General features: G+C 42.1%; 1 protein-coding gene and 1 pseudogene across 1 annotated transcript; both read left to right on the top strand.

The window, feature by feature from the left end:
* The first annotated feature begins 17,743 nt into the window (after nucleotides 1-17,743).
* On the top strand, nucleotides 17,744-18,766 carry LOC147897514 (4-coumarate--CoA ligase-like 7 pseudogene; annotated as a pseudogene).
* A 22,121-nt stretch (nucleotides 18,767-40,887) lies between these two features.
* On the top strand, nucleotides 40,888-59,502 carry LOC147897513 (4-coumarate--CoA ligase-like 7). Its single transcript, XM_087380683.1, has 7 exons — nucleotides 40,888-40,908; nucleotides 41,780-42,832; nucleotides 57,000-57,189; nucleotides 57,286-57,431; nucleotides 58,575-58,642; nucleotides 58,854-58,956; nucleotides 59,218-59,502. The coding sequence occupies exons 2-7, from the start codon at nucleotides 41,813-41,815 to the stop codon at nucleotides 59,332-59,334; spliced, it is 1,644 nt and encodes a 547-aa protein (XP_087236809.1). The 5' UTR covers nucleotides 40,888-40,908; nucleotides 41,780-41,812; the 3' UTR covers nucleotides 59,335-59,502.
* The last annotated feature ends 12,587 nt before the right edge of the window (nucleotides 59,503-72,089 follow it).

The raw sequence follows: 72,089 nt of genomic DNA, 5'->3' as shown, positions 1-72,089 counted from the left end.
ATCCACGTAAGAGTGACCTGCATTCACATCAAACATGGGCTGATCTACCTTCTCTTTTCCTTTTTGTGATACCTGCATACCACTATCTGCATTGCTTTGAGGAGATTCTCCTAATCTCAATCTACTTGTCCATGGCAAAGTATGTGAACCACTGCTAGAGAACACTGGAGGTCCACTAATATTTTGTGATTACTGCTGTGAATTCTGTGCAACATTACCATTTTGTGCATCTACATCATCAATCACATTTAGTGGTTTATACCAGCTACTCATCTCATCAAAAACAACATCTCTGCTCATTGTAAGCTTATGAGTAGAAGGGCTATAGCATCTATACCCTTTCTGCTACAGAGAATAACCAATAAAGATGCACTTCTCAGCTTTTGGATCCAACTTGGACCTCAACTCATCTCGCACATGCACATAGGCAATGCAACCAAAAATTTTCAAATGAGAAATATCTGGTTTCCTACCAGTATACATCTCCTGTGGCATCATGCCATGTATTGCTGTAGTGGGAGTCCTATTCATTATGTAAACTATTGTAGCAATAGCTTCAGCCCAATAATAATCTGGTAGGCCTTTTTCATTTAGCATGGCCCGAGATACCTCTCCAATGTGCCTATTTTTCCTTTTTGCAAGTCCATTTTGCTGTGGGGTATGACTGCATGAATATTGCTCCTTTATGCCATGCTCCTGCAGGAACCTTGCAAACTCATTTGAGAGGTACTCTCTCCCTCCATCTAACCTTAGGCATTTTATTTGCAGGCCTGTTTCTTTTTCAACCATAGCTTTAAAAGCTTTGAAATGCCCAAACACTTCACTTTTCTTTTTCATAACATACACCCAAACTTTTCTGCTGTAGTCATCAATAAAAGTGACAAAGTAATGACAGCCTCCAATAGATGCAACTTTATTAGTCCACACATCAGAGTGGATTAATTCCAATGGCTTCTTACTCTCTTGAACATGTCTAGGAAATGGTTTCCTAGCCTATTTTCCAAATTGACAGGCTTCACATACCTTATGCATTTTTACAACCTTGAATTTAGGCAATCCTGCAATAATATTTTGGGCCTACATTGATTTAAGTCACTATACATTAACATGACCAATGTGTTTATGCCAGATATCAATATCTGCAACTACACCTGTCCCATGTGCAAACATTGCTGCACTCAATTCAGGCATCTCCGCATCCAACGTAAACATCCTGTTCTTCTTCTTTCCTTTTGCTATCAAGCCATTATTTTTCATATCCTCAACAAAGCATCCATGAGGATTAAATGTGACCTACAAGCCCTGCTCAACCATTTGACCAACAAAAACTAGGTTCTTGGTGATATTCGGGACATGAAATACATCAGACAGGTATTTCTTTTTCCCATCCCGCATAGACAAAAGAATTTTACCAATCTGCACAATAGGATGTGCAGTATCATCACCAGTCTCCACAAATCCTGGTCTTTCCATTTTCCTTGCATCCTACATCCATTCTGCATTACCTGTCATGTGGTTTGACGCACCTGAGTCCACATATCACACATCATTACTTTCTTTTGTATTTGTCACAGAATTGGTCATGTGCTGCACCATAAACAAATGCTCATTTTTGTCATCACCCTGTCTACTAGAGGATGCATAATTGCCTTGCTGCAATTTTCCATTCATAATGTCATTCTGCTTTTTGTAACAGTCTTTAGCCATATGACCCATTTTACCACAATAGTAGCATTCAACATTGCTGTTTGCATTTTGGCCTCTCTGCCATCCACCATGACCTCTTTGGCTCCTCCTGCCTCTAGAGTTACCATGTCCTCCTCCCAAGGACTAGTTTTCTTGAGTTTGCTGCATATTCTGATTTCTACCATGGCCTCTAGATTGGCCTCCTCTATCTCTACCTCTACCACTTTCAGCATTTGAGTAGAAGATAGTTTCTTTTGAAGTTCCTCCTGAAGAAGATGCACCACCATTTCTCTGCTCTTCAGAAATTAGAAGAGCAAACAACTCCTCAAAATCAAGAAATTTTTCACAAACGGCAATAGCTGTCCGGAACTGTGCATAATCCTTTCCTAGACCATTCAAGGTCACAGAAACTAGATCATCATCTTCCACTGGCGACCCAATGGAAGCAAGTGCATCTGCAATTTTCTTCACCTTCATGTGGTAGTCATTGACGCTCATATTTTCTCTCTGCACATTGTGCAACTCCTCCTTGAGTTGCATTTTCTTGGCTTGCATATTTGTGCTGTACATTTTTGCCAAAGTATCCCATGCCTCCTTTGGCATACTTGCATCCTAAATATGCACAATCATAGAATCTGAAATACTGATAGACAGCCAGTACATAACTTTTTTGGCTCTCTCATGCCATCCTTTAAATGCCTGCATTTCCTGTTGATTGGGAACATTAGGAAGAACTGGTTCTTCTTCATTGTGGGGGTTAAAGGTCACTGTGCCTTAACCCCAGTTATGTACAATACTCAAACACTTATATAAATGAATGAAAAAGAAGATTAGGGTGGTTCTGCACCTACCAAAACTTGTGTGGCTCTCTTTCTCTCTCTCTCTCCTTCTTCCATTCTTGCTTCCGTTGAGAGCTGTCAGTAACTCTGCACCTGGTGGAGTACTGAAATTTGATGATGTTGTGGGTAGCTTGTTGGCCGAGGAGATTAGACGGAAGTCTATGGATGGCAACAAGCAGGATGCAGCCTTAAATGTGCAAAGGGGCAGATCACAGTTCAGGGGGAAGTCCCAAGAAAGAGGGAAGTCTCGTAGCAAATCCAGGGCACGGAACATTGAGTGTTACCACTGTGGCAAGAAGGGCCATATGAAAAAGGATTGCTACAAGCTGAAAAGAGAGCAAAAGGATAAGAAAAAGAATGCAAATTGGGGTGCAAATCAAAAGGAAGAGAGTCCAAGGGAGGACAAAGGAAAAGTGAAGATCGAGGAGATCAATGCAATCACACATGATAGTGACAATGATGTTCTCTTCATGTCTACTTTATCTGCAGAGTTGCTTACCACTTCAGATGATGCATATTCCCAGGATTGGATTTTGGATTCTGGTGCTTCATTCCATGTTACTCCTCATAGGGAATGGTTCTCCACTTATGATAGTGGAAAGACAGGTTGTGTGCATCTTGGAAATGACTATGCATGTGACATAGTGGGAGCAAGTGACATAAAGTTTTCTTTTGCAAATGGGTCTGCATTTGTTTTGAAACATGTGAGACATGTGCCTAAGCTGACCAAGAGTCTTATTTCAGTGGGTCAGCTAGATGATGCTGGTTTTCACACCACTTTTGGCTTTCAAAGTTGGAAAATTTAGAAGGGCTCTATGCTTTTGGCCAGGGGTGCCAAGTGTGGGACTTTGTATCCCTTACATGTATCAGGGGTATTTGATCATGTTGTTGTAATAACCAAGCAGCCAAGCACTTCTTTGTGGCATTGTAGGTTGGGGCACATGAGCTAGAATGGAATGAAACTCTTATGCCGTTTGGGTTATGTACCGCATTTGAGTTTCTCTGATTTTGAATTTTGTGAGCACTGTCTCTATGGGAAGCAGACTAAATCAGCACATAAAAGAAGGGGAAAGAAAGAGTTTGAAATGCTTGATTTGGTGCATTCAGACGTATGTGGTCCCATGCCTACACAGTCATTAGGCAGCGGGGCTGAATACTATGTGACATTCATTGATGATGCAACTAGGAAAGTGTGGGCTTATGCTATAGCTCGGAAGAGTGATGTGTTCCAGGTATTTCAGAAATGGCTGGCCTTGGTTGAGAATCAGTCAGGTAGAACGCTTAAATGCCTACAGACTGACAATGGTGGAGAGTATCTCTCTCATGACTTTTAACATTTCTGTGATACTCGTGGGATTAAGAGGGAGCTTACATCCCCTCGTACTCCAGAGCAAAATCCAGTTGCAGAAAAGATGAACCGTACCATTCAAGAAAGGTTGCAATGCATGCTTTCCAATGCAAGTCTTTCTGGTGGTTTTTGGGCTGAGGCAATGAAGATTGCAGTGCATGTGATCAATAGATCACCTAGTAAGAGTTTGGATGGTGGTATTCCTGAAGAGGCATGGAGTGGCAAGAAGCCCTCTTACTCTCATTTGCGTATATTTGGGTGTGAGGCATATGCACATGTGCCAAAAGAGCTTCGAAAGAAGCTAGATCCTAAGTCTAGGAAATGCATCTTTCTGGGTTATGGTGAAAGTGGAGAGATGGGCTATCGTCTTTGGGATCCAGAAGCAAAGAAGATCATACGCAGCCATGATGTGGTCTTCAATGAGAAGAAGATGCATAAGGCACCCATGAGGGATGTGGAAATGAGGAGAATCACTTTCCAGGATGTGAATCCACCTGCCTATGTTGATAGACAGCAAGCTGTCCATGCACCAAATGTGCAAGAAATGGTACCACCAAGTACTCCCACAGGTATACAATCAAGGGTAGATGATGGATCATCTATTGGTGGAAATGATGAGCCAAATGTGGCTGATATGCAAGTGGGACAGCAAGCTGAAATGCCCTTGAGAAGATCATCTAGAGTGTCTAGACCGCCTGATAGGTTTGTTCCAGGGGTAGACTATGTGATGCTTACTGATTGTGGGGAGCCTTCTTGCTATAGAGAGGCTATGATGCGTGAGGATCAACGCAAGTGGGAGTATGCTATGCAATCAGAGATGATTTCACTTATGAAGAATAAGACTTGGGACTTGGTTTCTTTGCCACATGGAAAGAAAGCATTGCCATGTAAATGGGTCTACAAAATGAAGGTCACAGGTGATGATGTGCCTAGGTACAAGGCCCGTTTGGTTGCTAAAGGGTTCAAGCAAGAGAAGGGTGCGGACTTTGATGAGATATTCTCTCCGGTTGTGAAGATGACCACACTTAGATGCATGCTTGGACTAGTGGTAGTAGAGGATATGGAGCTTATGCAAATGGATGTCAAGACAGCTTTCTTGCATGGGGATTTGCATGAGGAAATTTACATGGTGCAGCCGAAAGGCTTTGAAGAAAAGGGCAAAGAGCATTTAGTTTGCAAGCTAAAGAAGAGTCTCTATGGTCTTAAGCAAGCACCTAGAGAATGGTATCAGAAGTTTGATGCTTTCATTCGGTCCCAGGGTTTTAGAAGGAGTGAAATTGATCACTGCCTCTACACTAAAAGGGCTAAGGATAATAGCCTGATAATCTTGGCATTATATGTGGATCATATGCTATTGGCTAGCAAGAATACTTATGAGCTAGATGCATTAAAGGCCAAGTTGCATGAGGCCTTTGATATGAAGGATTTGGGACTTGCAGGTCATATTCTTGGTATGCGCATCACGCGTGATCAGAGTAGGAAACTCCTTTGGCTTTCACAAAAAGAGTATGTTACAAAAGTATTGCAGCATTTCAATATGGAGGGGGGGAAGGCAGTGAGTACTCCATTGCCTCCATATGTGAAACTGGGTCATACAGATAGTCCCAAATCAGATGAGGAGAGGGCCATGATGGCCAAGGTTCCTTATGCATCAGCGGTTGGGAGTCTTATGTATGCTATGATAGCTACTAGACCAGACATTGCATTTGCAGTGGGCGTTGTTAGCCGGTATATGGCTAATCCAGGAAAGAGGCATTGGGAGGCAATTAAGTGCATCATGAGGTACATGAAGGGTACCAAGGAGATGTGCATCTACCTTGGTAAAGGAGACATGCGTGTACTTGGGTACACAGATTCAGACTATGCAGGGCATGTGGAGGGCATGTGGATAGTAGGAGATCCACTTCTGGTTATGTGTTCACCTTTGCAGGTGGTGCAGTGTCATGGATGTCTCGTGCACAGAAGTGCATGGCTTTGTCTACCACAGAGGCTGAGTATGTTGCAGCCACAGAGGGTTGCAAGGAGGCTATATGGCTTGATCGGCTAGTGGGAGATTTGGGGATTCATACAGGTGTACCGACATTGCATAGTGATTCCATGAGTGCTATTCAGCTAGCACAGAATCCAGTCTTTCATGCAAAGACCAAACACATTGAGGTCAGATACCATTTCATCAGGGAGGTACTTGAGGACAAGCGCATAGAGCTTGTCAAGGTTCATACAGAAGATAACCCTGCAGATATGCTGACGAAGAGTCTACCTAGTCAGCGGTTTGAGTATTGTCGTGTATTGATGGGCATTGGATAGTATGCTCACTGGTTGTTCTCCCTTAAAGGCACATTGTCCTTTAAGTGGGAGGTTGTGGGGGTTAAAGGTCACTGTGCCTTAACCCCGGTTATGTACAATACTCAAACACATATATAAATGAATGAAAAAGAAGATTCGAGTGGTTCTGCACCTACCAAAACTTGTGTGGCTCTCTGTCTCTCTCTCTCCTTCTTCCATTCTTGCTTCCGTTGAGAGCACTCTCACTTCATTTCCTATAATGGACTCCCAATAGCCTTTTCCCATAAGGAAATTCGTCATTCTAAACTTCCATGCTTGGAAGTTGTTCTTGTCAAGCTTTTTAGTGATAATCTGTGAAAGAGAATCAGACGCCATTATAGAACACTGCAAAATATTCTGTCACTGCAAAAAACACAACTTCTGTCTCACACGGGCAAATCTACAAAACTGACGAAAGTGATATTTGAACACACAGTCACTTCCTAGTGACGATTTTGCATCAACAGGAAATAAGGATGATTCTGTAACTCCTAGTATCTCTGCGCACAAGCATACGATGCAAGTTCTGCGGTAAGTTTTCATGACCTGCAGAGCAGTGGTCGCACAGCAAAAATAGGGCCTTTTTCTCAATGCTTGCAGAGAACTTCCGCCTCCAAAATGGGCCCCGAAATGGCCTCGAATCAGAAAATGAGAACCAAAACAGGCCCCAAAATGGCCCTATAGCATATATTGCCCTCTTGCCACACCGCGAAGGGCATCTCAATCTGAGACAATGCACTCTTTCACTTTTCGACTGTGCTACCTGCAGAGATTTGCTCCCAAACTCGAAAAAGGAAAGCAACACTAGTCCTCTTACTAGGACATTGCGAACTTGGTTTGCTTTCTTGAGCTCCTTACCATGAACCAGGCTCTGATACATGTGAAGATAGGGGGAGAGAATGAAGGAGTCTCACTTGCAGCTTTGTCACATACACAATAGGGGAATACACACAAAGGTGGAGGCTGAAAATAGTTTTCCTCTTCTTAGTTGTGAAAGCCAAAAGAACTCTCGTACAAAGAAATAGAAGAATCCTATATGTGGGTCTCAAACCAAACTCAGCTAGCTAAGGTGGCATACTAACTGAGCCACGAACTAGAGTACATAAGGATAGCTATCATCCAGCTATTATTCATGGGTGGTGTACCAATCGCATCTGCAGTTAACAAGTCGGTGACATAAATGCACAACTATCACCCTAGCATATCACAAGTGGAGCTCGATATCTCAACAAGTACATGATGGAATAGAGATTTTGACTAGGTTTGATTTCATTTAGAGTAGCGTAGCATATTGGTTTACGATAGACAACCCTTCTTTTGCCACACCACGAGCTGAAACACTTTTGATAGTGTAAGCTCAAATCCTTTTCTCTATATCTCATAATGGACCGAGAATTGGTATGAATCTCAATAACATTTTACCCAAGCACCATAACAAATCTTGTCCCATAAATACGTCTATGCATGCCTTTTTATTTTACAAATCCCTATCGTGCACACTATAACACATGAGGGTCACCAACGTTGGTTTTTGATAACCATGTTCGGCATTGAGAAGACAAAAATTTATAGGAATCTATTAGATGATGGCATAAATGATAAATATTATGGCTAGGATCTATTGCATTTGGGGTACTGTGTTTTAGACTAGATAACCCTTTCTTTGCTGCACTATGATGAGAAATATTTTTGTTAGGGGAGTGCTAGGGTAAGGTCAAATCCATGGCTCTATATCTCTTAATGGACTCATACTTGGAATAATTCTCATTAATATTAGAGCAAAGAATTGTATCGAATCTATACATAGCTTTTTCTTTTAGAGAACCTCATCACCCTCTCGTCACACATAGTAGAACACGTGTGGGCCACCAATGTTGGTTTTCAATAACCATGTTGACATCAATGGTCAAAAGAAGATGAAACTTCATATGACTCTAATATATGATGGTAAAAATATTTTTGCTAGGTTTCTATTATGGCATAGCATACTGGATTATGGTAGAGAACTCTCTTTTTTCTAGACCGCAGACTAAAACATGTTTGATAGGGTAAGTTCAAATCCATTGCTCTATATCTCGTAATGGACTAAGAATTGGTATGACACTCAATAACATTTTAATCAAGCTCTACCAAATCTTTACCCATAAATATCTCTATACATGTCTTTTTATTTTACAAATCCCTATCATGCACACTACAACACGTAAGCATCACCAATGTTGGTTTTTCATAACCGTGTTCAGCATCAATGTTCAAAACAAGACAAAGCTTTTTAGGAATATAATACATGAAGGCTTAAAGATTATGGCTAGGCTTGATTGCATTTTGATTAGCATAGCATGTTGTTTTAGGGTAGAGAACCCTAACTTTCTCACACTCCGACAAGAAATATTTATGATAGGGTAAGGTTAAATCCATGTCTCTATATCTTGTAATTGATCAAGACTTGGAATGGTTCTCATTCATATTATACCACAGCATCATATCAAATCTTGTCCCATAAATAGGACTATACATGGCCTTTTGTTTTAAAGAACCTCATCGCACACATAGAACATGTGGGTCACCAACATTGGTTTCTCATAACCATGCTGGACACTGATAGTCGAAATAATATGCAACTTGGTAGGATTATAATACATGATGGATTCTCTCTAGGTTTATTTCATTTAGAGTAGCGTAGCATATTGGTTTACGATAGATAGCCCTTCTTTTGCCACACCATGAGCTGAAACATTTTTTAGAGGGTAAGTTCAAATACTTTTCTCTATATCTCATAATGGACCGAGAATTGGTATGACTCTCAATAACATTTTACCCAAGAACCATACCAAATCTTGTCCCATAAATAGGTCTACACATGCCTTTTTACTTTACAAGTCCTCGTTGCACATAGCACTACACCAACATTGGTTTTTGATAACCATGTTTGATATCGATGGTTAGAAGAAGACAAAAATTTATAGGAATCTATTAACAGATGGAATAAACATTATGGCTAGGCTCTATTGCATTTGGAGTAGCGTAGCATATTGTTTTATGGTCCTTTCTTTGCCGCACTATGACAAGAAATATCTTTGTTAGGGTAAGGTCAAATCCATGGCTTTATACCTCCTAATGGACTGAGACTTGGTATTCCTCTAAGTCACATCATTTCCAAGCACTGTATTGAATCTTGTCCCATAAGTAGGTCTATATACATGTCTTTGTTTTAAAAAGAACTATGTTGCACACACTGGAACACGTATGGGTCGTCAACATTAATTTTTCATAACCATGTTGGGCATCCATGGTCGAAACAAGATGAAACTTGGTAGGATTGTAATAAATAATGGCATAAAGGTTTTGGCTAGGAAGTATTGGGTTTGAAGTAGCATAGTGTGTTGTTTTAGGATGGATAACATTTCTTTTTCGTAGCTTGAGGTGAAACATTTTTGAGTTTGGTAAGGTCAAATCCATGGCTTTATATCTCGTAATGGACCGAGACTTGGTATGCCTCTAAGTCATATTGGACCCAAATTCCGTACCAAATCTTGTCCCATAAATAGGTATATACATGCTATTTTTATTAAGAAACTTTGTCACACATACTAGAACACGTGTGAGTCAGCAATGTTGACTTTTCATGGCCATGTAAGGCACTGATGGTCTAAACAAGATGAAACTTTCTAGGACTCTAATACATGCAAATGATATGTGATGGTTATAACAACTTGCGTATATCTTACACTAGATAAGATGAAGGCATGTCTAAAGTATTATAGGGATCTTATATTAGATAAGTTGAAGACGTGTCTAAAGTATCATAGGGATGGAAGATAAGCACATAGAAAGGAGAGTAGTAAAGAACTACTAGATATTCATTAGGGACCATTAAAATGATATTGGAGAGGTATGACACTTTTTACATATATTGAGTAAGATGAAAACTTTTACAAACTATCACAAGTACATAGGGTAGGAGCACACAAACATATACATGTTTTTATTTATTTATTTATTGTTTATATATACATATATACATATATACATATAGATATACATATACATATACATATACACATACATACACACATACGTACATACATACGTACACACACACACACACATACACACACACACACACACACACACACACACACACACACACGTGTTAGAAGAAGCTTATTTGAAAATGGAGAGATATTTGTGTAATATATACACACATAGATATATATGTGTGTATGTGTGCATGTATGTGAGAGAGAGAGAGAGAGGGAGAGATTTATTATATTATATATAATTTAATACATGAGAGAGGGAAGGGAAGAAGAACATGGGAGGGCATGGGATAGGAGAGGGAGGTATTAATGACATGGGAAGTGGGAGTGGGGAGGGAAGAGTGGGATGAGGACAAGAAGAGGGGAGAGGAGTGTGGAGGGAAAATGGGGATGTGGGAAAGGTGGGAGGGGAGGAGAGGAACATGGGAGGGAATGAGATATTAGGATAAGGGATTGGGGGCCAATGACAAAGAGAGAAAAATGGAGAGATCCAATGGGAGAAAACCATAGTTCTCCTCTATATTCTCTCTTTCTCATTCATTCTCGCATTTTCACAAGCAAAAGCAACAGGAGGAGCAAGAGGAAGAAAAGCTTTCTTCTCCAAACTCAAATCCTTTTTTGCTCAATTACTTTTTCATGTAATTCTTTTTTAAGTTCACTTTCAAATTTATGATCTTCTTGTAAAGAAATTAAGGGGGGGTGATGAGAGAGAGAGAGAGAGATTCATTTAGAGAGAGAAGAGAGAGGAGAGAAGTGGAGTGAGAGAGTAGCCACGGCCATTGCTATGGCTATTCAAGAGTCAGGAGTGAGGGAGTGGAGTGTGAGGGATTGGCCACGGCCATTACCACAGCAGCAAAAGAGAAGGGAGGGAGTGAAGTGAGAGAGACTGTGAGGGAGTAGCCATGGTAGCAAGAGTGAGGAGTGAGGGAGTGTGAGGCAGTGTGAGGGAGTGTCAAGGAGTGTAAAGGAGTGGCCGTAGTAGCGAGAATGAGGAGTGAGGGAGTGTGAGGCATTGTGAGGGAGTGTGAGGCAGTGGTCATGGTAGCTATCACAATAGCGAGAGTGAGGAGTGAGGGAGTGGCCACAATCTCTACTGCTACAATAGCAAGAGTGAGAAGTGAGAGAGTGGAGTGTGAGGGATTGGATGCGGCACTGAGAGAGGAGGGAGTGGAGTGAGGGAGTGGCCATGGTAGCCAGAGTGAGGAGTGAGGGAGTGGAGTGTGAGCGAGTGACCGCAAACCCGCTTTTAGGGTAGCAAGAGTGAGTAGTGAGGGAGTGGAGGGAGTGGAGAGTGAAGTGAGGGAGTGGCCACTACCGTGGCAGCGAGAGTGAGGAGTGAGGGAGTGGAGGGAAGTGAGGGAATGGCCTCTACAACAAGAGTGAGGAGAGAGGGAGTGGAGTGTAAGAGAGTGGTTGCAGACACAGCCGTAGCCACAGCCAGCGAGAGCGAGAAGTGAGGGAGTGAAGGGAGAAGTGAGGGAGTGAAGGGAGAAGTGAGGGAGTGAAGGGAGAAGCCATAGTAGAGAGAGTGAGGAGTGAGGGAGCTATGTCTTGGCATTGGTGCAGGGGTAATATAGCTCTCTTTGCTATGACTTTATTTGCTGCTTTGTTGAGTCAAGTTAATTGTGATTGCAAGTTATTTTTCTACTATCCTTTAGTAGATACTAAAGGCCCGTTTCATGGTTTCACTACTAGGATATCACCATCTTCTCAAAGGAGGTGAGCCTGTGACTGTCTCTAGTGCAAGTACTAGTTGTTGTAATTCAATTGTAGCCAAGAGAACATAGTAAAGATGCCATACAGTTATGAAGATTGCGATGAGGTGTTGTTTTCCTTTCATGATGGACAATCGTTGCTTGAGGAGATTCCTCTAATGATCAGAATGTTGTTGGACAACAAGGTGCGAATGTACTTGATAGAATGTTGCATAGTCTAAATGGTCTAAGGAGGCTGATGATGCAAAGGAGGCCAATGGGAAGAGGTGGACTTGGGCATATTATGGCTTCCACATGGGTAGCATACAAACAATAAATCATGAGAGCCTGGGGCTACCACATGGGTGGCACATAGGCTGCGATGTGGGTGGCACACTCAAGAGAGTACTTGGTAGATAGAAGGATAGATCTAGTATGGGATGGCCAAGGGTTGTCAGAGGTAGGTGGGAGAAGAACTGCAAAGGAGTTCCATCTTGGAAGGACTAGCAAGGAAACTTGTAGAGAGCATACAGATGGCTGCACCAAGGTACACGATGTTGTGAAGATAGTAGTATAAGCATATACAAAGATCTGGGAGCAGGGAATAAAGAGCCAAACCAAAGGTCATTGATGCTCGGCAAGTCGAACCTCCTCTTGAGCCTCCTCTTGCATCAATGAATACTTGCTTGCTCTTTTGGAACCCTCTAGTTCCATGGGTGGGGGAGAAGTGTCCTCTCCTTGTGACATTCTCATAGGAAAGTATTGCTTTTTACAGAGAGCGAAGTGCATTTGAATGGTCGGTGTGCGATAGTATGCAAGGTCTGTATGCATCAAATTCAACATTTGTGAGGTGCTGATGGATGTAGGACACAAGATGAAAATGTCACATGCAATATGCTCAATGCAAGATGAAGATGTTGGATATCCCATGCAAGATGCAAAGTGTCACATATGCTATGCAAAATAAGTTATAATAAAATTACTTTTATTTAACAAAATGTACATCTTGCAATCTTTATTTTCATCGAACGGTAAATTTTATATTTTATTCAAAAAGACCAAAAAGGTGGCTTATATTGCAAGCTTAAGTGCAAGGCTCATCTCTTCCATAGGCCTCATAGCCTATTCTCCCTCACATTATACTGTCTTTAAGATACCACTATTCTTTCCAGATGGCTTTCTTTGATCAATAATTCGATGCATAATTTGTTCTTTTGCATGATGTTTAATGGCATTAATGGCATGAGAAGGAGGCATTTTATGATCATCCTCAAGGTACTCCAAGCATCTTCAAAAAATTGTATCATTTGAACAATGATCCATCCCAATGCATACATATCTGTATGGCATGTATATCCACCTCTTAATGCTACTTCCTGTAGCTCAGGGAGAGCTCAGGTGCAAGCCATTTTTTTCATCCATGCTCTTCCTCTTTCCTGCAAAATCGCTTAGCAAAGTTGGCATCTATCTCCAAAGGCTACTTCTTTAGATGCTTGAATTCTTTTTGACTCTCCAAGAAGTCCATGGCCATCCCCCATTCTATGATGTACTCAGCATCTAGACTTTCCAACAAGATATTTGCCAGGTGTAGGTCTGTGTGTGCATCCACCTTCCAACATCGTGAATGCTTGCTCAAGAATCCACAAGTGCATGGATGATCTACGGAGGAGATTCTTACAAGAGACTTTGATTTGGACAATATTTTCCTTCTCTAATGTAGCTTGGACTCCCCCACTTGTTGTGGTCATCAGATCCACTCCTCTACTTAGAGCATGATTGAAGTAGCATGTGAACTTGCCCTAGTCCATCGGCAAAATCTGAAGGAACTGCAATAGGCTACCACCATTAAAGTATGGCCTGATGGTCCACAATAGATCTTCTTGGGTTATGATCACACATACAAGCATTGGGTGTAAAATCTACATGATTTTTTCTCTCTTTGCTTCTTGTTTTGTCATCTCAATATTGCCCTCATACTTCTTTCTACATATTCCACATGATATAGCAACCCTGTAGCTCCTACCAACTGCACTTTAAATACAGTGCCATAAGTGCCTAAGCCTATTTTCTCACCAACTTGTATTTCTCTCTCTATGACATATGCCAAGTGTGACACTCTATCTATGTTACTAGCCATTTTTTGTGCCCTTTGAACCTCATCACCTCTTATGGGAGGATGTAGAGGCTGGCTTCTCTTCACCTGTGTCTAGGGACATAGCTCACCCATAAGTTCTTGTCCCAGCTCTTAGCCACTATGGCATGATGATCGAATGCAAGGACCCTACCCTTGTGCTTGGCCCACACACCCACCCATTGTGTTAACTTGAAGATATCAAACTCTTGTGCAAGAGTAGCATCTCGGGAGATGCACTACTAAGAAACCCTATATGATCTCATGCGTTCAAGAGGCATTAAAAAACCACCTTAGCTAAAATTTTCTTCCCAATAAAAACACTCCTCTTTACTTATGAACTAAGTGATAAAGTTGAATTAAAAAACCCCTCCTGTTATTGTAATTTTGTTAAAAAATGTCAAAAACTTGAATTGAAATACCCCTCCTTTTGAATGCACGCGGTACACTAAGAATTTTTGAGGTGATCCCCTAGAGAATAGGGTCTATAATGCATGCTTCATTGAAGCGGGTCTTTGCATTCCCAATAAAGCTGTCAACTCAAAGCATGGCATATCTCTCCCATTGAACCTGGCTGGCAAGGTCATCATGACCTTCAGATTGCAAAAACTGCTCTTAGCATCATGAAGAATCCTCCTCTTCAAAGTGCTGACTCCCTCCAGACTAAACATGGTTGATTCCATCTCACATGCACCCCTCCTAACAAAAAAGTCATCCTGAATGCTTCTTAGTAGTCTCGTGCGCGCACCCTTACTTAGCCCTTCCCCTACTTTTCGCTTTGTGTCAGCAGTTGAGGCCATGCTTGTGAGCGGATCTTACTATGAGTGCAAAAAGCTTTATCGCTTGACACTAATAAAGAGCTGCATTTGCCACACAATAGTGAGCAGGCAGGCATTTGGACAATAACTCCCACCTATGCATTCTTTTTTTTTTTTAATTACATGATATGCAAATGAATTATCATGCATCGATATAAAAGTTTAAAGATTTCCTATGAGATTGAAATAACTTTCAATGCACAATGATTCATCAATGCATGCTTGCAACAAATGCTAAGTCGATTCTTAAAAAATTTTGACAAAACAATCTCCCCTTTATGTGGAGATCCAAGGGAACTTGGCTCTATGCCATGGTTCCAACTAGCACCCCATCCCATTTAGGATGCGAGACCAGGAACCACTTCTTGGACCAAGCCTATCGGCCAACACCTAAAGAGAGAGGATTTTTACCTCTTCTCAATCCAATTTTGGTGAAAATGAGCTCGATGGTTGGCATATATCTTGGGTTGGTAGTATTACTCACGGTAATGTATATATTACTGTCGATGATATTAGTACTACCAGTGGTGCTATATATAAACTACCACCTGTAGCAACAGAATTCAAGGCAGAATCATTAGGAAAAAAGGGAGCTCGTTTGGGGGCCTTGAGAGAATTTCACGATTCCTTTATTTTTTTCCCTCTAAAACAATAAAATATGACATAATCCCACTGATGTATGGTGTAGAATTTGGTATTTCTGACATCACTAATGCATTTGGAGCGGGCGAAAACCTTGCAATGACTTTTGAAACACTAAAAACGGACCCTCGGAGACCTGGAAAAGGCAAAAAAGGCCCAAAAAACCAGCTATACAAATGAAAGCAGTTTGACACCTATCAAATCGCTTTCATTTGACATTGGGCCTTTTTTTTTGAGCCTCCGAGGGTCTGTTTTCAGCGTTTCAAAATTCTACCGCCGGTAGTATTCTGTTAAACTACCGATGGTAGTATCACTACTACAACCGGTATAAGACTACTGTTGGTAGTGTTGATACTACCATCGGTATATAGCCATTACTGGCAGGTCAGGGCCACCTGATGGCACAAAGGCATGATTGTGTGTATGATTGTGTGAAATACATCATCACGACACGTAATCACAAGAAAATTTATGTGATTATGTGAATATGCAATCCGAGACACTAAATGATGCTATGTATCCTCTCGTAGCCAACCCATCAAATTATTTTGACGGTAAGACCATTGTAGGATGGGAATAGAATAGCAATGCCATGTGTCCTCTCCTGCTTCAACCATCCAATTTATTTCGACAATGAATCCATAATAGGATAGGAATAGAATAAGAACACATTTGAATAGGGATGGGACCACCTTTTTCCATTCCCATTCTATTTCCTCTTATGTGTGGACCTTTCATAGCTTGCTTACAAGATGCTCCCATGTCAGCGGAACTATGAAGTCCTTATTGGCAAGGATGATTATGTAGTCAAAACTCATGCCGCTTCCTTGTCTCCCTACTATGGATGTAGACGTAGAGCTCAATGAAACACGCACACGCACATGCACACGTGCACACACACATCAGTATGGGATAGTTGATTCAAAAGCTAGACTTGGAGAAAAATATGGGATCAAGCCTGAGAGATTTTGTAGCTTATCTATGTGATGCATAGTAGGAAGATCAATCATCCATTGCCATTAGAGGGTAGGTTCTCTCACTAATCTTGCTCTTAGAGCATTTTCCCATGCAATTCATGGTAGGAATATCAAGCATCTAGAGGGTAGGTGTTCTCACTAGTTGCTTGCTACTTTTATTTGCTAACAATCTGAGACGCTTCAATGACTATAGAGCTTTTCTTCGATCTATTTTCTATGGGTCACTACACACCACCACCGAGGTGTGTTTGAAATCCAACGTACCCAACCTATGGTGGGCACCCAAAAACATTGTGGTGCGGCGTGGTGGAGGGACACCGGTTTTACACCAAGTGCCTTCTTTATTAATCTTGCTTAATGAAACATGGTCTCCTCATTTTTTGGGTAAGTTTCTGTGAGAGGATAAAACACAACAATTGGCTACAACTTGAGTGCCTAAACTTGGGTACCCTAGCATCCCTCCCACACAAAGGCAAGCCATGGGTGGAACACTAACTCCAACATGGCAAATATGAAAATACCAACATCAACGTTAAGATGATGTTTTGGATGTGTTCATGGGTTCCACCAACATGGGAGATAGGAAAATACCAACACCGACGGTAAGATGATGTTTTGCTTTTATTCATTGGTCCAACTCAATTCGACCTCGGAGGCAACATTGTGTGTGTAAAGTTCCTAAGAGGTCGCCCCCATACCCCCCTAAACCAACTCCCAAAGGCGATGAGCATTGAATGGGGGCCGTGCCCATAGAAAAGCATGCATCCCCACACTCCTTTGTCAAGCCATCTTGTCAAGAGTATGTGCCCAAAGGTACCCCCAAGACCTCTATCCTTGCATCTTCACGTAGTGGACCACCAGACTACCACTTGCAAATTTCGATTCTTCAAACTTCAATTCTTCTAGCCCTGCCATTCAAGTTTGCATGGGTTGCAAGTCTATGGGGACAAGGGGAGCAACTACACCCTGATAGCCACGTGCGTAGAACGTGCTTAGAAAAGCTGCATCCAAGGAGGGAGGGAGGGTCTATGGGGAGGGCCTTGAGACATTCTTTGGAACTCGAGATTTCTTTGAGAGTTCCAAGGTGAAAGCCGGCAGATGGGGGGAATGAGAGCATATGAAGCGTTGTCGTGTTATGCATGTAAGCTTCCACTTTTCTGATGCTACTTCATAATATAGTGTGTGAGCATAGACTTACTCATATTATTAGTTCTTCTTCTACGAAGCTGTCTCAGAAATGGCTATGGCGTCGTCACCCTTCGACCCTCATTCTCTGATACACCATTCCCCTCGCTCCTCCGTCTCCCTCCCCTCTGACCCCTTCCAACATATCTTCTCCTTCCTCTTTCGCACCACCTCCCACCGCTCCTTCCACCATCGCCTCGCCATCGCTGATGCTTGCTCTTCCCAATCCCTCACCTTCTCCCAGCTCCGCCTCCTCATCCTCCGCACCGCTCGCTGCCTCTCCTCCCTCGGCATCTCCCAGCACGACGTCGTCCTCATCCTCTCCCCCAACTCTGTCTACTTCCCCGTCGCCTTCTTTGCTGTCGTCTCCCTCGGCGCCATCGCCACCACCTCCAATCCTGTCAACACCCCGCTTGAGATCGCAAAGCAGATGAAGGACTCCAGAAGCAAGCTCGTCATCACTGTTCCTGACCTCATGGACAAGGTCCTCGACTGCGGTCTGCCCATCATTCTTATCGGTGGCGAGCCGGCTCACAAGAAGACTGCCTCCGTCCGATTGCTTTCGGAATTGATGGAAGAATCTTCTGGTCACCAGATGCCTCAGGTTCGCATTCGACAGACGGATACAGCCGCTCTACTTTACTCGTCGGGAACGACGGGCCCGAGCAAAGGCGTTATTCTATCGCATAGAAACTTCATAGCCTCCGCCCTGCAAGTTAATACAGATGCCGATTTGCACGACTTGAAGGACTTGACTTTTCTGTGCATCATTCCCATGTTTCACGTGTACGGCTTGGCTGTGATCGTATTTGGGCAGCTCCAGAGGGGAAACACTCTTATCACCATGCCCAAGTTCGATTTCCTACAGATGTTGGAAGCAATTCAGCTGTATCAGATTACAAATCTCCTGCTCGTTCCCCCCATCATCATTGCCTTGGCAAAGCAAGATGTGACTAGTAAATACGATCTCAGTTCTGTGCTAGATATAACAAATGGAGCAGCGCCCTTGGGTAAGGAGACGTTGGAGGAAATCTACAGGCGTTTCCAAGTTCCAGATGTTCGACAGGTACACCAACTATAGTCATTTTCGCTAGCATGCCTGTCGAAAATCCTCTCTTCTGTCTCGTAATCGCAAATTCGACTCGCACAAACGATCACACCCGAATTACAGAGAACTTGATCGGATGGCGTGGAGGATCATTAAATCAATTATGCAGAAATGGAGACAAGAATACCAGCATCCCCATTTAAGGAAATTTTATAATAGCGCTCACAGCCAAGGGCGCACTCCTACTTGGGGCTTGGATGTAAGTGCCTCTCTCAATTGTTTGCCTGGCCACACAAGCTTGTAAGAGCGTGTTCCTGCTTGACGCCATGCCAGCGCGAATGCGCAAGCTCCAGCGGCAGGGCTGTGGTTCTTGGGAATGTGCTTTGCTTTCACGTAGGCTGTAGAAATCTCGTAGAAATCTGACAACGCCTAGCAATGTCAAAGGAAAACCAAATTCCTATTAGAAGGTTGAGACTTGGCACCGAAATGCCTAGGAAGAAAGCCCAATTTTCTCTCTCGAAAGGAGCTTTTAAATGCTTCATTTTGGCACTACATCCAATGGAACTATGAGTAAGCTTTTCTGGCATGTACTGGCATTTACGCTGGCATGGCATCCCGCAAGAACGTCCTCTAATTATGTGGTGAGGCAAGGTGCTCCTAGCGATTGTCTAGGTTGGCTTGGCCTTGTAAATATCAATGCCAGAATGCATTGACAACTATGGGTTGACTTTCTACTATCAGGGGGTTCCTTGAAATGGCAGATGAGTCACGAGTCTAACTTTCTACTATCAAGGGGTTCCTTGAAATGGCAGATGAGTCACGAGTCTTACTTGGTGGGGCTCAGGGATTATGCAAGAGTGTGATCCCCAACCTGGGTCTAAGGGTACAAGCTTGGTCGAGGGGGCTCCTTTGGCTCTCTATGACTACTGACAAGGGTCCTCTTGTCCTTGGGAGTTAAAGAGTTAGTCAATTGGGCTCCTTGGGCTCTCTATGACTACTGACAGGGGACCAAATGGTGGTGAGTGGAATCAAGCAAGAGATATGGATGAAAAAATCTTATATTGGTATATTTTTCACTTACAAGGGTCCTCTTGTCCTTTGGAGTTAAAGAGTTAGTTGATGGGGCTCCCTAGGCTCTCTATGACTACTAACAGGGGACCAAATCATGGAGAGTGGAATCTAGCAAGAGATATGGATGAAAAGATCTTGTTATTGTATCTTTTCCCTTAGAACCTCCAATAAGGGTAGAACGTGATGTGCTTTGGTAGATGGATGCGAGGAGGGGGGTGTTTCAAGCAATGGAGTTTTTCAAAGGTTGGCCCTAGAGCAATGAAAATGATTGATAGTGGGTGGCTCCATGAGCCATCATGAAGAGTGATAACCTTACTCAATTCAAGGGACCATGATGCAAAAGATGAGGAAGGGGGCTCTATGAGCCAACTAAAAGCATGCAAGTGAGGAACTTGATGGAGTCTCTAGCCACTTGAGAGTCATGGAGAATTGAGGATGTAAACAAGCTAGCATAAACACTATGGCTCCTACCAACAAAGATATCGGTCCTCCCTGCTTTGATGGATTTTAAGCAAGCTTTTTCTATGTCCCTTCCATCCAGTAAATTGATTTTTTAATCTTAGGGAGGTAGTCTTCAATGTCCACATCCCTTATGTCCGTCCTTATGCCATGAAATTATCATGTCATCATTATTTCATGTGTTCACTTGCTATACTACTTTTGACTTGCTATGCATTTATCCACATGTTGCACATCGTACTGTTTGTCTTTTTTTGGTATTCTCGTGGCCATGTGTCTCGCATGTTTTTGTGTTGCCATGTTTTGCCTGTGGTCCACTCTGTTAGTCAATAGAAGCATGAATTGCCTCTTGCTTGTAGTTATACATTCTTTGTGCACTGCTATTCATTGTAGGTTTCTCCTCTTTGGTTGCTAGACCTTGCTGGAGAGGTCAGATCCAAGTCCCCACTATTGCACGAGTCCTACTCTTACCTTAATGTAGCTATGCCTATGCTTGTATGTTTACTTCTTTGTCCTACATCTAACACATTCTCTGTTGCTCTTCTGCCATCTTAGCATCACTGCGTTAGTCTCCATTGCACTTCTTAGACACTAGCCAATCCACTCAACTGCATGTGGTCCACTAGCCGGTTTGCTTGTGTTCTGCCCATGCATCAGCTCTACTCGCTTTCTTTTTGCATTAGGTCTACCTAGTTTCCTCTTTACATTGCTTTGCACTAGTCCTTTCAATGGTCCCTATCGCTTTTTCCATCCATCTTGCACAATCCATTCTCATCGACACGTGCCATTAATCTACATTAGTTGTTAGGTAGCTATCTATTCTACTTGGCTCTCTAGTCCAAGGTTCTCTATGCATCTTTTGCTTTGCAAGCTTCCTGTCCTTTTTGTTTTAGTAGACCGCTCCTTGCTCGTGGTGCCATGTGGGATGCATACATTGTTCTTCGTCGAATCATTATCCTACTTCTCTTCATGCACTAGTGCTGATGGAAATTTAGGTCTTTTGGCTCCAATACCATGTTGGAACTTTCAATATGTGGCAACTCCAATAGTGGAGCCATGTAGTGAGTGTGCCCCAACCCTCAACTGCCTAGCAATGTCATAGAGACCTCATCCCTTTAAAAGGATCTAGGGTATTTTAGGTCTCTTCCTCCAAGGCTTATATACCTTGGTATTGAATTACTCACTTCATATTTGGGACGAATTCTTTGCATATTTGCGACTTATCACTTTTAGGTGAGGTTCTATTAGCCCTCTCCCTTCTTGTTGCACCTTAATGCAATTACTCATGTTTGCACACGTTCTAACACATTCATGTCTATCTAGAAATACTATTGAATGAAATGACAAGAATGACCTACTAGAGTATTCATGTGTGCTTGTAGATAAAGCATCTACCACATGAACTTCTTGTTGAAATAACCAACGTGACTTTGGAGACAAACCTCTAGGTCAGCAGTTGTGAACATCCAGTCATCTCTTGATGGTTGAGCAAAAAATTATTGTAGAGATCTACCTATATGGGGTTGGCTAAAAGTCTTGAGTCTAAGATCAACAGCACGATATTGGTTGCTACCTCATTGCTAGTAAGAACTTTGAACCCATGTTCTTGGACTAGGGATCAATCATGGGTATGGTGACACTGCCAAACCTTATCATTTGGCGGTGATCAAGCATCTTTTGCGTTTTGTGGTACTATCTTGTCTCTAGGTGGAGCATTTAGATGCTAGCCATCAGCTTGGTAGCTCAATCTAGGTTGCTAGCAAATGGCTTTGAATGTGATTCAAATGATTAGCTATAGAAACTCCTGACATCTTCAGATTGAATAAATGGTTCATAAGAAATACCTTGCTAGAAGATGATGGTTTTTCATACAATATATCCAACGTACTCATTTAAGCCCTTCATTGTCTTCTAATCAAGATGTTGAAAGACACTGATGTTGCCAAACCCAATCATATCATTCCTAGTGCCTTTCTATTAAGGACCTTCTAGTTTTCAATTGAAATACTTGCAGGCTTCTTTGCTATCCCACCTAATGGCAAGGAAAGCTCCTTCTAGTATAGATAATCTTCAATCGGCCTCTTCCAATGCTACTAGTTCTTGCTATTGAACCTCTCAATTTTAAACTTGCTTTCTTTTTTCATTACTCCGTCTCAAGCCAAGAATCTCTTTCCAATCGATTCAAGGGAACTTGCTCAAATAAATGCTCAAAAATTAGTTGTTAGAACCAATGCGATAATGAAGCAACAATGCATGAAATACCTAATATACAAAGTGCATAGAATGGAAGACAAAGAGATACATAGATATATGCAGTTCACCCAGTGTGGGCTATGTCCATGGAGAAACAACCAGTCTCTTATCTAGCCAGCGAGAAGATACAAGATAGAAGCAGTACATCCACTACTCTCATGCTATGTAAGCCACACCCTTATGTTGCAATTTTAACTACACAACTCATGCACCAATTCTCATGTATTTTTGAAACACCTCGGCAACCCCCGCGATGAACCCCCTGTGGTAGTGGTAGGGGGGCATTGCCCCCCCTACACCCCCCCTTCATAGAGTGGGTCTAAAAATGTTTGGGTCCAAAGGATGGCTAAAAAACAACCTCTATAAAAGAAAGGATCAGGCTCCACATACAACATGCCCAACAATTGAGGCCTAGCACCCTGGTGTGGGTTTAGGAGAAGCATATATATATGGTGGTTCTCATATATGTGTGATCACACAATCATGTATGGAGAAGCTAGGATTAAATATTTTAGCTCAATATAGGTACAAAATCATATTGTCCACTCATGCTAAAGTTAGATGTTTGGGTATTATAATGGATCTAGATGTGGAAGTCTTTCAGCGTACATTGCAAAGTCAATTGCCATGTTATGCTAGTAAGTTAGGGGTTTATCCTTGATTCTAGGGAGGTTTGGCTGTGGAAAATGGGTGTATTCAAAATTTGGGAAAGGGCGTGATGACCGTGCATACCAATATAGGAAAGAAGATGAGCTTTGACATGGTGAGTCATGTGGAGCTAAATGAGGATGAAGAATGGGATGATGAAGAGGAAGAGAAAAAAATTGAAAGTGAAGAGGAGAGTGAAGATCCCGGTGAGCGGGAAATAAGTTTAGCTAATGGCTATATTTGATGCTAAGGAGGAGGGAAGACTAGAAACCATGGAAAATCTAATGCAACCAAGGAGTTCCACAACCCAAATGCAGGAGTTGGTGGAGATGATGCTCAGTCTCAATTCACAAGAAAGGTATGAATATCTCAAGATGTTTTAAAAATTTCCTAACCTTTTCATCACTCTGTATGAACAGCCAGTCTAGTCACAGTCACCAATCAAACATCATTATGGGTCGCTACCAAATTCACTAAACGCAGACATCATAGACATAGTTCGAGGGATTTACGGGGGAAACTTTTAGGATAGAGTTGAAGGAAGGTGCAAGGCTAGTCTTTCAAAATTTGAGAAGGCTGAGACTCAAAGGAAAGCAAGTGCTCAAGGTAGAGATAGAGAGACTTTCGAAGGCATGTTTTAATTATTAGGTAAAGAATGATGATTGGGGAAATCCAATGGTAATTAGGCCAAAGAAGGATGGTAGATGGTCGGTCTGCATGGACTATAAGCCATTAAATGCAACAACTAAGAGGAACCACTATCCATTACGCTTTCGTGATAAAATCTTGGATAAAGTTGTAGACCATGAATGATATAGCATATGTGATGGATATTCAGGATATTTTCAGATAGCTATTGCACCAAAAGATGAGAAGAAGACAACCATTATTACACTTTGGGGAGTTTTTTTTACAGTCATGCCATTTGGAGTGACAAATGGTCCATCTATTTACCAACAACATTTCGATGAGGTACTCGTCCCTTTTCTTGATCAGTTTGTTAAGGGTTCTCTAGATGATATTTGCATTTTCAGTTTAAGGAAGGATCATTATGGAAAGTTCAAAGTAGGCATTCTGAAGATTGGACTCGAGGGGTGGGCTACTAAACCCAAACAAATGTTCTATTGCTCAGCCTAGAATTTAGGTTCTTGGGCGTGTAGTGTCAAAGAATGGGATAGAGCCTGATCCTGACAAAGTGAAAGCACTAATTTTACAACCCTCTCCTACTTCACTAAGAATCTCCATACATTCATTCGAGAGGGTGAAATATATGTCTAGTCACCCATGTCCTCTAGGTTCTCTTATCTTTGTATTTCTTTAAAAAAAAGATACTTTAAAAAAGCCCGCACAGTAAGTGGATGGTGTGGGCCAAGCTAGTTCAAACTACATGTTGGCATAAACATCATCAAATTCCCTTAAATTTTAATTTCAACCACAAGATAGGGGAGGATGCCATGATGACACGAGTCGATAGCAGCATCAAATTGTGTCATAGTTTTTCTTTTAAAAAATAAAAAAACATGAAACTTATGGCATAACTCAATAACACATCAAATTGTGTCATATATGTTTTTCTTTTAATGAAAGAAAAAAATATACTATACAATTTGATGTTGTTATCAAGTTGTGGCATAAGTTTAAATATTTTTTCATTTTTTTGGGAAACTTACACCACAACTCAATTAAAAAATTTAGTTGCACCATGTATTTATGATAAAATAATGAAAGGATTTACAATTTTCAAAGAAACTTGAGAATCTCACCTTGAATAGCACTCTATGGTGCCATGTATTTATGATAAAATAATGAAAGGATTTACAATTTTCAAAGAAACTTGAGCAATCCTAGCTTGCATAGCACTCTACTGTGCCATAACAACCTTGTGCATTGCTACAAGCTACTATCCAAAAGTTGGATAGACAGCATATACCGATTGAAAGTCTATAGCTACTCATATATCATCACCAAACCATGAGTGATTGAGTTAGAAGAAGGTCATTATGCATGTGGTTGACCAAGTGTATGCATTTGAAGCATTGATGCAATGACAAAAGAAGCAACTGCAATCATGATATACGCCATGGTTTTGCTACCTAGAATTGCTCTAGCATCCAAGTGGTTGAGGCTCACATTGTAAGGAAGTAGGGAACAACCCAATCTGGTTTGTCTTAGAATTGTGCCTAAATTTACTTGGTATAGATTTTCTCAATTCTGTGCACTATTTGTGAATCTTTGAGAGGATTTAGTGCATCATGTTTGAGAAGTATGAAGAGGAATGACGATAACATGATTTTTGATAGTACATTGAGGAGGGTGGATAAACTACATCATCTCCTTATGATCATGATGTAAAATTAGGAGCTTAGGGTGTGGATGCAGATGAGTATGAAACACATGATGGCTTTTAAGATCTTTTGCAAAGCTGTTAGGCTAGAAATATACAAAAGGCATATCTTAAAGAATAGGTATTTTCTTCTTTCATTTTGATATGATGGTATAAAAGAAACTGAGATCATTTTAGCTATTTCCCATGTACATGATTTTTTAAAAATAATTCTTAGATGGATAGAATAAAAAACTTTTATTTTCAAGTGTTTTTCATTTTTGACTTATGATAGGAAGCATGTTTCCTAAACGACTTAAAAATTGGCATTTTTAACTGTATAGAAATGAATATTCTTAGTAGGTCGGTCATCACGACATTCCAAAATCAATTTATTTAATATTGCATCACACTTGGAATTAGTGATCACCACCATCTAAACCATCAACATGAAGACATTTATACCTTACTATATCCTACCCCAATCCAGTGCACATTATCATTTTTGGCCCTAAAGCAACCTTGGGAACCTTATTGTTCTAGCATGCTCTAGGGCCAAAACTGATAATGTCCACTGGACTGGGGTAGGATGCAGTATAAAGTCCATACTTGATGCAAAGAAGTGTATGATTCAATTCAGATATATCTCGATAACATCATTTGGCACTTCACATACCTCATGTATAATCTTTGCATTTACAATCATATTTTAGGCTACTAGGCCTTCTTATTGTTAGCTCTACTATGAACATATGATAAATGATATATCCTATGTTAATGGACGTTTAGCCATGCATAGCTCGGATCACCTTTAGCTCATGACAATTGAGCATACATGTTTGCCTTCTCAGTTTTTCACAGCGACGAATCCTGTGAAACTCCACACTAGGTGTAAACATTTTTAGCACATCTAGATTCTTTTAACTTCAATGAAGGACATAACTAAAAGCCTTTTTGTTATTTATATATTATAATTTAAACTTTTCTTTTTGCATGTTGCACACTCTTTAAAATGCTAACTATAGTAAAATGCAATTAAAAGTAAGCTTACTTCCCTAAAATCAGAGTATTCTCTTTGAAACAACTCACTTTCTATTCACCCTAACATTATTGCAGATGAAGTGAGAATAATTACACACAAACAGGAACTAATCTAAACTATTGGTGTGACTTGTGTCCAAGCACACGATATGCTCCATAATAGAGGTGAAAGCATCATTAATACTAGAATCAATTCACCTAAGGAGTTTGATGCACTAATGCATGGATAGCCAAATGCTGCTAGAGATGTGAGAGCCTCATACTAAAGACTTAGTCGAATTCTTATTGAGTATTTGTATCATCTGATGTGGTAGTACATGGCATCAAGTCCATGCATACATGTAAGTTTTGGACATCATTGAAATTAGTCTATGCTGATATAGATGGAAATGCCTCACCTTGAGGGCTTACCTTCAAATGTGTGGAAGCTAATCCATAGAAGTTTGCATCACTTCTATGTCCGATTTCTCAAGACCAAGGAGGTCAGAGTCAGTGTCATAAATCAGTACATATGATGCGAATAGCTCTAATGAGACTCAAACAAGTGTCATCATACTCAAAGGCTACTTGGTTATCTATTCTAGATGCTTACCTATGGATCATTAAGAGTTTCTATCCACGATAACACTAGAATGTGTGAGCTACCCTTGTGGGGATTATGCTCTAAGCTACCAAAAAGAGACTTGTCAATACACAACATAATTATACTCTCTCTCAAGACAAGTGTTTTGTAAGCATAATCCAACTGCATGACTTTGAGAGGACTACTTGCAAACTCTATGAACCAAATTATGTTGAAAAAATTATGTGCTTAGCAAATATCAAGCTCTAATAAAATGACATTCAAAATAGCCAAGAGTATGTCCAAGGATAAATCCAAGGAAGATCAATCAGAATCAGTAAGCAACACAAAATCTTTGATGTGATGAAGTAACCAATGCCAAATGTATTGGCCTTGCTTTAGACATATGAACACGTACAATGATAATAAATGTCGATGGGACCTAATCAGGTGATTTTGAAAATGGCTTAATTGGATTGCTAAAGTTGGATCTCTACTAAGGCTGTGCTAGTCTATAGGTAGACTACATGTTGATGTATAAAATGAAACAAAAGATTTTCTCCTTGTTGATTTTATGGGTATTTTATCTCCTAGATTCAAGATGCTATAATGGATGAGGATATGGTTTCAATAAAGAATATTGAATGACTCAAAACTTGGAAAAAGTCCAAGTGTAGATCAAATGAGCTTACCATATACAGCATGATCTGATGAGAAGTTTTTCTTTTTACTATACTACAAATTTTCTTAAGGATTAAAATTTATTCGACCATTTGAATATTGTGCCAAATTTTGTCCATCAAGTGGTTAAAAATGAAGATGTGGCATTGTGTGATGATGTGATAATCTGCCTTCAAAAGTGTGCCTATATGGCATTGTTTGCCTAGGTGACAATAATGATATGGCATGATGATGTGGACCGGATGACATGGTATATTGGCAAAGCATGTTGACATGAAGAGATGGCATGTCTTGCTAATGTATCAATGATGGCATGGCACTATTGACTAGGCATGCCAACGTGGTGCCTTGACGAAAGCAAGGGCAACACTCTCTCACAAGGGATAGAGCATGAGTAGCTCTGATACCATGTTGGAGGATTGGGGAGAGAGAGTGGAGTACACAAGATAGCTAATTGTACACTATGTGGTATCGAACATAAAGTTGAAAATATACATGAACAACGTGAACACCTTAGGCTTAAGGATTGATTCTACGCATGTTTCTTATCTCCACCTCATAACACACTAAAGGATGCCACGTTTTCTCTCCTACCTAATCCAAAGTAGAAGGGAATAGAATTACAACATTGAATAGGATGGGACCGCCTTTTCCCATTCCCATTCTATTTTCTCCCATGTGCAGCCCTTTAGTAGCTTGCTTACAGGATGATCCCATGTTAGCAAAACTGTGAAGGACCCTCATTGGCAAGGACTATCATGTGTAATCGAAACTCAACCATATTCACTAGTCTCCATGTAACTATCAAGGTAGAAGTAGAGTTCATTCAATGGAGGGTGGGTGGCGAGACATGATCCAATTGATCCTATAATTTTGTAGAGCCTATGTATATGCAGCTAGCCTTTCCTGTACCTATGCAATGCCTTGGGATATCTTGTGACACGTGTTAAAGCTCATGGGCACACTTATTTTAAGTGTTGCAGTAACGTTCAAGTAGTACGGGAATGTACTCTTAGCATCTTGGCTTCAACAAGGGTGACACATATGGGGTGTAAGGGCTTTTGCAAATGGAAAAAACGAGCGATTAGGGAAATGTATCACACCTTTGAAGTGTAAGGAGATGACACGTGAAGTTTTAGAGGGGTTGAGAGTAAAAAGCCAATGCATATACATATATATACATATGCATGCGTGCCTTTTTGTGTGTGTGTGTGTGTGTGTGTGTGTGCACGCGCGCGCATATGCGTATGCATATATATATATATATATATATGTATATGTGTATGTATATGTATGTGTGTGCGTGCGTGTGTGCATGCACGTGCATGCGAGATAGAGAGAGACAGAGAGAGAGAGAGAGAGTTGATTGAAAAGGTGGTGGAGAAAAATGTGGATAGAAACCAGATTGAGATAAATTTTCTAGGTGAGAGCACTTTCTAATAACTTGCTCTTAGAGCCTAGCTTAGAGAGCTTTTTCCATGTGGTTCATAGGAGGAAAATCAAGCTACCCATGGGCATTAGAGGGGCAAGCATTTTCACTAGTGGGCCTTGTTACTTTTATTTGCTCAAGCCTCTAATTATGATTCCAATCAAACCCTCTAAGCTTTTCTTTTACTTGCTCAAGCCTCCAATGAGTACAATAGAGACCCTTGGAGCTTTTCTTGGATCTATCATCTAGGACTTTGATTTTGTGAGTTCCAATGTGTAGGTGCATGGGAATGAATAGGAAGCTTTAGCCACCTCATGGAGATAGCAAAACTCGGTGCGCGAGTCATAGGGAAGCTTAAACTTACATCTTCTTGTTCTTCTTGTATCCTGGTGCCTCCTCCTTCCGCGTCCTTCTTCCAAGCTCTCATTCATGGCCATGGCGTCACCACCCTTCGACCCTCACTCCCTCATCCATCAGTCCCCTCGTCCCCCCAAGACATCTTCTCCTTCCTCTTTCGCACCACCTCCCATTTCTCCTTCCATCATCGCCTCGCCATCACCGATGCTTCCTCTTCCCTATCCCTCACCTTCTCCCAGCTCCGCTTCCTCATCCTTCGCACCTCTCGTTGCCTCTCCTCCCTCGGCATCTCCTAGCACGACATCGACCTCATCGTCTCCCCCAATTCTGTCTACTTCCCCGTCGCCTTCTTTGCCATCGTCTCCCTCCGCGCCATCGCCACCACCTCCAATCCTGTCAACACCCCGCGCTCGAGATCGCCAAGCAGATGAAAGACTCCCGAACCAAGCTCGTAATCACCGTTCCTGACCTCATGGACAAGGTCGTCGACTGCGGTCTGCCCAAGATTCTTATCGACTCGAGCTTGGATTTATGCAGTGATGGCTATGGCTATGTAAGTGTGTGGTCCCAAACCTGGGTTTGAGGATATGGGCTTGGTCGAGGTGGGACATTGACAAGGGTCATCTTGTCCTTGGGACTCGGAGAATGTAGTCAATGGGCTCAGGGGGGTCACTATGTATAAACCCTCTATATCATGTGCGTTCAAGGCCTATATTTAAAATCCCTTATCTGTAAATTTTTTCATTAATAAAATGTACCCCTTTTCTATACAAATCTGTAAATTTTTTCCAAAACTATTTTAAATAGTCCCTTATGTATATTTATTTCTGTAAATTTTAGAAATAAAAAAATCCTTCTATTGAACTCACGTGATAGGGCTACATATGATGAGTGACCCCCCCTGAGTCAATGGGGCTCCGTGAGCTCTCTATAAACAATTGATATCTAGGAGTGAACGGTGGTGAGTGGGACCTAGTAAGAGATATGGATGAAAAAAACTTGTTTTGGTATCTTTTCCCTTGAAACCTCTCCAAGTACGGTGGACTGTGATGTCCTTGGTAGATGGCCAAGGGAAGCAATGTGTTTAGATCCATGGAGCATTTTCATAGGTTGGCCTTAGAGCAACAAAACAATTGATGAAAGACTCCTCATGTACTAGTGGCTTGACAAAAGCCATGTATGAAGGAAAGGCCTACATATTCTTGGCCGACTTACTATAGTGAGACATTGGAAATGCTTGATAATGGGTGGTTCCATGAGCCATCGTGTGGATTGATAACCTGACTTAATTTAAGGGAAACAATGAGGAAGGGGGCTCCATCACCTAGCTAAAACCATGTGAGTGAGAAACACGATGGAATCTTTGGCTAATTGAGGATCATGAAGAATGGAGGACCTTTTCAGACAAGCTAGCAAAGCTACTATATCTCCTGCAACCTCACATCCACTATCCTTCATAAATCAAATCTTTGACAGAATATATAGAAAGTAGCTCTATATCCTCATGGATTGGTCTATCAGATATAACAAAATCATCGTAGCCACCACTGAAGACAAACTCAAGACCAAATTCATATCCATGTTTCACCAAAATCAAGTCCTTGAATGCCATGTGGATTTGGACTTTGAGTGAAGTCTCCAAATCAAGTCCTTGAATCTAGCTATGGGCTCTATCCGTTTGGCAAAATTGCTGTATGCATGGGACATGTCCAAAAAATACACCAACTGTTGGAATTTTTGGGGGAAATTTTATGGATTTATTTCAAATATCAATTGTTAGCATTCACACCCACCATAAAAAATAATCAGGTGGATATCTCCCACATGGATCAAACTGATAGAACATAAAACATATGATGCAAGTAGGTTCCATAGATTCTTTAATAGCTCCAAATAATCCATATCCAACTATGTCTTTTTTGGGCCTGTACAGTTGAATAAGTCAATGTGTTATAGAGTCTCATTTGAACCTATAGCCATCCACTATAAGAAAGTAAGTCGACCAACATCCATGAACTCTAAATTAAAAAGCATCAATGAAATTAGACATTAGATTTTATTTCTACCACTTATTAACCTAATGGAGGTGGGGATTCTGCTCAGGTCCTATTACAACCTAGATTGGCTCTCGACACTCCTCAATAGGGCGAATTCTAGGGACCAGATTGTCAAACTACTCATGAAACTAGTTTGATCACCATCAAGAGAACGTAGGCAGTTTCATACTTGCATTTATATCATGAAATTTTACATTGTCTTTCCTATCAAAACCTTAGAGAGGTCATATGAACAAAAGAATCTAAAGAGTTGTTGCAACAAAAAGGTACCACAGATCATCTTCCTTTCAACTGTAAGCTAAACCAAAACTATTGCTCTTCAAGTTTAACATGGAGCTGAGAGAGGGTACTACTACTTTGACCTTCATCCAAAAAGTGAGTACAATCAATAAATTTCTTCATATGATCACCTTTTTCTTTGAGGAGTTGGAAGTAGTATTCATTAAAGTTCATCCTATCCAAGTCAAGATACTCCTGGTCCTACCCATGAAAAAGATAAGTTAGTTCTGCTATAGTTAAACATAGTTTTCATTAAGGCAAGCTACCTTTTGTACTGAAATTGGTGATCCAGTTGCAAAAGACTTCCTATGCATTGATGAGAATGTTGTTAAACTGCATGTTATTTTTGGAGATCCAAATTTGCCATAGGGCTTGTACTCTAGCTTGTAGCCATGGGGTTTTGTTTTCTAAGCATCGCCTAATAATATAGCTTTCAAATTGACAGATTCTCCTAGCTGAATTTGTACCAATTTCCAGACCATTCTTACTGCTAGGCAAGTCACAAATATAATGTTTTTCTTTAGTCTCATAATCCCATCGATCTTTAGCAGACTTTAATAAATTTTCTTTCTTTCCCTCCCTCCCTCCCTCCCTCCCTCCCTCTCTCTCTCTCTCTCTCTCTCTCTCTCTCTCTCTCTCTCTCACACACACACACACACACACACACACACACCTTTTTTTTAAGTAATATCCAGTGCAGTATATTTATATGCTCATAAATTTACAAGATGGGAAGTCTCCAAAATGGAGAGCATCCCAAAGATCAGAAACATAAAAAGAAAAGCTCTATGCAAGAAGCATCCATATCACCCTCATGGCAGGCATCATATAAGGATTGCCGCAATGAGGCTCAGAAAGATTCATATGAGTTGTGAATCTGCCGACCCAAGTATGCCAAATTATGCTCACTCCAGATTGTCCAAAGAGCCCAATATCTCACCCAAGAGAGAAATAGTGAGTATTGAGACAAAGACCTCATAAATCTGCCAAAGAGCCAAAAATGTTTCCCAAATCTGTGACTCGGGAAACGGAGCCGAAGATGATCTGAAATTCTCCCGAGGAGGTTCCTAGAACACGGGCAGTGCCAAAGCAAATGAGGGACAGTCTCTGAAGGAGCCTTACATCTTAAACATGTGGATGGTGCAATGCGACGTTTGGCAAGTGTGACTCCCACTAACAATGTGCCTGTCATGCATCTCCAAAGAAAAAGTCTTTCTTTCAATTGCATTTTACACTTCCATAATATCCGGAGATTCTTCCGCCACCATGAGAGGGGCTTTCTTATATGCCACAGAGTATTAGCATATTGCTGAATCCATGGAGCAGGCTGAAGAAGCCTGTAGGCTTTGATGGAGGTTAAGGCAGGAAGAGGAACATGATGAGTGCATGTAGCAGAGGTTTGCAATTTCCAATCCATAAGCCTGTCTGTGTCAGCCACAGGAGGAACAGGTAGAAAAGGATGCAACAAATCAGCAATTTTCTTCCATATAGACCTATGGTGCATTCCCAATGCATAGGAAGCAATGGCCTGAGGAAAAGATAAGACATAGCCCTGATTATCTACCACATCATGTATGTATCTAATTCCCAATTTTATGAGATTGTATGCCCGAACAGGTTCCTGTAAAGCGAGTGGAATGTCAAAGATGGCACTCCAATGAATACTTTCTTTCCTCAATGAGTTTGTCCCCGAGCAATTATCAGGAGCCCATTTGACCTTAGAAAGTACTTGTTTCCGGTCAAGTATTAGAGCAGTAGAGAAAGGACAGCCAGGTATCTTCCCCACAAATCTCCCAATAATCAGTAGTCCAATGATCATAAGCACAAGTCCTCATGTTGACACACATGGATGCTATCATACAAGTCCATGGCTATTGTTGGCGGAAAAAAGTATGGAGCATAGTCGCCTTCCTTGCAAGTACATGATATCTTATACTGAGGACATTAAGTCCACCATGCATCCTAGGAGAGCACACCATTTCCGTCTTTAGCAGTCTCAATTCTTTCACAGCAGTTTTTGTCCTCCATAACATCTCCATAGCTTGAGACATAAAGGCTGAAATATCCCTGGAGGACCAATGCAGCAAAGGCAAAAAGAACTGGACATAGGACATTACAATGGATTGTACTATTCTGAGCCTGACATGAAGAGGCCAAGTAGAAATTTTTGAGTATTCCAATTTATGTTGAAATCTTTGGAAGATCCATTTTAGCTGCTGCTTCCTAGTGATATGCCATCCTATAGGATATCCCAAATGCCTGACTACATCTTTGGAATGCACCACCTGACCTGGCCAGAGAATAGAATGCCAGTCACATTGTTTCAGGGGAAGCAATTTAGATTTGTCAAAATTGACATGCAATCCCACTGCCAAACCATACAATGAAAGAGTGGTCATAAGCATGTGAACTTCCAGGGGAGAATTCTGTGGCATAAAGAAGGAATCATTAGCATATGCTTGTGCCAAAAGGGATGCAGCCCCAGGGATTTTAAGACCAATCATCTGTCCTGTGTTTTTAAGATGATCAAGATACATTAAGAGGGGATGGGTTGCAATGGCATAGAAGAGAGAGGGCAGCCCTGTCTAACTGATCTATCCAATGTCCATGACCGAGATAGGTGACCCCCAAGAATGCACTGAGAAGTAGAGCCAGAATAAAGCCAGTAAACTGCATTTGCTATCTTGGGGCCAAAGCCCAACTTTGTCATGATTTGAGAGATAAAATCCCATTGAACAGTGTCAAATGCCTTAGCAATATCTACCTGCAATATGAGCACATCTTGATGCGAATACTTAGCATATTCAATTGCAGTCAAGCATTGGATATATTGTCATGGATTTGTCTTCGCGGCACAAACCCATACTGATGAGGATGAGGTCCCGCATCTAGTATCCCGTGAAGCCTATACACAATCATTTTGGCAATGAGTTTGTAAACTACAGGCATTAAAGTAATAGGCCTCCAATCTGACATATGGTCACACAGATGTTTTTTGGGCACAAGTAACTTGACTATGCCATGCTTCCAAGAGTGCGGCAACTGATTTTCTTGCTAGGCAACATTGATCATTTGCAAGAGGACTTCTTTCAAATCATCCCAAAAGGAAATATAAAATTCCACCATAAGGCCATTCCAGCCAGGGGACTTGTATTTGCTGAGGTAGAACAATGCATTATCAAGTTCTGTGTCAGTAAAAGGTCTCTCCAAGATAAGAGCATCATCCATTTCCACTATTTCAGAAACATATTAGAGGAATTCAGTCCTAGCATCAGTCATTTGATTGGATGGGGAACTAGGAGCCGAGAACAATTTTTGGAAGTAATTTTGGCATTCATCTTGGAGATCAAAGAAAGAGTGTGTCCAAGAGCCATCGAGCTTCCTTACCCTTAGACATGAGTTTTTCTTTCGAGTAGCATGCAAGCCTTGGAAAAATGCTTTTGATGAGCAGCCCTTATCCATGAGGGGCTTCATTCCTGATCTGCCATTTGTGCAATTTCCTCTGATCATTAACAGTCAAGTTAATATGAGCATGTGATAGGGTATCGTTTTCTGAATCAGAGAGAGGCCTTAACTGAGAAAATTCAGTCAATTGTTGTGATGTCCTTTTTGCCCATTTAACCTCGTTTCTCCATTCAGTCATGCACCATTTTCCATACTCCCTAATGACATTTTGCATACGAGAGAAAAAACTATCCCAAGCATAATTCATGTCCTCCTGGGCATGCAAAGGCAAGGGATGAATTGCAAGTCTGATCATTTGCTGGAAATAGTGATGTCAGAAATAAGCCTGATTAACATGCAATAATTTATTGGAAAGGGGTGGCAAATCATCCAGAGGCATGCCAAGCTTCAAATTCATCCACAATGGGGCATGATCTGACAAGCCCAATGAGAAATCTATAAAGAGATGAGGGCTAAAATCTGCAAATTGTTGTGGGTAAAACAAATACCATCTATCAAGCCTTGCCCAGTATGTTGTAAGTGCATTATGATGAAAAGTATATCCAGGCACTGACCCTTGGAGTAGCAGCCATAAATCTTCAGCCTGCACAGAAATAAGCATGCTATCCCATTTCTGCCTTTCCAATGATAGCATATGAGACCTTGAAGTGGTGTTATCTCTTGGTAGGGGGGAATTATTGAAATCTCCATAGATGAATGCATTGGATCTCCATGGATATCTACATAAAGAATCCCATAATGAAGCCCTCATGGCAGAGGTCTAAGAAGCATAAACTGATGCAAACTCAAGAATATCACCATTGACATTACATTGTATGACCATCCATCTGCCACTGCTGTCATTGAAGGCCAACTGAGGTTCCAGCTCATGTCTAACCAGTATGCATACACCTGAGTAGGTAGTGGTACCAGCATAATATATATCATAGCCGCCAAAATAATCATGATGACCAACCATGGAGTGTTGATTATGTTCTTGCAAACAAACAATATTTGGCTTCATTTTATGTACATAATTCCATAAAAGCATCCACTTGGAGACATTGCAAAAACTCTGTATATTATATGTAAAGCACTTAAGTGTTTGGAGCATGAGAGAGGTATATACAAGAACGTATCAAAATAAAACAAGACATCAAAGAGGCAAAGCCTCTGCCTGCATGGGCTGCATTCCTTCATGATCCATGAAAGACACAGCATTTTCCCCTTCTTTTGAATCATATATGGGGATGCCCTTCTTCAGTACCCCCACCCAATTTTGAAGGATAGGAGCTGAAGTAGAAGCCTGTCCGGGTGAGGGAGAAGAAGCATCCCATTCACGAGATTGAAGGGGGCGTTGCTTCAATACAACCACCTTCTTAGGTTGTTGAAAACCATCTTGATCAATCCCTGCACATTCTTTCATCTTCTCTTTTCCTTTATCTTTTCCTTTTCCAGCAAGTGACTGTGATTGGTTTGGCATTCTTTCCTCCATTTCTATTTGCTATCTTAGCTTACAAATTCTCATTTTTTTCCCGTGTTTGGGGTGGCAAGGCATTGGGGGGGGGCTGACGCAGAACCATCGGGCATTCATAGGCTAGATGCCCAAACTTGTGGCAGGCAAAACAAGCTCTTGCAAACACGCCCCATTTCAATTCAAAATACTTTTTTCCCAATTGCACTCCCTCAACTTCCACTGCAATAGGAGGGGCAGGTGTATCAGTGTCCCAGAGAATGCAGAACCTGTTATGGTTTCCCATGGGCCGTGGAAGACAAATGACCTGTCCCAAAGAAGCAGCCAGGCCACAGGCAACTCTTCACGCATATAATCCGAGAAGTTAACAACCTCAACCCATACAGGACGAGTACAGGACAATGATGTCGTATAAGACTTTGATAATCCTTGTTTGGGGACCAGGGCATAGCATGTACCATCTGCTTCCCGTAAAACAGGGGAGAGAACTCAAGTAGCCTTTGCTTGCATGAAGCATCTGATAAATGCACTTCATAGAAGCCTCTGGAAGAAAAATACACTGCCTCTACAAAGCAATCTCCAAGGATGGACTTAATCCACTGCGCGACATCACTAGCCGCTAGGATTCTTCCGGGAAAGAAAATAATGACCACAATTTGAGACAACTTCCTGAGAGGATTGACGAGGGACCGCAATTTCAATTTGTACGTGACCTCTGGAATTGGTTTGCCCCATTCCTGTCGTGACTGCTGAAAGTCATCCTTAAGGGTGTCAAACACGTACTGAGCTTCCATAGTAAGTTCATCATCTTGTGATGCAGGCACTGATAGGCGACGCTTAGCATCTGCAGGTCTTTCTTTTCGAGCATATGTACAAACTTCCAAATCTAAAGCCATGATGGAACTGTGGAAAGACAAGAAGGAAAAAAGGAGCGTACAGACACGGGACTGTACGGAGAAGTACAGGAAACAACAGATGTGTACGGACCTGGGGATGGGACTATACGGAAAGGCAGACACGGGACTGTAGAAAACTGTACAGCGACTGTACAGGTGTACAAAAACTGTACAACAGATGGGACGACAATGTACAGAAACTATACGGTGACAGCGTATGGGACTATACGAAAATGCAAACGGGACGACAGTGTACGAAAACTATATGACGACCGTACAGGTGTACAAAAACATTGACGAGGCTAAAAGGCAAAGGTCGCACCACAACACACACACAAAACGAGGAGTTGCAAGAGGCTGAATACGAGGTGGAAAAGAGACCAGATAGAAATCTAGAGAGGTGGCTGATAGTAGCGGACCATAGGCAGTAGTAGGGGCAGGTCGAGATCACCAACAGAGCCGGGTGAGGGCTGGAATCGGTGCCATGGCTAGAGCTCTCACTACACACACACACACACACACACACACACACACTCTCTCTCTCTCTCTCACACACACACACACACACACACACTCTCTCTCTCTCTCTCTCACACACACACACACACACACTAAAGCACACACACACCACACACGCACGCACGCGCGCGCGCGCACACACACACACACACACACACACTTGCTCGCTCTAGTTTGCTAAGAGTTAGATTACTCTTTGGTTCAAGTGAAAGCAATCAATAATAATTGTTTTGAAGATTCAAGGATCATTCAAATGTAATGTCATTGCTAGGCTATACATGCAAGTCTTTGAGACTCCAATGCACACTGATTTGAGCATTTTGGTATACTATAAAATTACTAGAATGGAATTCTGTCATGCATATGCCTTATTTCCAAATATTATGGCCTAAGCTTTTATGTTATACATTTGCCTAAGCTTTTACTTTCACATAGAAAATGTCATTTGTTTGGAGACATTATAAGTTCCAAAATTTAATTGAAAAGGTATATAAGGCATTTGCATCTTTCATCACATGCATTAAATAGTGACCTTTTATCAAAGACAAAACACTCTTGTGATACCATCTTGAGACCCACACTCAAACCTCTCCTAAATTAATTGAAGCATGCTACTTTCGAACTATATGAAAAATATACTACTTCCACAAAACTCTGATAAGTGGAAAGGAAAAGTAATGATTGGAATTATAGAATTGTTTCCATGACCTAGTGCATGGTCTACTCTCGAAGTTTGTAGAAATGTCATTAAATGAAGAAAAGGTTAAGGCATGAAAGGTAGGTCCTTGGCATGCTCCCAAAAATTAATATTCCATTTAGTGAAGCAAGGATGGAGGAGGAAACGTGATGTTGCTTTTATTTTGTTATTTTGTTTAAATTGAAATATTTTCTTAAATGTTAGATTTTTTTTTTTTGGGGCAATAAATCAATAACCAGGTGATGTGACCTTAGTTTGTGGAGTACTATTTAAGTTTTACTTTCAAAAGTACAATCTTTATAGGATGTACCTCTTAATACACTCTATAATAGTGCTTTATAAGATGTAGCTACCCCAAATCTCTATAATAGTATAGTCACTAATAGTGCTCTCTCCACCATTAGATCACCTGATTATGCACTAATAGTGCATAATCACTAATAGTGCTCTCTCTTGGAAACCACCATTGGACCACTTGATTATGCACCCACCCAGATTGACACAAAGGAAACTAGGGTACGGTAGGCAGCCTAAGGGGAATGAATGAGTAATCTATAATATGTTGATTATAAATTAACAATGAAGAAAGGATGACATGCCAGTGTCTGAAAAATACATGACTATAACTAAGCTGGCAATAGCAGGCCTGACCAAATGGCGTATGTGTTTAAGCATTCCCTTCTTGCGAACACCTCAGCACACAAATAAAAAAAGAAGAATTTAGAATATGCAAAAGCAAAAGAAAACACAGAACTTGAAGTGGAAAACATATATATATAGATATGTATATATTTTATATAACCACACATAATGTGGACGGGGAGGCGGCGCGCTTCCTTCCCCAAATAGTTATAATGCGAGGGAATGGGCCCTTCCTCGTGTGCTGAGGTTGTAATCATCGAGAATATTAGTGCCGAGATTGAGTATCACGAATATGTAAGAGAATGATATATTACCTAAATCTCAATGAGTGTATCTGTATTCCAATTCGAGCATCGACCAAATTCTTGTCATGATATCTTCCGTCATTTGTCATGGAAATCCTGTCTCTACCTCTGAAGCAGTTTCTTGCTGTGAATTCTCATCATGATTTCTTTCATCATTTGTCGTGGAAATCTTGTCTCTACCTCCAAAGTGGTTTCTCGATGTGAGCGATGTTGAAGAGAGAGGGCGGCAGAGCTAACATCAGCTAGATGATCTAAAGAGTTGAAGTTTGTGAAATATATAGATTTAGAGGCCTTCAAAAGTGCTCATATCTTCCATTAAGAGCTTTTCCTTCAAAAGTATGCCATCACGAGCTTTTCCTCCAAAAGCATACTTTTCAACAAGTGTTGTAGGCCTTCATATCCAAATTAAATCCAAGGCTTATATTAGGACACGTGGCTCATGAAGAGGCTAAGAAACCCAAAATTCCCCATAGACTGCCTACCATAAGGAGTGGAGAGTCCTTGGTAGAGAGAGAGAGAGAGAGAGAGAGAGAGAGAGGTACTTTGACCTACCCGAGTGGCTAGGAGTCTTTCAGGAGGGAAAGCTTGGACATGACATGGTGCATGAGGCCATCTTTAAAATAATTTTGGATATATATATATATATAAGAGAGAGAGAGAGAGAGAGAGAGAGAGAGAGAGAGAGAGAGAGAGAGAGAGAGAGAGAGAGAGAGAGAGGTACTTTGAGCTACCCGAGTGGCTAGGAGTCTTTCAGGAGGGAAAGCTTGGACATGACATGGTGCATGAGGCCATCTTTAAAATAATTTTGGATATATATATATATATAAATAGAGAGAGAGAGAGAGAGAGAGAGAGAGAGAGAGAGAGAGAGAGAGAGATGCCAACAAGTTGAAGTGGAAGGGATCTGAGGATTTTTTTGTAGAGCTCCCAAAAGCTCCCATCCCTAGAGAAAGCATATATAAAGGGGTGGTTGACTAAGGCTATTGCTGCTATTGCCAAGCTTATCGAGACACTGACTAGTGAGCAGAGAGATCTAGAGTGTCACAAAGTAGAAGAAGTAGCAATGGCATAGATGGAGTTGGCACCCCTTCGAGACCTAGCTGAGTAGGTCTCTAGCCCGTCGTAGAGGGGTCAAGTTACTTGTATATAAATATAACTAGGTTGCGGTAGGCAGCCTTTTCGTCATGGCTCTAACTCCAAATTGGACCTGAATCCTCGCTATTATCCAATTGGGGTTTCAATATGAAGGTAGTGAGCTTTGTCCAACAATAACTCAATCAAGTGATGGCAAGAAAGAAAACACGCAATTATCTCCCTCCTTATATAATAGATTTGTGGGAAGAATGAATAAAAACAAAATGCTTTTGGGACAAATTTGAAAGGAGTGTTTTAGTCCCTTAGATCAATCTTAAATCAAGGGCCTAAAATTGTATACGTGGCTTCTAGAAAGCATACTTCAATAAAAACAAAATGCTTTTGGAACAAATTTGAAAGGAGTGTTTTAGTCCATTAGATCAATCTAAAATCAAGGGCCTAAAATTGTATACGTGGCTTCTAGAAAGCATACTTCAAACCCTTGGATCTTCACAAAGATCGACGCTTATAATCACGACACTTGGCTTAACGAGGGCGTAGGAAAGAAAAACTTCCTTCTAAGCTGCCTATGGTAAATATAGATGCCAACAAGGATTTGAGGATTGAGCTCTTTTTGTAGAGCTCCACAAAGCTCCCATCCGTAGAGAAAGCCGGTATAATGGGGCTCCCATCCGTAGAGAAAGCCTATATAATGGGGTGGTTGACTAATGAGGTGAGCGATTGGCAAGCTTATCGAGACACGGAGGAGTGAGCAGGGAGATTAGAGTGTTACAAAGCAGAAGAAAAGCAGCAGCAATAGGCTAGAGATCGAGAGTGTTACAAAGCAGAAGAAGAAGAAGAAGCAGCAATGGCTATGGAGGTGGCAACCTTCGACCGGCGGACTCAGATCCACAAGTCCCCTCGGCCTCTAATCGCTTTGCCGTCTGATCCGTTTTTGGACATGGTCTCGTTTCTCTTCCAGACGACCACGCACCGCTCGTTCAAACATCGACTGGCGATAGCTGATGCTTGCTCTGCTCAGTCGCTCACCTTCTCACAGCTCCGCAACCTCATCCTCACCACAGCTCGCTCGCTCTCCTTCCTGGGTATCTCCCAGCACGACGTAGTCCTCATCCTCTCCCCCAACTCCATCTTCTTCCCCGTTGCTTTCTTTGCTGTCGTCTCCCTCGGCGCCGTCGCCACCACCTCCAACCCCATCAACACCCCCCTCGATATCTCCAAACAAATCCATGACTCCCACACCAAACTCGTCATCACCGTCCCTGACCTCCTCCCCAAAATCTCCTCCTCTCGCCTCCCCATCGTCCTCCTCGAAGGCCCCGCCCCTTCCCCCTCCCAGACCTCTCCCTCCGTCCGTTTGCTCTCCCAGCTCATTGCCGAGGCCTCCGCCCACCAGGTTCCCCACGTTCGCATTCGCCAGACGGATGCCGCCGCCCTGCTCTACTCGTCCGGGACCACTGGCCTTTCCAAAGGCGTTCTTCTGTCGCATAGGAACTTTATAGCCGCTGCCCTCCAAGTTAACACCGATGCTGACCTGCACGACGAAAAGGACTTGACCTTTCTGTGCATCATTCCCATGTTTCACGTTTACGGGTTGTCTGTGATCGTGTTTGGGCAGCTCCAAAGGGGAAACACACTGGTCACCATGCCTAAGTTTGATTTCCTTCAGATGTTGGAAGCAATTCAGCAGTATCAAATTACGAATCTTCCGCTCGTCCCTCCTATTATGATTGCCTTGGCAAAGCAGGATGTGATTCGTAAATATGATCTGAGTTCTGTGATAGAAATGACGAGTGGAGCTGCGCCATTGGGCAAGGAGACATTAGAGGAAATTTATCAGCGGCTCCATGTTCCAGACCTTCGACAGGTATCTCTAACTGTTCCCAGCCCTCTGTGCATCAATTATCGCAGACGATTGGCTTCTCTGCCCAGGCTAGCGCAAAATTCGAATGTATATTCAAATTCCATAGATGCTCGGATTTTTTTTGTTCAAGATCGACGTGAAATTGAAAATACATGGTAATTCCACAGTATGCACACGTATGAGGAGCGCAAAACAACCTAACGATATGTAGAAAGCAAAAGCACGCACTAAACACGACAGTGGGCATGTATCATGCATACCTCACGACCCGAGTCCCATGTCTAGGATCATGATCTCGTGTTCGCTTTTACAAAGCGGTTTGGTCTATACATGACCTAGTTTCTGGTCGTGGCCCCGTACTGCAGGTTGACATCAGCTTGCTCTACCAATATTCAGTACGCGCTTTCTTTGAAGGTGCCGTGTCACCCCTCTTTAGAAAGTGATTTTTTTTTTTGCCAAAAAAGAAGGGCTAATTATATTACTTCGAGACAAGAAATACAAGAGACTCAACAGCAATGCTGGAGCATAGGGATAACTCCCACCTGCAAAACTACAAGCCACACAGGGCTAAGCAAAAACTGTTGCAAAATGCTGTCAGAACAAAAAGCCCTAGTCTGGGTCTTCTGAAAACCAGTAAACCGCGAAACCAAAAAAACTACGGATCCCTGATGAAGTGAATCCTGGAAGTACTAGAAAGTCTTCGAGACAGTGAATCATCAACTGATATGACTCCTCTGAGTCAACCTCCAATAAACGAGGCCGACCAATAATCCCTGATGAAGTGAAATCTGGAGATACTCGTAATCCAAGCATGTATGGCTCCCTCCTCCGCTGAGCTCCCGTCCATCGTGCCCGCCCGAGGTTCCCAATAGGAAGAGACCTGCCAGCAGGAGTGACCACCACCTGGCGGGGGGCGAGTCCGCACTCCAGAAGCCCGCTCCACGCACCTGCAGGCCTCAACCCAAAAGGGGAGCCTCCTGGTACGACAAGAAGAAGTAGAGCCAAAGGAGAAGGGATCCCTGAGGAAGGAGCCGAGGGCCGCCGTCTTGTGGGAGAAGAATCTTCGAGAAAAACTCTGAGTCTTAAGAAGCTTGGAGACCCAAGCAAAGAGGCCACCAGCCGACGCGACCCCTCTGGGTTGTTGTCCAAGGGCCAGGTATTTCCAGCTCCAGTGCACCACTCGCGGCCAGGAGATGCTGATGGGACGAGGGCAGCACAACCACCACCACGGGAAGGGACGAACTGGAGTGCTGGGGAATGGCCATGGCCGATGTCGCCAGGGCAAAGCTGCGAGGAGAACTCCAACTCCGGAAGAACAGGAGAGTGCAGGGCAAACCTCCTCCCGCCAAAGAAATGCCACCGGGAGGGGAGAGACGCTTCCTGAAAGATGAACCCACTGCTGCTGTGAAGGTGCAAATGTGGAGGACCGCCAGGGCAAGGGAGACAGCTGACGCCGAAGATACTCCCCTCCGAAGAAGTGCAAGGCCCCATGCCACAAGTGGCTCGACACCTCCAAAAGCCCGAACACCCCCAACCCAAACGCGCTCTACTCCACGGAGAGGGAGAAGGGTGCAAAGGACCAGCCTGGAAGACCGCACTGCCACGGGAAGGAAGCCACCGACAAGCAGGCCAAGGCTGGGGAAGCGCCATCCTGGAGAGGCTCACGGCTGGACCGGAGCAGGGGGGCAGCCAGTCAGCAGGGGGGAGCACTCAACCAGCGGAGGGGGCTCGCAGCAAGGCAAGCAGGGTGGCGACCAAGGTGCGGGGGGAGGGCGCGGGGAGAGAAGGGTGGGAGCGGCAGGGCGGAACCTAGGCAGCGCGCGGGGCGAGGGCAGCAGTGGGCGGGGTGAAGGTCGCGTCTCTTAACTTGTAGAAAGTGATAGGTAATTAGTTATTACTTATTTTTCAGTTTGTCCCTCTCCGGGATCCTCCCCATAAGCGTACTTTATGCTTCATGAATAAAGCTACTTTACCTTTGCTTTTCCATCTTTGTATAGCTTACTTTACTGGATCCATGGTAGCTCGAGCCAACCTTAGGTTATTTCTAACTTTGGGTTACAGTGTGCCCGATCTTAGGTTAGCCCGTCCTTAACTCTAGGTAATTTAATCATGGTTAGCTCTAGTTAGTTTGATTATGCATAATATTCTCCGCGCTTTAAACAGATTTATGCTGATCAATGATTCTTAGACTATAATACATTATTTGTGAAGATCTTGGAATCTATTCAATTTCCAATCAAGGTATATTGAGAAATATAAGTCTAGAATTCTTTGTAGAAATTGTTTGCGTTATTGAATTCTCATTTGATGGTTAACTAGACAATACAAAACATCCTTGTTGAATGTCCTGATTCTAGATCAATAATGATCATCTCAGAATCATGATAAGTTTTTGCCAAGATATCCAGGTTTACTAAGTGTCTCTTAGATTCTCAGTCATTTTGGTTACTTAGGGCCTTTTCCCACTAGCAGTTAGGTTATGTTAGTGAGCTTAACATAACTAGTTTTGTTAAGTTAAAGTTAACCTTAAAATGGAAATTACATTCCCATTGGTAACCCATTATGTTATGCACTAAGTGGTCTTAAATAAAACTTTCGGGGTATTTTTAATACAAAATGGTTTATCACATCGATCCAAAGTCAGTTCTTTAAAGTTAAGGTCACAATGGATTCTTCTTTTCTTTTCAAGACCTTTACGAGTAGCCATGTTGTATAGTTCCGAGTTGATCTGGACCATGAAATTTTCTTAACAAGAATCTTACTTTAAGTATCATTCCCACTGCTCACCTTAAGTTAACTATTAAATTTTCCCTATCCAACTTCTTTCTCTTCTTAAAAGTCCTTAAAGTACCTAATTTGAAGGGGTTAAATTTACAAACATTTTTAACGGGCACTCAGGAGATTTAACTTAAAGTACATTCTAAAAATGCTAATGGGAATGTGGAGACTCTGTTAAGAGCCTTAACTAGTCCCTAGCTGGTAATGGGAATAGGCCCTTATTCTAATTCAGCTATTCCTGCTGAATTACATGTTCAGAGATATCAACAAATTTCAGATGCATAACCCATCTTGGTATGACATCATTCATGAGGCTAACTCTAGATAGCACTCAGCTCATTCTTTACCAAGAATTATCAAGAGCCCGATGGTATAGGTTCATAATTCCAACTCTCAAGAATTACAATGCATCCTCAATACTATCTATCCTATCTCAGACCAATACAGACCAACCCTTCAGATGTCTTATAGGGATGTTGCCTGTCGCACACTACACAATTCAGGCCAAATCCATACCGAATCTATGACTCTATTTACAGCTACATTCTAGAAAATGAAAAACATGATTTTCTCTTCGCTCCCTCCTTTAGAATAATAGTAGTGCTGCCCTGATTTGTATAATGAACATAAACCATGCTATTCCCAACCACACATTGATCAAATTTCTTTAATGTTTGCAATCCCAACAAAGAGAATTCTGTGTAGAGGAGGAGTGGGTGCTTCCTTTTACCACAAACAACCCAGGGAACTCATTATTATTGCTGCACTCTCTCATCTCCTTCTTTCTTCACCTTGCAATGATGCAAGCTGGGAGACTCACCTTAGATTTATCAAAGCTTGTATAAAGGCTTCTGCCACCCTGGCCAATCCAAGAAGGATATGTACACATTTTATGAGCAACTCCCTCACCAAATTCACATCCTCCTCGCATTGGCTGCATTCTGTTATAGATATGACAGGGCAGCAGCTAACTCCCCCTTTTGGCCAGCCCGTCACCCCTCCCCACATTTCAGCTCTATCTCCCCCATCTTGCTGCTCCACGTCCTCCCTTCCACCTGTTACACTGCTCCACAAGCATAGGCACTCGCTTGGACACTCTATTAAACTATAGCATATGTTAGGGATCTTTCTCCACCCAACTACAGCAGTTCTATACAAGAGGACACTGCCCCTAAGCCTGGTGGTCACCTTCCACATATGCAGTAGTCCACCTAGGACATATAGGATACCTAGGACCTAGGACTAGTACTAACATGCTACTTGTCATAACTAGCCACTATTGGGCCTAAGGGGTATTTCCATTCTAACTTCTAACCGGAGAAATTCTAAGAAACCACTTTTTGAGTTTGCATACATTTCCCTTTATTTCTAAACCATCTTTGCACTTTACTAAATATTCTGGAATAATTGTATGGTGCATATGCCTGTTTTAGCACTTATTCAGTTGTACAATCATACATTGCTGATCCATAAATCAGCAATAGAGCAAAGTCTTCATGTGGTTTGGGTTTAAATAGAAATACTTCAGCCATGAAGATGTCTACCCTCTACAGGGTGTTGAAGAAGGCTAAGTGGTATGGGTTGGATTACCCTACTCAGTATATCTCCTGTGGAGAAACCAACCAACTGGAGACTTCGTGTCTGTTACATGTCAAGGTCACTAACTCGATTAAGTTGTGACTCTCAAGTGGGAGATCACTCAAATCAAGAGACTCATATGCTATGGCTGGCTTGGACTCCAATGTCAGAATTGACATGGATGAGAATCGTTCCAATATCTTAAGGATACAGGAAAGGATTGAAAGTTCACCTTGTGCACGAGGATACTCATGTCAAAAACGATCATAGAAACTTAAAAGAGCCTTATGTCTAGGAATCAAGTTGTGATCTTGACTCAGTTTACACCCCTTACCTCTCTCTCTAAAGGACATATGTATGGGACTGCTGGCACGAGACTTTGAGTTGAGAGCAAGCACACTTAATTGGGCAGAGAAGACGTTTGTTAGAAATGAACCAAACAGAGGGTACCCCACAGTGGAAGATTTATAGAGCGCCCCTGCCATAACTCTGTTAAGTAGACAATGCTCCACAAGAGATATAGAACCAACCAAAATATATTTCCACCCGACAGGACACAATACAAAAGAAGTGTAGAGTCCCACCAAATCGTGGTCCTCTTTCCTTACCCCAAAAGGTGTCATCCTACTACTTTCGTGGCACTTCTAGATCCCTAAGCCCACATGCTCCTCAATGAGCTTCTGTAGACCTTAGTCACCGTGCCGTGATCCCCACATCTTGCTGCCCTAACTGTCAGCCTAGGTGTGCAGCCCTTCCAAGCTTTGTCTGCGGCTTCTCAGCCATTCTTTATCCTCCTGGTTGTAGGCCCAAAGAAGGTGTTGTACTGCTCCAATCTGCTGGGCACTTGCTGCTTTGGTTGATATGTTATGAGGCCCCAAGGGTCCCCTTTTACAAAGGCTGGATGCCCCCCCAAACTGGCCGACCTAGTAGGGTCTTATTGGCTGACCTGCAGGCTGTTTGGGCGACCCAGTGGGTCTGTGTACCGACCCACCTGGGCTCTCCTTTTGAGGGCCTTGCAGGCATCTGCCTGGCCACGTGGCAGGCTACCAATGGCCCAGGCAGTCCTGCCTTGTACCTGACCTGTTCTAGGGCTCCAGACCTGCTCCAAACAGGCGCACATACTGCCTTGCTGTTCCACTTCTGTTCCAGGCTCTTCCAGCCCCTGGATCTACTGCAGAACTTCTGTACAGCCTGCTGTACCAGACCAGTGTACCAGTTGCTGATGTCATGCCATGCTCCAGCCTGGCTTTCCGGTGCAGATCTGTTCCAGCCACTCGTTGACAGACATGTGGCAGTTCCGTACCACTGCTGTTCTCCATGCTGTCCCCAAACTACAACGTATGCCTTTGTTCCTGCTGCCCACATGGCAGCCCATGTGGCAGCCCGATGATTTCATGTTTTGCCCTATGTGTGCCGCCCACATGGCAGCCAAAGTGCTGCCCATGCAGCAGCCACATCACTTCTTGGTTCACCCCCCATGCTCTCCTCATATGGGGGCCAGATGGGGAGGTGACCACACGATTTCCAACAATGTTAGCTTTGGAGTATTGCTAGATCAAACTGTTAAACAATCCACTTACAACATGGCTCAAGGAGCTAGGGACTCATATGGGATAGTTGAAGCTTGAAAGGGAGATAGAGATATCTACCTTAGAAGAGAAAGTGGTAGGCAAAGGGCAAATGATATGGAGGCAAGGGTTCGCTTGATTCTCTTGATAGGTTTGTGATGTCAGTCAAAGGACATAGTCGTGGACACAACTTTGGAAGAGTTGGGGCTCAATTTCTATCATGGCAGCAAGGATGACAAATAATTGGCCAATGGTTTACTTGATGAAAGTAATCACCTTACACAACCGAATCTTGCCTAGTGAAAGGGGAATGGTGAGACTAAGGACACATCCAAGGGAAATGTCCTGAAGGATGGAGTGAAGAAAAAAGACGACTCCTAGGCAGATTTTTCAAGTTCTTTCAACAGAGATGATGCCAAGAAGAAGAAAAAGAAAGGACATAGCATTATGCCAAGTATTGTAGAGGAAAGCTTGAAGCAAAGTAGAAATTCATCATGGCACAAATTGGCGAGTTGTCCTGAGGAATGGTGATAGGGGATGAGAATGAAGTTGCAGATACTGTCACAATATTTCTTATCATAACGTGTCCTAAGGCTTGAATTGATGTATGGCTGATTATGTTTTTTGGAAAGTACTCTAAATAATTGGAGTTGCTTTTTGCACTCCTTGGGAGCTGCCATGTACCCTCACTAAGCAGATATACTAAGGGTTTTTGGCTGTCCCATGGACCTGTTCGTCTCCCGTGGACATTAATAGACTTTCTTTCTTTTCTTTTTTCTTTCTTTCTTTCTCCCCACATGGGGCATTTGAGTGGCATTGTACTCGTATACCCTCTCCAATGAGTGAACCAATACTATATGCATATAGAAGAATGGCGACCCATAAGAGTTTATAGTCGTCCAATTTTGACTTGTGAAGATGAGCTTGCTTGATCCCTACTTTCTCCATGTGAAAGCCTATTGATAGCATTTACTAACACCTTTAGTCAGCAAACAATGAAAACCAATGTGGCATTGTACTCGTATACCCTCTCCAATGAGTGAACCAATACTGTATGAATATAGAAGAATGGCGACCCATAAGAGTTTATAGTCGTCCAATTTTGACTTGTGAAGATGAGCTTGCTTGATCCCTACTTTCTCCATGTGAAAGCCTATTGATAGCATTTACTAACACCTTTGGTCAGCAAACAATGAGAATAAATTTAGGGTCGGTACTAATTTTGAAACTGGCTTGCAACTGGCAAGAAGCTCATGCTCCCCTTGCTCCAGGCTCTCTTGCCCCTGCCCCAAAGAAGAAGAAGAAAAGAAAAGCCCCTCTATTAAGGCTTCAATCATACAAATCAGCTATCCGCGATTGTGGAAGAATGTACACGAAAAATGCTGGCTGTCGTCCAGCCTGCTTTTAGGGAACCCAGCTCATTGCCTAGGAAATCTAAGAGACATGGGCCAATAACTAGGGTTGGGAGAGTAAAAAAATTAGTCAGTGTTTAGTTGATACGTTTAGTTGATACGTATAAATCTGTAACGCCTAACTCTCTCTTCGCAATCACGGGCATAGGCACATACTTTCCTCCCAGCTAACCTCGGTGGTAGCAAACTCACAGAATCAACTCTTATGTGAAAGCTCCTGCCTGCAAAATCCACCAAGCCCCAATTCCCTAGATGGATCTAGTATGCCACACGTCTTCATTCTAGGGTACCTCCTAAATGCATCATTCACCCCTCTCTTGGGATATCAATGAAATCATTTTCCCCTTGGCACATTTAATGCATTTAGACCCTTTAGTCTTAGATCCACCTAGTCTCGTGCCATATCACCCTCACCAAGAACCTTGACCTTGATTCCCTTTTTTAATCATTTACGTAAAGCTCAAACACATATAATACAAACATTGATCCTTTAAAGGAAAATGTCGACTGACCCTTTCGAGGTCATGTTGCCTCAACTTGAGCGTAACATTCCTTCCCTCTTCAGGTATCAGCATCCTCGATGATAAAGTCTGGGAACACTCTTCGTAACTGGCATACGGATTCCCAGGTAGCTTTTGATAGAGATAAACCATGCCATGCAACCAACACCATGGGTATCTTCCGATTGCGTACTTGCATTGTTCCTCGGTCCAAGATTCTTGTTGGTTTGTGTCCTGCATTATCCTCTATCTCCTGAAACAAAACAACACCCTCGATTAGTGAGTCATCTGTATGCAAAAATTTCTTTAAACGAGAAACATGAAACACTGGGTGCACCTTACAACCCTGTGGTAATTCTAATTTATGGGCTACCTTGCCTATTCTTTTTAGAATTAACCACGGCCCACAATATCAGGGTGATAACTTAGCACACTCTCCTGCAGTCAAAGACTTAGAGTGCGAAGGAACTCTAAGAAAAACTTTTTCTTCTTCTTAAATTCTCTAATGGATCTGTTTTTATGTGCATACGCTTTAGCTCTATCCATAGCTTGGCGGATGTTGGCTCTCGCAAGTGCTAGCATCTCCCGCATCTGAACTACAAAGTTCGCGGCACTAGGCACTTTCTGAGGTACTCCAATTGTAGTTGGATTCGCTGGTCTATAACCATAGTTCAGCTCAAACGGACCGAACCTTGTAGAGGAATGTTTTCTATCATTGTAGGCAAATTCTAACAATGGCAACCACTTGTCCCATGTATGTTGCCTCAATGACACATATGCTCGAAGGATATCCTCTAAAATTTGGTTGCTTCTTTTCGTCTGACCATCCGTTTCTGAATGATCCCCACTACTCGTTTCCAACTCAGCCCTTAGTGTCTCAAACACTGCAGTCCAAAAATGACTGGTAAATTTGACATCCCTGTCTGACACTATGGATTTGGGTAATCCATGCAAACGAAATATATGTTTAATAAACAAGTCCGCTACTTGCGGGGCACTAACAGACTCTCTAGTTGGAATGAAGTGAGCCATCTTGTTAACATGATCAACTACCACAAGGATAGAATCATATCCACCTTGTATAGTAGGCGGACCCACAATAAAGTCCATGGAAATGATATTTCCAAAGGTTGTAAAAGTCCGAGTGGCTTCACCCGCTTTGCCTTACTTACCTGACATGAAAAACAACGTGTCACATATTCATGAATATGCTTTTTCACCTTTGGCCAAAAGAAATCTCGCTTTATGAGATCATATGTCTTCTCGACTCTTGGATATCCCGCACATGGGCTATCATGGCATTGTCGAATGACTCTCTGCTTGAGATCATTCTGACTAGGTACTACTACCTTGTCATTTCTTTTCAGAATACCATCTCTTATGGTATATTTTGCATAAGTCTGGCCTTTTCTGGATGCCAGGTCATCCTTTTCTCGGGTTTGAATACATGAGCCTTAGGCCAAAGACTCTGGACAAACTCGTCCACCTTTTGAGTTTCTCTTATTTCGGTCATTAGAGCACTTTTTAATACCGTGAAACTATGCATCAGCAACTTTATTATCCTTCCCTCTTTGGTACCGAATCGTCAAGTTAAACTCTTGCATGAGTTCTATCCACCTAGCTTGGCAGCCTCTCAAGTTAGGTTGTTTACAAAAATATTTCAGAGTATCATGATCAACATCAATATAAAACTTTGATTTATATAAATAATGTCTCCATGTTTTCAGAGCATGGATAACAGCATACAACTCTAATTCATGAGTTGGCCAATTTCGTTGAGAGGGACAAAGCTTTGTGCTTTCAAAGGCTACTAGCCTTCCCTCTTAGTGGAGAACTGCTCCTACCGCAATGCCACTTACATCAGTTTCAAGGAAAAATGGTTTCTGAGAATCAACTATTTTTAACACCGGTCCTGAGACCACAGCTTGTTTTATGGTGTTAAAACTCTCCGGTTGATTCAGTCCCAAAAAAAAAGGTACTTTAGATCAGTCAATGGCGATACTATTTCGGAATATCCTTTGATATGCCTTCGATAAAATTGGACAAATCCTAAGAATGATCGCAAAGCGGTAAAACTCTGAGGGATTGGCCAAGTCAGTATCGTAGCCACTTTCTTTGGATCCATTTCTACCCCCTCAGAAGTAATTACGAATCCTAAATATTCAAGTCTTATCATACATAGTACAGTTTTCTTGACTGGCTTTCCTCAAAGTATTGAACACTATTCTTAAGTATTCATGATGCTTAGTAATACTTTTGCTGAATACAAGAATATCGTCAATAAAATGTACTACAAACTTTTCGATATACAGACGTAGCAAATCGTTCATAAGCATGACGAATGTAGCTGGAGCATTGGTAAGTCCAAACGGCATTACCAAAAACTCATAATATCCAAACTTGCTTCTAAAATCGGTTTTATGCACATCCTCGGCTCTAATACGGATCTGATGGTAGCTACATTTAAGATCTATCTTATTGAAAATTACGGCTCCATGTAACACATCTAGCAAATCATCGATCCGAGCCATCGGATACCTGTGCTTAATAGTGATATTATTCAATGCTCTGTAATCTACACAGAGACGAAAATTATCATCTTTCCTTTTTTTTAATATCACTGGCGAAGTAAAAGGTGAGAAACTGGGTTGAATCTGCCCCAACTTGAGGTATTCTTCCAGTTGTCTTTGTATCACCGCTTCTTCGGTAAAACTTAACCTATAGAGAGGTCTATTTACAGGTTCTGCCCCCGAGATTAGTTCAATCTTATGTTGAACATTCCGCTCTGGAGGTAATCCATAAGGTAACTCATCCCTAAAACAATCATAGAACTCCTCTGCTATTTGATCAGCCATCTTGGCCATCTCTCCATTTTGAGTAGCATCAGTGCTAACCGAAGAATCATCAATCGGCTCTACCGATGCTATACAAAGAAACAAAAACTCTTCTTGAGCTTTTCGAACTTCCATTACGGAAACCAACGGTCCTTGAGGTATATCTTTTTCACCTCGTAAGACATGCAACACATCATTCATCTTGAATTGATAAATGTGCTTTTTCCAATCTATGGTTGGATTCTTCCTAGAATGCCAAGCCTTACCCAGGGCTATGTTTGCATGAGCAAGCTTTGTTATTTCAAAATCAAGTTTCTCAGCATAGTCCTTCAACTGGGTAACCCTTTGGTCCCATACTTCAGTTGAACTTCCATCTGCCATTCTGATTGTATATGCATAGTCAGATGGGCTAGTCTTTAATTTCAGCCTCTTTACAAGCTAGGAGTTAATTATATTGTGCGTTGATGCTGAGTCAAACAACACAATGACCTCATGATTGGCTACTTGTCCTTTTATCTTAATTAACTCCGTATCGTTAAAGGATGTATATCCCGTTGCTGCGGGCTTTGACATGACATTATTAGGTGCACTAGTTACTAGCTTAGCAACAGACACACATAACAAAACAAGTATTGACCTTTGAGAAGATCTCGCTAGCTGAATCTGCATCTGTTCTGCTATAGGACTTCCCTCCATTTTCACGTCGCATTCTGAGATCACCATCTCAGTCATACAACGATCCTTGTTTCGTGGACAATCTTTACAATAATGAGGCTGAAGGCATCCTAAACACAAGCCTTCTCTCCTCGCTTTTTCTCTTTGCTCTGGGTTTAAAGAAGACTTCGACCAAGCCCGAGCTGCCATTGGTGTTACTTTTCTTTTCATTCCAATGGTGGTACTTGATTTAGGAGTCTCAAATGGCTTCGCCTGCTTGGCTTGACCACTGTGAGGCACTCCCTTTGCTAATCCACTTCTTCTTAAACCCAGTTTTTCTTGAGTACTCATATCGAGTCCCAACCTGCAGAAACCTACTTGGTTTGTTCCCTTTTGCATCCTCATAGTTCAGGGCTATGGCAGTTGCTTCATCTAGTGTGTTCGCATACTTAGCCCGAACTTCCATCTTGATCTGATCATTCAGTCCAAAGATAAAATCTTTTACCTGGATTGACTGAAATAGAGGTTCATAAACCTTCATTACACTTTCTCTGAACTTATCAGTGTATTCCGCCACTGATAAATTTCTCTAACGAAGGTTTCGATACTGATCCCAAGCTCGGGATGCTTTGTCAGGAGGTAAGAAGTGTTTTCTAAATTCTTTTTTAAACCCCTCCCAAGTAGTGGATGCCATACTATCTTTTTGCTGTTTTATCCACCACCTATCCACTACCTCATTAAACATATGGGTGGTCTGGCGGATTTTCTTCATATCATTCTTGATTTCACAAATGGCGAAGGCCTCGTCCCATTTGTGTAACCAGGTCTCTATGATATCGGAACTACGGTCAAACATCCGACCAGAATACTTTTCTGGCCTATAATTGGCAATATTAGGCACCTTAGCCCTCCTAGGCTCGACCGTATGAACATTGGTTTCAAGCTCCATTGGAGATTTACTTTTCTCTTCTCGAGATGATCTAGCAGACATACTATGAACCATTTTCCTGAGCTCAGATTGCTTGCCCTACATTTGCTTGTAACTGTTGCGCTAAAATTTATTGCAAGGCATCCTCCGATAATGCAATTATGCCAGATAGTGTATGGCCTACTGGGCGCGACACCTGCGGGTTTGGCCGGACTCTACGGGATCCATCCTAGAAGCTTCTTCTTCTACTTTCATTTAGGTCGATGGGTGTGTTCGTTTTTTTTTTTTTTATAACACACCTGAATTGTATCTACAATCAAAAGTCTAGCTCCAAAAATATATATCAACTGCAAACCAAAACCGCTTTTCCCTATACTAAGGAAACTCTTGCACACCTAAACTACAAATATCCCATGCATAACAGGCATATAACCGAATGTTTGCATTAATCCAATATGCCTCCCAAATCTGGAACCCAATACAACGAGCAGGAACTCCAAACTAAAGACAAATAAAATCTGAAATAGCACTAGAAATACCAAAATTCAAGAAAAGCAGAGTAAGATGCTCCCTGGTAATTTCTTCTTGCTAGCCACCATTCGGTATGTAACTCAAAATCGACTCCTTGAATGCAATTGTATTGGAACCCAATTCTTCGAAGAACACAAACTTCTCAATAGTCGAAATGTTCCCCTGAATTCGTTGATTACGATTATGTCTTCTAAAATAGTATGATCGCTATGCTTTATCTCACTTCAAGTCATCATTTCAACGCTCACGTTCACGACGAAGGCACCAGACCTGGGCTTAACTACTCTCCACTCCTCGTCCTTGCTCCGTAGTAATTGTAGACCACAAAGATCTTTATATAGAGGTTGAGGGTGTCGAGGCGTGCGCGGCTGGTAACTCTGAAGTTGATGTAGTACTCGAGTTGAAAGGCTTGTAGCAAGCCTTCACTTGCTCCTCTAATGGCCTCACGGCTGTAGCTTGCTAAGGCTAACCGCAGAAGCTGAGCGACAACCTCGCCAACCAAAATTCAGCACAACCTGAGGCTCCGCCAATCATATGCTCACACCTGCACAGATCGCCAGGCTGCGTCCACGCCTATGTGATGACCCGCAGCTCGCCCATTAGCTCCCGTCCCGTTACTAGCTCCTCAGCCCGTGAGCTTAAGCATACGCCCAGCCAGCCCAAGACCTCTCGTGATCATTAGTTTGTAATCCCCCTTTTTCAATCACCTGTAGCTCTGATACCAAAATGACACATATAAATCTGTAATGCCTAACTCTCTCTTGGCAATCACAGGCATAGGCACATACTTTCCTCCTAGCTAGCAAACTCACAGAATCAACTCTTACGTGAAAGCTCCTTCTTGCAAAATCCACCAAGCCCCAATTCCCTAGATGGATCTAGTATGCCACATGTCTTCATTCTAGGGTACCTCCTAAATGCATCATTTACCCCTCTCTTGGGATATCAATGAAATCATTTGCCCCTTAGCACATTTAATGCATTTAGACCCTTTAGTCTTAGATCCACCTAGTCTCGTGCCATATCACCCTCACCAAGGACCTTGACCTTGATTCCCTTTTTTAATCATTTACGTAAAGCTCAAACACATATAATACAAACATTGATCCTTTAAAGGAAAATGTCGACTGACCCTTCCGAGGTCATGTTGCCTCAACTTGAGCGTAACATTAGTTGTTTGCATACAATGACAAAGAATAAAGGTTTAGAGTAGGAAAAGTCTTTGTTTGTTAATGTTTTTAATGCTAGAACAAAGAGGTCTTATATACAAGTCAAGCTTCGTGGGGCTTGGAAGATCGTCCTTATAAACATTGAACTCTTTTTTGCTGCACTTAATCTATTGGACTCGTTGCCAAAAACTAACAAAAACAAACTATCTATTGGACAGGGCTACGGCATGACAGAAACAACTGGAATTGCATCTATTGCAATTCTTAAAGCTACTAAGAAGAACTACGCTACCGTAGGACCTTTGGTACCAGGGATGGAGGCTCTGGTGGTTGATCCTAGCACTGGTGAACGGCTTCCTCCTAACAAGCAAGGCGAGCTATGGGTTCGAGGGCCCAACATCATGCAAGGTTCTCATTTTTGTCAAGGCAATTAGATGGTTTTACTTTTAGTGTTGGTAATCTTTATTTGAGATCATTTGTTTTCTCTCATTTTGGGTTGTGTAGGTTACCTAAACAATCAGGAAGCCACCGCCGCCACTTTGGATAAAGATGGATGGTTACACACAGGAGATCTTGTCTACTTTGATGACGAAGGTAACCTTTACATCATGGATCGCTTAAAAGAGCTTATCAAGTACAAGGGCTTGCAGGTAATTGGCTTTTCTTGGTCCCTCCTGAAACATCTTTGCTTCATTGCTTAATTGACTTATGACCACAAGGGGGCTTAGGGGCACACAAGTCTGAGTAGGTAAAGGGACAACCACATGAGCTGAGTAAGTGGCTCCTCAATATAGTACCAACCTGAAGCGGAGCCAACCAATAGGTAGTGGTCATTTTGTCAAGATAAGATGACCCACCACCAGTGAACGAACATGCATAGTAAGTAGCTCTAATGCAGATAAACCCGGTGCCACCATTAGAGGAGTTTGTGAGCTCGCTGAACTGACTGACCTCTAGGTCCGAGTGATGAGGATCGCATAGGGAGTCCAAGTGCTTACAGTAGCCCGAATGCTCAGTCGTCTTAAGTGTTGTACTTAGTTGCAACCAATTGGAAGGAAAAGAAAATGAATGGTCAAGATTTTCTTCCTGCAGGAGAGCATGGGGTGGGGTGCTGCGGGGCAGAGGCGTGGATATGGTGTGAAACTTTCTGTGACGCTTTTCTAACTTCATCTAAAACGTGATGCTACATGAATTATGGGAGGTCACACCAGCTCTACTATCTAGATATCCATTTATTCTGCTTGTAGTGGCTAGAATACCAGCTAGGACAGTCCAATGATTTTTATGTTCCTTTGGTATATTGAAAGTGGTGCTTGCTTCGAGACATGCAGGGATACAAGCTTGATTGTCTGAGTCTTTTTAAAGCCTATTAATTCGAAGAAGGTTGGGGACTTCTCCATTTAATCCACTCATTCCATTCGGACTTGGCCAACCATAGAATGTAGGTGCACAGGTGGACTATATAAATATAAAAACACACACACGCACACGCATGCACGCAAACACATGTATGTATATATACATAGATAGATCTATCCATCAGGTCAGTTGTATGCAAATTGTAGTTGTGTTGTCATTGTTTTACATAGCTGACCTTGAAAGGTGTGTGGAGCAGATGTTTATGTAGATTTTCCATTTGAACTGTTTGTCTCAACAGATTAGGAAAGCTCTTGTGAGTACTAGCTATGTAAACTTCGTTTTGGTAATTTGCATTGTGATGTATGGTATGAACTGTTTTTAATGTAATGCTCCTTTGTACCGACATGATGATAATGTTGCTTTGGAATGGAAAGGTTGCACCTGCAGAGCTGGAGGCATTGCTGCTCAGTCACTCCGAGATTTTAGATGCAGCTGTTGTGCCGTAAGTCAATTGGATTTTCAAAATCTTTTAACGTTATTTATATTGAATGTTCAGATTCAATATTTTATTCAATAGGAAAGGCAAATGTTCTTTTCTCGGTGATTAAAAACTCCAATTTGAAGAAAACATCTCAGTTTGTGAAGACATGTACGCTAGCAATTCCTACTATATTGATTCTGTAAACTGTTTTTTCTCCTTTCTGGGTGCGTAGTTTCCCAGATGATGATGCAGGGGAGGTTCCTTTAGCTTATGTTGTTCGGTGTGCTGGGAGCTCTATATGTGAGAATGATGTGATTCAATTTGTAGCAGCACAGGTTTGAAAGATCGCCTTTAGATTTTGGTTTCTTAATTCGCCATTCTATTCATTGTTTGCTTACTTTTAAAGTTTTAGTGGGAAAGATTCTGAAATAATTTGAAACTCGATGAAAGCTCATTAAGTCTCTCTCTCTCTCTCTCTGTGCGCGCGCGCGCACAGTAGCGCATCTGTCTTTTGTCTTTTCAACAAAATTCTTAATATTGTAAGCTTGGACATATTCTACTCTTAGACTGAAAGACAATATGAAGTCTTATAACAGGTAGCACCTTACAAGAAGGTGCGGAAGGTCAGATTTACCAACATCATTCCTAAGTCGAGCTCAGGGAAGATTCTGCGGCGTGAACTAATGCAGCAGCACGTGGCATCCAAATTATGATATTTCTCATTCCTCATTGTCTTAGGGCCTTTTTCTAATTCATGCATTCAAGGGACACCACACCGATTTTAAGCCAAGCTAGATTGGCAAAGGAATGTAATGATTGGAATACAATGTAATATAATATTTTCAAGCATGATCTCTGCAATTTTATTCTTATCTTCATTAGACGAGTTTGTGTTGTGCAGTCCAGTGTAATAATTCTTAGTTTCATGCTATTATGTGTGAATTTATTGTTTAAAACAAAGTGCACCTACATGGATGCCCTTGATACTCATTTTTTCATGTTACCCTCTAAGAAAATAGATAATCCTAGTGGGTGTATGTCTCCCCATCGATCGAAAAATAAATAAATTATCTCGCCTCCCCCCTCGTCTTTCACTACCCCTTCCCCCCCCCCCCCACCATCCGCTCCTTGTCTGCATCCACTCCTTGGATGTACACTGTTCATTTGGTACCATTGACTCTAGAAGGTGCCAAATCCCATACTCACCAAGGGCCAAGTGTTGGCTCTTAGTGAAAATCAGGTGAAACTTGGCATGTGCACCTCAACTTACAGTTTCTTTATCCCTCGGAGGCACGTCATGTTTTGACATGCTCCTTTCGGTTGTGTTACACATCTCTGGTAAGAAGTTTTTCTTAAGACAAAGTGTACCTACATGGATGCCTTGATACACATTTTTTCCTACCTCAAGTATGTTACCCTCTAAAAAAATATAGAATGCTCCCATCAATTGAAAAATAAAATAGATTAATAAATTAGCTCGCCTCCCCCCTTGTATTTTACTACCCCTTTACTCCCCCCACCATCTGCTCCTTGTTTGCATCCACTCCTTCGATGTACACTGGTTCCTTTTCATTTGGTACCATTGACTCCAGAAGGTGCCTTCTCCCATACTCACCAAGGGCCAAGTTTTGGCTCTTAGTAAAAATCAGGTGAAACTTGGCATGTGCACCTCAACTTATAGTTTCTTTATCCCTCGGAGGCACGTCACGTTTTGCCATGCTCCTTCCGGTTGTGTTACATATCTCTGGTAAGAAGTTTTGCAATCACTGATTTGGAAGAGGGAATCTTATTTATTATCTAAATACAAAGAAAGTTATGTATACAATAGCCTCAGGTAAACTAGTAGATATTTAAAAGCCATGAACTTCATTATAGGTTCATGAAAGTGGGTTTAATAAAAGTTAAGAGACTTTCAATCTCCCATCTGCATCTGCAACTTTGTGTATAAGTGTTTTATATCTTGACACAACAAGTCTTAATGCCAATTGGAATCTTAGGATGTGCTCTCTATTGGAAGAAGACGGTATCCAATTTCTTGGTAAACATTGTCATGACAAGAGAAGTTAGTAATCCATGATAAGTAGATCTTAGAGCATTATTATATATTATATGCCGATGGGGTAACATGTATTTGTATTTATGATGGACACCAACCGAATTGTTATGGCGGTGGATCATCTGAGTCTAACATTTGAAGCAAGGAAGAGGTAGAAACAAAAAAAAAATGGATCACAACTTGTGTGGCCGAGATTCTCAATGTATAACATGTTAGAAGGTGCATGCACATTCGAAGTTTAAGGGATTAGGTGAATTTATCAAGAAGATGGAATCCCTCTTACCTACACTTACATGAAAAATATGTATCGCCCAAAGCACAATGTCATATTGCTTAAACGTTGATTTGGTGGATCTAATAGGAGATTTGGACATACTTCAAAATTATGATCTCAAGAGAGAGAGACTAAAACTAGTTAGAGAAAGACTATAATCCCATACTTTTTGAAATTGGCATACACTTTACATAGTAACATACACATTGTGTAGAGACCTTGGAATATGCTTTATGTAAGACCCTTGTGTTACTAATATTTCCATCACATCTAGAGTCACCCAATCTTTACCACTATATCTTTTCTCCTGTCGACTTTTCTCTTGGATCGCATATTCAGATAATCTCTCAACTTGGAGCCACGGCTTCAAGCGGCATCAAATTTGGACGTGTAACACTTACAGTTGCCATCCTTGCAACCGGACTTAATGTTTCTTCATAATCAATGCCATATGTCTGTGCATACCCCATGACTACTAATCTTCCCTTGTATCTGTTCACAGAACCATCTGCATTGTGCTTCACCTTATAAACCCACTTACAGCCAATGGCATTCTTGTCTTTAGGCAAAGGCACCAATTCCCATGTGGCATTTGCTTCCAAGGCATCCATTTCTCCATCCATGGCTTTCTCCCATTTTTCTTTTCCCATGGCTTGCTCAAAAGAAGTGGGTTCTGGTTCCTGTATCACTTTGACCATATATGCATAGTGAATGGTTGTAAATCCATCGTATTTCAGCCTATCCACAGGATATTAGAGAAGAAAGTCTATGGCATCATTGCTCTTGGCTTAGGAGATGACTATATTCTCATCACATTTCTGATTTGGAGTCGGTAGACCTGGCAAAATAGGCTCACTACCAGATGCTCTCAAAACATCCATGGTCTTCCATACTCCAGGTGTAACAATAGAAGGAATACCCAACTCATCATCAATGCTTTGTTCAGAGCCACTCGATTCACCATCCACATAAGAGTGACCTGCATTCACATCAAACATGGGCTGATCTACCTTCTCTTTACCTTTTTGTGATACCTGCGTACCACTATCTATATCACTTTAAGGAGATTCTCCTAATCTCAATCTCCCTGTCCATGGCGAAGTATGTGAACCACTACTAGTGGACACTGTAGGTCCACTAATATTTTGTGATTGCTGTTGTGAATTCTGTGCAGCATTACCATTTTGTGCATCTATATCATCAATCACATTTACTAGTTTATACTAGCTGCTCATCTCATCAAAAACAACATCTCTGCTCACTATAAACTTACGAGTAGAAGGGTTATAGCATTTATACCCTTTCTGGTGCAGAGAATAACTAATAAAGATGCACTTCTCAGCTTTTGGATCCAACTTGGACCTCAACTCATCTGGCACATGAACATAGGCAATTCAAATGAGAAATATCTGGTTTCCTACCAGTATACATCTCCTCTGGCATCATGCCATGTATTGCTACAGTGGGAGTCCTATTCATTATGTAAACTGCTGTCGCAACTGCTTCAGCCCAATAATAATCTGGAAGGTCTTTTTCATTTAGCATGGCCCGAGATACCTCTCCGATATGCCTGTTTTTCCTTTCTGCAAGTCCATTTTACTGTGGGGTATGACTGCATGAATATTGTTGCTTTATGCCATGCTCCTATAGGAACCTTGCAAACTCATTTGAGAGGTACTCTCCCCCTCCATCTGATCTTAGGCATTTTATTTGCAAGCCTGTTTCTTTTTCAACCATAGCTTTAAAAGCTTTGAAGTGCCCAAACACTTCACTTTTCTGTTTCATAAAATACACCCAAACTTTTCTGCTGTAGTCATCGATAAAAGTGACAAAATAATAACAGCCTCCAATAGATGTAGCTTTAGTAGTCCACACATCAGAGTGGATTAATTCCAATGGCTTCTTACTCTCTTGAACATGCCTAGGAAATGGTTTCCTTGCCTGTTTTCCAAATTGACAGGCTTCACATACCTTATGCATTTCTGCAACCTTGAATTTAGGGAATCCTGCAACAATATTTTGGGCATGCATGGATTTAAGTCGCTATACATTAACATGACCAATGCGTTTATGCCAGATATCAATATCTGCAACTACACTGATCCCATGTGCAAACATTGCTGCACTCAATTCAGGCACGTCCACATCCAATGTAAACATCCTGCCCTTCTTCTTTCCTTTTGCTATCAAGCGACCGTTATTTTTCATATCCTCAACAAAGCATCCATGAGGATTAAATCTGACCTGCAAGCCTTGCTCAACCATTTGACTAACAAAAACTAGGTTCTTGGTGATGTTCGAGACATGAAATACATCAGACAGGTATTTCTTTTTCCCATCCTGCATAGACAAAGGAATTTTACCAATCTGCATAATAGGATGTGCAGTATCATCACCAGTCTCCACAAATCCTGGTCTTTCCATTTTCCTTGCATCCTGCATCCATTCTGCATGACCTGTCATGTGGTTTGACGCACCTGAGTCAACATACCACACATCATTTCTTTCTTCTGCACTTGTCACACAATTGGTCATGTGCTGCACCAGAAACAGATGCTCATTTCTGTCATCACCCTGTCTACTAGAAGTTGCATAATTGCCTTACTGCAATTTTCCATTCATAATGTCATTCTGCTTTTTGTAGCAGTCTTTAGCCATATGACCCATTTTACCACAATAGTAGCATTCAACATTGTTGTTTGCATTTTGGCCTCTCTGCCATCCACCACGACCTCTTTGGCTCCCCCTGCCTCTAGAGTTACCACGTCCTCCTCCAAAGGACTGCTTTTCTTGAGTTTGCTGTAGATTCTGATTTCTACCATGGCCTCCAGATCAGCCTCCTCTACCTCTGCCTCTACCTCTTCCAGCATTTGAGTAGAAGACAATTTCTTTTAAAGTTCCTCCTGAAGAAGATGGGGCCATTTCTCTGCTCTTCAGAAATTAGAAGAGCAAACAACTCCTCAAAATCAGGAAATTTTTCACGGATGGCAATGGATGTCCGGAACTGTGCATAATCCTTTTCTAGACCATTCAAGGTCATAGAAACTAGATCATCATCTTCTACTGGCAACCCAATGGAAGCAAGTGCATCTGCAATTTTCTTCATCTTCATGTGGTAGTCATTGATGCTCATATTTTCTCTCTACACATTGTGCAAATCCTGCTTGAGCTACATTTTCCTGGCTTACGTATTTGTGCTGTACATTTTTGCCAAAGTATCCCATGCCTCCTTTGGCGTACTTGCATCCTGAATATGCACAATCATAGAATCCGAAATACTGATAAAAATCCAGTACATAACTTTTCTAGCTCTCTCATGCCATCCTTTAAATGCCTGCATTTTCTGTTGATTGGGAACATTAGGAAGAACTGATTCTTCTTCATTTCCTATAATGAACTCCCAATTAGCCTTTTCCCATAAGGAAATTCGTCATTCTAAACTTCCATGCCTGGAAGTTGTTCTTATCAAGCTTTTTAGTGACAATCTGTGCAAGAGAATCAGACGCCATTACAGAACATTGCAAAATATTCTGTCACTGCAAAAAACACAGCTTTTGCCTCACACGGGCAGATCTGCAAAACTGGCGAAAGTGGTATTCAACAATAACAATAGTTTCATATTCTCGCGGGGCATTTTGGAGAGGGGGAAAAGTGAAGATAGTGGGAGAGAGGGAAGGACTCTCACTTGCGGCTTTCTCACATACACAATGGGGGAATACACACAAAGGTGGAGGCTAAAAATAGTTTTCCTCTTCTTAGTTGTGAAAGCCAAAAAGAACTCTCATACAAAGAAATAGAAGAACCCTATATGTGGGTCTCAAACCAAACTCAGCTAACTAAGGTGGCATACTAACTGAGCCACGAACTAGAGTAGATAAGGATAGCTATCATCCAGCTATTATTCGTGAGCGATGTACCAACCACATCTGCAGCTAACAAATCGGTGACATAAATGCACAACGGTCACCCTGGCATATCACGAGTGGAGCTCGATATCTCAACAGGAAAAGGAGGTTAGGGCCTTGTTCTCTACCTCAATTGATGCTAGGCCTCAAGTAGAGGCTAAACAACACCATGTCGTCAGTAAAAAGCCTACCGAATAGATCCAACTATTTGAATAGTAATTGGGAAGAGATTGAACTAATGTTATGTGGATTCATTTGGGTTGAGGAGGGGGATAATAGGATGTGGAATAATAATAATAGGGGACTGGGTCTCCCTGATATTAACTGATATTAATAAAAGAAATGTTGCATTGAGGATGCCTAGAGTCTTTGAAGGGCACTTGGGTGAAGTCTTTCAAATGGTTTTTGGAGGATGGGAAGGGTGGAGTGGGTGTGTGGAACTATTTGAGTTGGTATGACAAATTAAGCTCATGGTTTTCAGTAAAAATCCAAGGTTCAGACCTAATTGTTGGAATGGTTGATGTATGGAAAGGTATGGTCATCTTATGAAATGGAAGGGACATACATGGCATGCCAATATTCACAAGGGGGCATGGCGGAGTTTGGTAGTAACATTTCAAGATAAAGACTCAGCTTGGATGGACCTGCCGATCTCTACATAAAAGGGGCATCAGATACTGGTTGCATTTGTGGGATGTGAGAAGGGCAAATTGGAAGTCTGTGGGGGCCCTTAGGGATCAATTTGAGTTGTCTAACAAGGAGATGGTGTTGGTCTTCAGAGTGATTAATATTGTTTCATATCGATGGCCATCAAATGTTTAGCCCTTGTGTGGATTGGAGGGCGAACCAGAGGGCATTGGAAAGCACATGCTGGAAGAAATTCAGAACTAGAGCTGTGTATAGAAACCTCATGGAAGTCTAGGAGGTAACGTCTAAGTGGTGGGTACAAAGATGCATAGACCTATGGAAGGGCTATCGAGTTGGCAAGGCTAGTTTCTTTATATGGAAGACTTTGCATAATTATGCGAGGTAGAATGTCCAAATGGTCTAAACAAAATACTATGTGTCCCTTATGTGAACAGTGGGTTTAGAGTTGCATACATTTGCTTTGGTCCTGTAATGTTTCTAGGAGAGTAAGGTGTTCGGTAGTAGTAGCACTTCAGAAGGTTGGTCTAATGTTCAAATTTCCTCTAAGATCCAATTGGAAATTGGTGATGCTAGGAGATACTTGAGGGCTTCCCTCAATGCTGGTAGCATGTTGGCAACATATGCATGCTGCTGTGATGCTTTTTGTTTGGTCTATTCAGGATGAGTCAGTGCTTAGGAGGGGTTGGAGATGGCTAGAGAAAAATCTACTATTTTAAGTTTAGTTAAGAAAATGTTCTTTGAAGGTGGAAGGATAGTTAGGAAGACAGACTCCCTAGTAGGAAGCTGTTTGTGTGAGCTGGGAAGATTTGAAATTTGAAGGTTGGTGTATAAGAGGTAGGGGGGGTTTTGTTTGGATACTTTTAGCCGGAAAAGAAACCGAGACCAAAGGCTAGAGACTAAGTATGGCGACGCTCAAAGGCCATAGAGAAAAGGAGATCACGAGGGCGAAGGGATGTCATAGGGGTGAATAAGGAATTAGAAGTGGAGGGAAGGAAAAGGGAGACTATGACACAAGGGGAAAGGGAGAGTGGGAAGAGAAGCAAGTACATGATAGGAAGAGGAATGTTGAGATGTAGACATCAAGGGAAGTGAACCATACTTTATTGGAAAGGAGGGATGAGAGGGAAATATCAAAATACTAGCTAGGTGGCTTTTCAAGAATGAGCGTGTCCCATCAAGGAATTGCCCCTTCCTTTTATAGCCAAAAGAGGGGGTCTCTCCACATTAATGTATCCTCCCACATGCATGGTGTGTGTGGAAAAGTCTCCCATGTGGGCTAGGTGGGTACGCACTCTCAATTGTATGCGACAACCCTTTGCCTCAATTTTCCACATAAATCAAGCCCCATATCTCAAGTCTATGATACTCCCTTGGTCTCTTTCCAATTTTATAATAGGTTCAAACCTCTAGGAGGACAAGTGGAGGGTTGGCACAAGGAATCTTGCCACCTCATCCTACTTTCCCCATTATTTAACTAGCTCTCTTTGTCCTTCTATACCTCCCCCACATGGGCCTATCCCATATGGAGGGAATAACTCAATATAATAGCCATCTCCACTCATTTTATATTGCTTCTCCCATGGACTTTGAGCCATATCTCAATTATTGCATCCTAGGTGGAGGGGTGGCACATGGAGGAGCCATGCCACCTTGCATTTTATAATATTACTATTATGGATTATGTACAACACACCTTATGGGTCCTCTTACATGGAAGGGTGGCACATGGTCATGCCTTGCCACCTCAACCTTGGGCCCTATGCACACCATATTTGATTATACTATTGCCACATATACAAACACTCATACATATTAATGCCTTTTTCCTTAGACAATTTTATCCATAACAGTTCCCCCCCCCAGGCAGGGAATGCACCGCATTTCCATGCCTGGGACCATCACGCACAAAGAAAGGCTTGAGGTAGCGCTTGTTGATCACCTTCTTGCCATATGGTTCATGCAGCTCCTGAACTTGTACAGACCCATTGCTACGTTCTTTGATGACTTTGTATGGACCAGCCCACAGTGGCAGAAACTTCTTATCCATTTGGTGGTCCAATCTGTTATCAAAGCATAGCACAACATCTGCCTCAGCAAAGTGTCTTACCCATCCCTTGTGAATCTTAGCATCCAATCGGGCCTTTTGTCGATTCTTTTGGATCTCTGTTTGATGTAGTGCAAGGCGTCGGGTCTCATCTAACTTCTCAAGTTGTACCAATCTGGCCTCTACATGTTCATCTTCTATCATCCTCTGTTCCTGCGCCAATCTCAAGGCCGGAATCTCTATCTCAAGTGGTAAAACTGCCTCAGTACCATACACCAACTCAAAAGGTGTGTGACCTGTAGATGTTTTATGAGTGATGTTGTAAGCTCACACTGCTTCAGTGACCTTCTGATCCCATTGGCTCCTATTCCCTGCGGCCATTTTTCCTATGGTTTTACAGAGGAGGCCATTGGTCCACTCTATTTGACCCATGGATGCTGGATAATAGATGCTAGAAGTGTGATGATCAATGCCCATGCGATCCATGAGTAACTCCACTGCTTCATTTAAGAATGGACTCCCATGGTCAGAGACTATCTCCATGGGTGTCCCAAACCTTGTGCAGATACGTTCAAATATGAAACTTGAAACTGCCTTGCCATTTGCAGCAGAGAGAGCGATAGCTTCAGCCCACTTAGTGACATACTGAGTGGCTACCAAAAGATACTTCTTTTTGCGGGCAGTCATGGGCAAGGGCCCGACAAAATCTATTCCCCACTTCTGAAACGGATGGATGGACATCACTGGGTGATGTTGCCCGGGACGCAAATCCTTCCTACCGAAGAATTGACATGGTTCACAGGTTTTGCAATACAAAGTGACATCCTTGAACAATGTCGGCCAATAGTATCCAGCATGTAAAATCTTCTTAGCTGTATAGTCACTGGCATAGTGGCCTCCACAAAACCCATCATGATAATGCTTCAATACCTTAGGCACTTCATCTGCATCAATGGCCCGTCTGAGTACCCCATCCATGCCTTGACGGTACAACACCCCATCAAGGAGGGTGTAGCGCCTACTATCTCTGCGGATCTTCTTTCTCTCATAGCTTGTACTTTCTAAAGGAAAGGAGAAAGCGGTCAAAAACTTATATATACCACCATACCAAGGATCCCCAACTTCTATGGCTGCTACCAGGGTTACATCAAGGCACTCCTCTAAATCAATCAAAGCATTCTTCAAGTTGGAACAACCCCCTTTTACAATTTTGAAAGAAAAATCATATTCTTGTAGAACTGCCAACCATTTGGCCAACCGGCCCATGGGATTTGGTGATTGAAGAACCTGCTTTGCAAGACTAGTGTCAGTGAGTATAAAGAAGGACCTTCCAGCCACATAATGCTTAAATTTCTCAATGCAAAACACCAAAGACAAGGCATGCTTGTTGGCCTCTGAATAGCGTCGCTCAGTGTCGAGCAATTGTCGAGAAGCAAATCGAACGGGATACATGAACCGATCCTCCCCTTGCTGGAGAAGAATACCTGCCAGAGTGTGCTCTCCAAACCCAAAATTGATATAGAAGGTCTTTGACCAGTCTGGATTGCGTAGAATGGGTTCTGAAGCCAGAGCATTCTTGATTTGTGCAAACCCATGATCACAATCCTCATTCCAAGAGAAATCAACCCCATCTTTTAATAGCATAGTCATGGGCCGTGTCAAAGCAGCATACTGATCAATGAAGCGGTGATAGTATCCTGCTAGATTGACAAATGAGCGTACCTGACGTTTGGTTGTAGGTGGGGAGAGCTTGAGGATGGCTTCTACCTTCTCGGGGTCAGGCTTGATGCCCTCGGATGAGACAACATGTCCCAATAACCTCCCTTGAGTGGCTCCAATGGTGCATTTCTCAGGGTTGAGACTGCCATTTGCATCATTGACTCTTTGGAAGGCCAATCTAACCTTCATGATGTGCTCCTTACGTGATGAGAATATACAGAAATCATCTAAAAACACCTCCAAGAAATCCCCCAAATAAGGAGCAAATACCATCTGCATGAATCTTTGAAAGGTGGCAGGAGCATTGGTGAGGCCAAATGGCATTACTTTGAATGCAAATGTCCCCCAGGGTGTGGCAAATGTGGTTTTAAGCACATCTTCCTCGGCAATTCTGATTTGATAAAACCCAAAGTAACCATCACAGAAAGTATACATCTAGGGGAGGACCATACATCTGAGGTGGAGGCGGTGGATACATCCCTGAGGGGTGGGGGTATGCCCCTGAGTTAGACCCCCCAGGTTGTTGTTGCAGGAATGGAGGGGGATGCGGAGGGACAATCGTCTTCTTTGAAGCGGGGTCAGACTGAACTTTGTCAAACTTTTGAGCAATCTCATGTGCTAGCACCATAGTTTCTGGATTCTCCCATTTAAGCTTGAGGCGGAATTCATCACTCGCTCCTGCTACAAGGTAGCCCAGCACATGCTGAGTCATTCCAGCTCGAAATCCGGCATTGTCCTCCTGTGTGGCAATCAAACGGTCCAGGAGCACGGCCGCTCGATCCACATATCGACGCGCCATCTCACCTTCTGACTGCTTCAAATTTGCCACCTGCAGGTACACATTCTCCGGCTCCTCTTCTTTGCCGAAATACTCAATCATTGCTGCTGTCAACCTTGGCCAGCTTTGGCGAACATCTTCGGTTTGCTTCTCATACCACACTTGAGCCAAACCTTCTAGAAATGTGGGGAGAACCAATAGCCATCTGTCTTCAGTAAGAAAGTTGAGAGAGACACAACGGCGTTTGAAAGCCACAAGATACTCATTTGGATTTTCTTCTACCCGTCCACAAAACACGGGAATGTCAGCCATGCTTGGAAGATGGGAAAGAGGGGCTTATCTATGGACGAACAATAGTAAGAGGAAGCTTGAACTGAAAATCGGGTGAAGATACATCCAAAAAGCACACATAGGCAGGGTAAGGTGTGACTGGTGTAGTGTGAAATATTACACGAGAAGAATCTTCAGCATAGAATAGCACATAGACAATCTTAAAAGGACCAATCCTCATGATATCACTTTGAACATTACACGCGAGGGTTAGAGGTACGGCGTCGCATGAGGTTGTTCATCAAGGCAAACAAGAATGCCATGACAAATGTCAACAGTTGGACAGCTTGCACATCACCTTCAGCTTCTTCCAGTTCTTGTAGTCACCATTCTATTTCTTCAAGGGGTGTGCGGTCTGGCATCCTTCTTTCGAGCAATGTCCTTGAGAACCCTCCTGATGGTCTGCCGAAGTTAGTGAACTCGTATCAAGTAGGCCCAACACTTAGTTTCATGATGACCACAACCTTTGCATTCCTTACAAATGATCACCCTCCTTCGTGGCTTGCGGCTTGGTTGGGGTGGCGCTTCCACTTGCATCATGCGTGATTGAAATACAAGCTTCACGTGCCAAGAAATCAGCAACAAGATTTCAAGCTCGAGGGATATGCTGAATTTTTACCTCTTCAAATTGGTTGCAAAGTTCCAAGGCTTGTTGATGTCGTGGAACCAAGCCTTTGCTCCGCACCTTCCACCTTCCACTAACTTGTTCACACACTAGTTGAGAATCTCCTTGCACCTCCAATTGCTTGGCATGATGTTCTTGTGCCTTTTGTAGCCCAAAAATGAGCGCCGAGTACTCAGCTTGATCGCAAGTACTTGCGGGCGAAGACTTGCTATAACAAAACTCTTCACCACCCGGTGAAGTGAGCTTCACACCCACGCCAGCCGCCTTGGTCGAAGGTTTGTAAGCTCCATCAAATTGAAGAATCCAAGATGTCATCACACCAAGACAAGAATTCGGACATCCCAAGTTTCTCGGTAGTCCAAGATAGGTAGGAGGAGAGGGTGGGGAGAATTCAACACTTGAGCCAAACGTTCAGCACCAAATAAACTTGCAATTCTTTGTTGATAGTTTATCTTAAGCCCAAAAAGAATTACAATTTGAAGCTCGAAATGAGGCACAAAAGGCTGATTAGGTACAAATGGATTCCTTGGTCGAAACATTACCAACCATAGCCAAGGCCTAGAAACCTTTGTAATGAGATTGTGAAATAACCATTCAGGACGAGCTTTTCCACAGGAATCAACAAGCAGATGCGCCAAATCTCCCCCCAAGCTTGGGGAACATCCCACCCTTCGAAGAAGGAAACCGTTTTGATTACCTCTGAAGCAGCAAGTAGTTCGATCACCGCACAATGAGTAGAAGTAAAGTCAAAATCCTCCCAGCGTATCAGTAGTTCGTCACCCTGAATCATCCACGGTGTGTCATTCCACCCGTCATCACCATCAATAATGCACTAGACAATCAGCCGTTGAAGGTCGACATGAAGATCAAGGAATACATCTCATGCATTGGTAGCCGTAAGGTGCGGAGGAACAGGCACCAATTCCTTAAACGCGTCGAGAAGTGACATAAATGTCCACCCTTCTCGTGAGGCGTGCATCCGTGAAGTGGGCTTGGAGAAGTTCTGAATTAGCGATCTAGCAAGAGAAGTGGATAGAGAACATAAAATGAAATATTTTTGCTTTTTACAACAAGAGCAAACTCCTTATG

Source organism: Dipteris shenzhenensis, chromosome 10 (genome assembly GCF_047967505.1).
Source record: "Dipteris shenzhenensis isolate YYH24624 ecotype China chromosome 10, Dip_SZ_1.0, whole genome shotgun sequence".
NCBI lineage: Eukaryota > Viridiplantae > Streptophyta > Polypodiopsida > Gleicheniales > Dipteridaceae > Dipteris > Dipteris shenzhenensis.
Note: the sequence above shows the minus strand (reverse complement) of the source record. Positions and strands in the feature narration are given on the sequence as shown.

Coding starts and splice junctions, on each gene's coding strand:
- LOC147897513 (XM_087380683.1), top strand. CDS start 41,813: ATGGCTATGGAGGTGGCAACCTTCGACCGGCGGACTCAGATCCACAAG. Junction 42,833..56,999: donor ATGTTCCAGACCTTCGACAG/GTATCTCTAACT, acceptor TCTATTGGACAG/GGCTACGGCATGACAGAAAC. Junction 57,190..57,285: donor AGGGCCCAACATCATGCAAG/GTTCTCATTTTT, acceptor TGGGTTGTGTAG/GTTACCTAAACAATCAGGAA.